The following is a 69,761-nucleotide window of genomic DNA, read 5'->3' as shown; positions in this document are numbered from 1 at the left end:
TAATGATAATTAGGCAAAGACTCAGCTAATGCAAAAGGTCTGTACAGTTTATCCAGAGAATGTTCTGAAATCAAAATGCAAACACAGTCTTTATAACACACACACAAACAAGTTCATATCTTAAGCTACGCCTTGCTCAGACAGTCAGTGTTTTTCCACTATACAGACACATTGTTTATTTAATCTGCAACATGTTTCATTAATTTTCTGCAAGCCTAACAGTTTCTCCCCTCCAAGGGTGGAGACAGAATGTCCTGTAAAGGAACACAGTAGTACAACTTGTCTGTCAATAGCTTCTCTTATCATGTGTTTACCACTTGCACCCTGCTTACATACTAAAAAAGAGCAAAAGGTCCTTGTTCTAATTCGGACTAAAATTACACCCATCATCAGATTATAGTTTTATGATTCTAATAAATTTCATACAATTATATGGTTTCAGGGTGGACTATTTTAATCATGACCTTTAAGCATATAATTCCCTTATCATTAACCCGTGCCCCTGCTTTTTCTTAGCTCTGTTTTGCTTGTCCACACGGTTTTGACCCTTGCCTGCCCTGACTGTGAACCCGCCTGCCCTGACCATACTGCCTGCCCTGACCTCGAGCCTGCCTGCCACTCTGTACCTCCTGGACTCTGACCTTGTTATGATCTTTTTGCCTGTCCATGACCAATATCTTGCCTGTCCCTTGGATACTAATAAATATAAGAGACTCGAAAAACCTCCTCCCGTGTCTGCATCTAGGTCTCGCCCTGTGCCCTTAAACTGAGAGTCCTTTAGGTGCCTTTTGGCAAACTAAAACTCAAAGGCTGTCAAGTGCCTTTTACTGAGAAGTTGCTTCCGTCTGGCCACTCTACCATAAAGGCTTGATTGATGGAGTGCTGCAGAGATGGTTGTCCTTCTGGAAGGTTCTCCCATCTATACAGAGGAACTAGCCCCCTTAAGATTGATTTAGTTGTTGTTGTCAATATTCTGAACAAATATTGTAATCACTGTTCTGCAACATATGCTTCAACAATTAATGTATTTATTGCGCTAGACCTAAGGGATAATGTTAGCTTTATAATAGTTATTTCATGTTCAAAATCTAGAAAACCATGCCAGATTTCTAGCTAAATTAGCCCTGGCAATAAAACAAAACAAAAATGTTTGGAGATGTGTATTACACATTTATGAATAATCTAATGTTAGCATTAAATAATCAAGGACTTTAAACACACTTGTTTTACAATAATTGTACTAATGAAATGCCTTCTATGGTGTTTGACGAAATTGACCATATCCACTTAGTTGCATTTAATGAAAAAATAGGAGGTTGTTCCTTTACATGGTGTTAATAGCTGATACTTTGGTGTGTCAAAATATAATCTTAACATTTAGTTAAAATTAAGACAAATATTTGTAGAAAAAAGTTGATTGTCGCATCTTTTAAGAATCCCTGAGCTCTAAAACAGCAAAAATCCAGATAGATAGTAAATAAAAATGTCTTTCTGAGTTTTCTCTGGTGTTTGTGCATTTGCCTGTTGCATTTTCTTTGTAAACTTGCCTGTTTCCTTTTCTTTGCAGGTTGTGCCTTACACAATCTAGTGCAGGAGTATTCAATTTACCCTACGAGGTCGGGGACATCTCCCTAAAAACTGGGACATTTCCAGGGACAGCTCCAACCGGGGACAGGCCACCAAAAACGGGGACGTCTGGTCACCCTACATTAGTTGAGCTTACTAGCGCTTCGCCTGTCTACCGGAAGCTGTTGCTTTGCAACCTCTTGCTAGCTTGTTAGCATAACAAATGACAAGCTAGACATCATACGATTTCAGATGTGTTGGTAAATTCAATCTGGAGTGCCAGAGTACGCTCTGGGCATTCGTAAATTCAGAGCGTTGTCAGATTGTCCGTTTGGAAATTCAAAGCATTTCGCCCTCGGAGCGTTCAGAGCCCACACTGGACGCTCTGGCCGAGGAGTAGGGTTGATCCGAGCGTTTTGACCTCACAACGGCAATTAAGCACCCAAGCTAACTGGCTATCTTTGGCTAGCTTGCTAGCTACTTCCAGACACAAATGAGAGAACACCTCACTCTGACCATTTTACTCGCCCTAGCAGAGCTGGTTATGCTGTTTTCATGTTATCCAGAGCATTGGTGACTGTAACTGTGTTTCTGGCAACAATTTAATTATGCTTTTTTGCAGACGTTTACTGATACCGGTTATATTCAACGGGTGTTACGGTTGTAAAATGAATCAATTAATCTGTTCTTTGGCACACTCAGATGAGAGTGCTCTGAAATCGGAGTAGATAGCCAGAGTGAATTAACAATGTTCATTGAGAACGCACAATGACTATACCGCTTAGCTAAGCCTGATGTATAAATAGCCAACTAAATTTGTGTTTGGTAGCTAGCTAACATAATGGTACATACTGCTGCAATGATATGCTACGCGTTTCGTAAGGATAGCGTAGCAAAGAAACTTAACTTATTTGTCATAATTAGTTATAGCACTGAAATTGTATCCGCTCTCGTCTCACTTCGGCAACATATTTTCTGCCATTTTCTTAAAATGTTATGAAGCCACGCCTGTTGTCTGAAGAATTGCATTATGGGCCCTGAAAGCACGGAAATAATGTCCACTGCTTGAAAACTTCGTATTTTGGCTAATCTGGCATACTAACTATATCCATACTATGACCAGTAAACATACTATATACTATATACACTTATATACACTTACTATATACACTATATACTATATACACTTACATCACAAGTAGTATGGTTAGATGTATGTAGCTACTGATTTTGTGTAGTTATTTCTAGGCTATTGTAATCAACTTTGATATACCATTTGACAACAACAATATGTCATTTGAAACCGAAAGGTGTATCATCAAATACCATTTCTACAAAAGCCAGTCTTTCTTTCTCTGTCCATTACTGTATTCCCATACCTCATACTGAAAATTGAATTTATGTTTTTTTTTATGTGATAAACCCGAAGTTTTTCTTTTGACTGCATTCTGGAAAAGGTCAATAATTAATCTTCATGTGTTATTGAAACATGTGCTCTTAGAGAATGAAACAGAAGTTTACAGACCTGTGTCTCAAAGTTCAATTCCTTATATATCCTAAATCAAATATAGACACAGACTATTTCTCAATTAGCCTAACATTAGAATGGATTTTCCAAGTCTTCCAATTGTATTCTAAGGATATAACAAACACAAACATTTTTCAACAATAACCGCTGTTGTTCGACCTGCACTGTAGCATTGCTTTTGGCTGATACTACTGCTTTAGATGTGGATGCATGTGGCATTCGGGAAACTTTGAGAAAAAATATGTTTAGTTGTGCGTGTTGTTCACACGAATACCTGCCCTCTCATTGGCTAGAATGGTCCCACATGATCTTGCCTGTCTTCATTCGTTGAGCACATGTATTTCCATTGTTAGAGTGGTCACTCGGCTCTCTTGTCAATATAAAAAGTAATCTTTGCTTTAGGGGATGTGTATGAGTGGGCTCGTCTTTAAATGACCCGCCTAGTTCCTGTTGAAATTCTAAAGTTGATTGGCTACGCTTTGTGAGGGTGTATTCCACTGACGCATTCCGTTTGGAACAATAAATAGAGCGAACAAGGCTCATTCCAGTTCACAAGTCTGCGAAGACGCATGAAGAAGTTCTTGCTTCAACAGTGATTGAACGGAACTCATCTGCCTTCGTCCCGCATCATAGAACATTCCTGGTTGTTGACATAGTACTTACTTGAACTGTAATAGCAAAATAGTCGAATAAACTCTATTTTTGTACCGTTCATTTGGATATTAAAGAAAATCTGCCAAAATGGAGTCTCAGATCCGCCAGAACTATCACCACGATTGCGAAGCTGCTATCAACCGAATGATCAACTTGGAGATGTTTGCCTCCTACACCTACACTTCAATGGTAAGGTGTCTACCAAGGGGACCGTGTTGTTTTACCTGTATTATTCATAGGCCTAAATGCCTCTCACCTTTTTTATTATGTTGGTCTAGATAATTAATAGCCAAGAAATTCCGTGAAGTGCATATTTGTTTTTTTCAAATGAAGCCGGGAATCTATCCTGTTTTGGGCAGAGCGCGTAACAACTCCTTGACAGGTTAATCGGCAGATTACCAAATAGACTACAGACCAGACTGATTCATGCCTTTGTCATAAAAAGTTTAGTTGCCACAACGAACACAACGCCCAGTCACGTTTGGCATGTTCTTTTTATATTTTTCTAACCTTAGTTTTATGTTTATCCACCCAGGGTTTCTATTTCTCCCGTGACGATGTGGCTCTGCCTGGTTTCGCGCATTTCTTCAAGGAGAACAGCGACGAGGAGCGGGAGCACGCCGACAAGCTACTCTCCTTCCAGAACAAGCGAGGTGGACGCATTTTACTCCAGGACATCAAGGTGAGCGCCTGAGCGTCGTAAACGCATTTAGATTGTAGACCGATAAATGTCTTTACCACTTGTACACACTCTCCTCCATGGAGTAAGTTGATCTAGAGAACCTGTAGTCCTGAACATACTGCCTCTAACCACTGAACTGAAAGTGTAAGGGGTGTAACTAAACTTTATCCTAACCTTAACATCTGCTAGTAGTCTAGTCATTAACATTTTCTGTGTTCACTCTGTCTTGTGTAGAAGCCAGAACGTGATGAGTGGGGCAATGGGCTGGAGGCAATGCAGTGTGCTCTGCAGCTGGAGAAGAATGTGAACCAGGCCCTGCTGGACCTGCACAAGATTGCCTCTGACAAGGTTGACCCCCATGTAAGTTATGGTGGAACCACACATCACATGTATGTATCACATAGAATACAGGTACTGTCCCAGGAGATGATCAGGTTGTTGTAGCTCTGATAACTAATGACACGGGATTGTTTGACCTGCTTCTTCACACGCGCACTGTATTCCACAGATGCACACAATGCAGCTAATGCGTAAGGGGCAGCAGTTTGTCTAGTGGTTAGAGATTTATGCCTTAAAGGTTGCTGGATTGAATCCCAGAGCTAACAAGGTAAAAAGGTGTTCTGCCCCTGAACAAGGCAGTTAACCTATTGTTCCACCTTTGGATGCCATTGTAAATAAGTGTCAACGGACTTGTCTAGTTAAATTGAAACCTCATTATCTACGTGTTACTGTAGTTACAATAGTCTGTATTCATTCTCTTTTCTGACCTGTTTTCCCTCTTTAGCTGTGTGACTTCCTGGAGACTCATTACCTGAATGAGCAGGTGGAGGCCATTAAGAAGCTGGGAGACTACATCACAAACCTCACCAAGATGGATGCTGTCAAAAACAAGATGGCAGAGTACCTGTTTGACAAGCACACCCTGGGAGGCCAGAGCTAAACCACTTCCATCCCCAGGCTACGGCCTCCAGCCTCAGACCAGGACTCCTTGGTTCTCTGATAGATCCTCCTGGCTTTGCTTTTATAGGGATGGGAGAGTGTTAAACTGGTGAATTGCAACACTGCTGTGACATTGATGTTTCTGTTCACAACACTACTTTATTGGAGGCAAGGCTTCTTGTAAAACAATAAAAAAGATCACTGAAGTTTGTTGCTGTTTTCTAAGTGTTGACCTGTAGTAATGGATGTTGTGTCAGTCTATTGAGGTGCTTTGCTCTTTTACTGAGCATCTTCATACAGTGATAAATACTGACTATTGTAGACTTACTAGTGGCTGAGGGTCATAACAATAGGAGAAGTTTAACATGAGTTTCATAAAGGATGTTACCTCTGACCAGAGGTTGTCCTTTACTGTATCTTGTAATAGTGCCATGTCAATTAAGGACCCAGCTGTCAACTCTAGTGCCGTAGGAGTATAATTGTTACCTACAATTGATGTAGACCTTTACACTGTGCATCACAAGTTTATTAGACAGCCAAGAGGTCAATCAAAATCGCTAGCCAGCTGTTATGGCACATTTCTCTAGTGATGGGAAGTTGGGCTCTGACTGACAAATTGTCACTCATTGTGTTTATTTCAGTTGGTAATGCCCAATAGTTCCCCTACAGCAAATTATGAACTGAATACTCAAAGGAGTGATTCTACAAGCCTCTCGTTCTTAAGGGGCTTATTTGAGCTGTCATGGTTACAACGCTACTGTTAAGTTACTGAACGCTGTCATTTTGGTAATTAACAGGCAAGCCAAACTTTAATACTTGAACTGAGAAATATTGTTTTCAAGATATAGTAAAGGAGTTTCTTTTGGCTAGACATCTTGGTTAAAGGGGAAGATGGTCTAATGAGAACTGTCTAATCAGCAATGGAATTTTCAATTACCCTTCAACTTTATTCTTTATACAACCAATTATTGACATGGTAAAATTGAGTACATTTGTATGGTATTGACTATCTTGGTTCATATTTAGGGTAAAGTTTCGCAGCTTTGTCATTCTATTTGAAAACGTATTTTATATAAAGCCACAAAGAGGGCCAGAGATTTGTAATCTGATGTACTCAAAAAGGCCACTAGATGGCATCTGATTAAATTGCATATTCCTTAATTTCCCAACATTTGTATTTATGGAGAATTTTCAATCCCAAATGATAATAACTAACAATCAATAAGCTTTGCCCAATCCCCGAGATTTGTAAGACCCTGGGTTTAATGATAATTAGGCAAAGACTCAGCTAATGCAAAAGGTCTGTACAGTTTATCCAGAGAATGTTCTGAAATCAAAATGCAAACACAGTCTTTATAACACACACACAAACAAGTTCATATCTTAAGCTACGCCTTGCTCAGACAGTCAGTGTTTTTCCACTATACAGACACATTGTTTATTTAATCTGCAACATGTTTCATTAATTTTCTGCAAGCCTAACAGTTTCTCCCCTCCAAGGGTGGAGACAGAATGTCCTGTAAAGGAACACAGTAGTACAACTTGTCTGTCAATAGCTTCTCTTATCATGTGTTTACCACTTGCACCCTGCTTACATACTAAAAAAGAGCAAAAGGTCCTTGTTCTAATTCGGACTAAAATTACACCCATCATCAGATTATAGTTTTATGATTCTAATAAATTTCATACAATTATATGGTTTCAGGGTGGACTATTTTAATCATGACCTTTAAGCATATAATTCCCTTATCATTAACCCGTGCCCCTGCTTTTTCTTAGCTCTGTTTTGCTTGTCCACACGGTTTTGACCCTTGCCTGCCCTGACTGTGAACCCGCCTGCCCTGACCATACTGCCTGCCCTGACCTCGAGCCTGCCTGCCACTCTGTACCTCCTGGACTCTGACCTTGTTATGATCTTTTTGCCTGTCCATGACCAATATCTTGCCTGTCCCTTGGATACTAATAAATATAAGAGACTCGAAAAACCTCCTCCCGTGTCTGCATCTAGGTCTCGCCCTGTGCCCTTAAACTGAGAGTCCTTTAGGTGCCTTTTGGCAAACTAAAACTCAAAGGCTGTCAAGTGCCTTTTACTGAGAAGTTGCTTCCGTCTGGCCACTCTACCATAAAGGCTTGATTGATGGAGTGCTGCAGAGATGGTTGTCCTTCTGGAAGGTTCTCCCATCTATACAGAGGAACTAGCCCCCTTAAGATTGATTTAGTTGTTGTTGTCAATATTCTGAACAAATATTGTAATCACTGTTCTGCAACATATGCTTCAACAATTAATGTATTTATTGCGCTAGACCTAAGGGATAATGTTAGCTTTATAATAGTTATTTCATGTTCAAAATCTAGAAAACCATGCCAGATTTCTAGCTAAATTAGCCCTGGCAATAAAACAAAACAAAAATGTTTGGAGATGTGTATTACACATTTATGAATAATCTAATGTTAGCATTAAATAATCAAGGACTTTAAACACTTGTTTTACAATAATTGTACTAATGAAATGCCTTCTATGGTGTTTGACGAAATTGACCATATCCACTTAGTTGCATTTAATGAAAAAATAGGAGGTTGTTCCTTTACATGGTGTTAATAGCTGATACTTTGGTGTGTCAAAATATAATCTTAACATTTAGTTAAAATTAAGACAAATATTTGTAGAAAAAAGTTGATTGTCGCATCTTTTAAGAATCCCTGAGCTCTAAAACAGCAAAAATCCAGATAGATAGTAAATAAAAATGTCTTTCTGAGTTTTCTCTGGTGTTTGTGCATTTGCCTGTTGCATTTTCTTTGTAAACTTGCCTGTTTCCTTTTCTTTGCAGGTTGTGCCTTACACAATCTAGTGCAGGAGTATTCAATTTACCCTACGAGGTCGGGGACATCTCCCTAAAAACTGGGACATTTCCAGGGACAGCTCCAACCGGGGACAGGCCACCAAAAACGGGGACGTCTGGTCACCCTACATTAGTTGAGCTTACTAGCGCTTCGCCTGTCTACCGGAAGCTGTTGCTTTGCAACCTCTTGCTAGCTTGTTAGCATAACAAATGACAAGCTAGACATCATACGATTTCAGATGTGTTGGTAAATTCAATCTGGAGTGCCAGAGTACGCTCTGGGCATTCGTAAATTCAGAGCGTTGTCAGATTGTCCGTTTGGAAATTCAAAGCATTTCGCCCTCGGAGCGTTCAGAGCCCACACTGGACGCTCTGGCCGAGGAGTAGGGTTGATCCGAGCGTTTTGACCTCACAACGGCAATTAAGCACCCAAGCTAACTGGCTATCTTTGGCTAGCTTGCTAGCTACTTCCAGACACAAATGAGAGAACACCTCACTCTGACCATTTTACTCGCCTAGCAGAGCTGGTTATGCTGTTTTCATGTTATCCAGAGCATTGGTGACTGTAACTGTGTTTCTGGCAACAATTTAATTATGCTTTTTTTGCAGACGTTTACTGATACCGGTTATATTCAACGGGTGTTACGGTTGTAAAATGAATCAATTAATCTGTTCTTTGGCACACTCAGATGAGAGTGCTCTGAAATCGGAGTAGATAGCCAGAGTGAATTAACAATGTTCATTGAGAACGCACAATGACTATACCGCTTAGCTAAGCCTGATGTATAAATAGCCAACTAAATTTGTGTTTGGTAGCTAGCTAACATAATGGTACATACTGCTGCAATGATATGCTACGCGTTTCGTAAGGATAGCGTAGCAAAGAAACTTAACTTATTTGTCATAATTAGTTATAGCACTGAAATTGTATCCGCTCTCGTCTCACTTCGGCAACATATTTTCTGCCATTTTCTTAAAATGTTATGAAGCCACGCCTGTTGTCTGAAGAATTGCATTATGGGCCCTGAAAGCACGGAAATAATGTCCACTGCTTGAAAACTTCGTATTTTGGCTAATCTGGCATACTAACTATATCCATACTATGACCAGTAAACATACTATATACTATATACACTTATATACACTTACTATATACACTATATACTATATACACTTACATCACAAGTAGTATGGTTAGATGTATGTAGCTACTGATTTTGTGTAGTTATTTCTAGGCTATTGTAATCAACTTTGATATACCATTTGACAACAACAATATGTCATTTGAAACCGAAAGGTGTATCATCAAATACCATTTCTACAAAAGCCAGTCTTTCTTTCTCTGTCCATTACTGTATTCCCATACCTCATACTGAAAATTGAATTTATGTTTTTTTTTATGTGATAAACCCGAAGTTTTTCTTTTGACTGCATTCTGGAAAAGGTCAATAATTAATCTTCATGTGTTATTGAAACATGTGCTCTTAGAGAATGAAACAGAAGTTTACAGACCTGTGTCTCAAAGTTCAATTCCTTATATATCCTAAATCAAATATAGACACAGACTATTTCTCAATTAGCCTAACATTAGAATGGATTTTCCAAGTCTTCCAATTGTATTCTAAGGATATAACAAACACAAACATTTTTCAACAATAACCGCTGTTGTTCGACCTGCACTGTAGCATTGCTTTTGGCTGATACTACTGCTTTAGATGTGGATGCATGTGGCATTCGGGAAACTTTGAGAAAAAATATGTTTAGTTGTGCGTGTTGTTCACACGAATACCTGCCCTCTCATTGGCTAGAATGGTCCCACATGATCTTGCCTGTCTTCATTCGTTGAGCACATGTATTTCCATTGTTAGAGTGGTCACTCGGCTCTCTTGTCAATATAAAAAGTAATCTTTGCTTTAGGGGATGTGTATGAGTGGGCTCGTCTTTAAATGACCCGCCTAGTTCCTGTTGAAATTCTAAAGTTGATTGGCTACGCTTTGTGAGGGTGTATTCCACTGACGCATTCCGTTTGGAACAATAAATAGAGCGAACAAGGCTCATTCCAGTTCACAAGTCTGCGAAGACGCATGAAGAAGTTCTTGCTTCAACAGTGATTGAACGGAACTCATCTGCCTTCGTCCCGCATCATAGAACATTCCTGGTTGTTGACATAGTACTTACTTGAACTGTAATAGCAAAATAGTCGAATAAACTCTATTTTTGTACCGTTCATTTGGATATTAAAGAAAATCTGCCAAAATGGAGTCTCAGATCCGCCAGAACTATCACCACGATTGCGAAGCTGCTATCAACCGAATGATCAACTTGGAGATGTTTGCCTCCTACACCTACACTTCAATGGTAAGGTGTCTACCAAGGGGACCGTGTTGTTTTACCTGTATTATTCATAGGCCTAAATGCCTCTCACCTTTTTTATTATGTTGGTCTAGATAATTAATAGCCAAGAAATTCCGTGAAGTGCATATTTGTTTTTTTCAAATGAAGCCGTCTATCCTGTTTTGGGCAGAGCGCGTAACAACTCCTTGACAGGTTAATCGGCAGATTACCAAATAGACTACAGACCAGACTGATTCATGCCTTTGTCATAAAAAGTTTAGTTGCCACAACGAACACAACGCCCAGTCACGTTTGGCATGTTCTTTTTATATTTTTCTAACCTTAGTTTTATGTTTATCCACCCAGGGTTTCTATTTCTCCCGTGACGATGTGGCTCTGCCTGGTTTCGCGCATTTCTTCAAGGAGAACAGCGACGAGGAGCGGGAGCACGCCGACAAGCTACTCTCCTTCCAGAACAAGCGAGGTGGACGCATTTTACTCCAGGACATCAAGGTGAGCGCCTGAGCGTCGTAAACGCATTTAGATTGTAGACCGATAAATGTCTTTACCACTTGTACACACTCTCCTCCATGGAGTAAGTTGATCTAGAGAACCTGTAGTCCTGAACATACTGCCTCTAACCACTGAACTGAAAGTGTAAGGGGTGTAACTAAACTTTATCCTAACCTTAACATCTGCTAGTAGTCTAGTCATTAACATTTTCTGTGTTCACTCTGTCTTGTGTAGAAGCCAGAACGTGATGAGTGGGGCAATGGGCTGGAGGCAATGCAGTGTGCTCTGCAGCTGGAGAAGAATGTGAACCAGGCCCTGCTGGACCTGCACAAGATTGCCTCTGACAAGGTTGACCCCCATGTAAGTTATGGTGGAACCACACATCACATGTATGTATCACATAGAATACAGGTACTGTCCCAGGAGATGATCAGGTTGTTGTAGCTCTGATAACTAATGACACGGGATTGTTTGACCTGCTTCTTCACACGCGCACTGTATTCCACAGATGCACACAATGCAGCTAATGCGTAAGGGGCAGCAGTTTGTCTAGTGGTTAGAGATTTATGCCTTAAAGGTTGCTGGATTGAATCCCAGAGCTAACAAGGTAAAAAGGTGTTCTGCCCCTGAACAAGGCAGTTAACCTATTGTTCCACATTAGGATGCCATTGTAAATAAGTGTCAACGGACTTGTCTAGTTAAATTGAAACCTCATTATCTACGTGTTACTGTAGTTACAATAGTCTGTATTCATTCTCTTTTCTGACCTGTTTTCCCTCTTTAGCTGTGTGACTTCCTGGAGACTCATTACCTGAATGAGCAGGTGGAGGCCATTAAGAAGCTGGGAGACTACATCACAAACCTCACCAAGATGGATGCTGTCAAAAACAAGATGGCAGAGTACCTGTTTGACAAGCACACCCTGGGAGGCCAGAGCTAAACCACTTCCATCCCCAGGCTACGGCCTCCAGCCTCAGACCAGGACTCCTTGGTTCTCTGATAGATCCTCCTGGCTTTGCTTTTATAGGGATGGGAGAGTGTTAAACTGGTGAATTGCAACACTGCTGTGACATTGATGTTTCTGTTCACAACACTACTTTATTGGAGGCAAGGCTTCTTGTAAAACAATAAAAAAGATCACTGAAGTTTGTTGCTGTTTTCTAAGTGTTGACCTGTAGTAATGGATGTTGTGTCAGTCTATTGAGGTGCTTTGCTCTTTTACTGAGCATCTTCATACAGTGATAAATACTGACTATTGTAGACTTACTAGTGGCTGAGGGTCATAACAATAGGAGAAGTTTAACATGAGTTTCATAAAGGATGTTACCTCTGACCAGAGGTTGTCCTTTACTGTATCTTGTAATAGTGCCATGTCAATTAAGGACCCAGCTGTCAACTCTAGTGCCGTAGGAGTATAATTGTTACCTACAATTGATGTAGACCTTTACACTGTGCATCACAAGTTTATTAGACAGCCAAGAGGTCAATCAAAATCGCTAGCCAGCTGTTATGGCACATTTCTCTAGTGATGGGAAGTTGGGCTCTGACTGACAAATTGTCACTCATTGTGTTTATTTCAGTTGGTAATGCCCAATAGTTCCCCTACAGCAAATTATGAACTGAATACTCAAAGGAGTGATTCTACAAGCCTCTCGTTCTTAAGGGGCTTATTTGAGCTGTCATGGTTACAACGCTACTGTTAAGTTACTGAACGCTGTCATTTTGGTAATTAACAGGCAAGCCAAACTTTAATACTTGAACTGAGAAATATTGTTTTCAAGATATAGTAAAGGAGTTTCTTTTGGCTAGACATCTTGGTTAAAGGGGAAGATGGTCTAATGAGAACTGTCTAATCAGCAATGGAATTTTCAATTACCCTTCAACTTTATTCTTTATACAACCAATTATTGACATGGTAAAATTGAGTACATTTGTATGGTATTGACTATCTTGGTTCATATTTAGGGTAAAGTTTCGCAGCTTTGTCATTCTATTTGAAAACGTATTTTATATAAAGCCACAAAGAGGGCCAGAGATTTGTAATCTGATGTACTCAAAAAGGCCACTAGATGGCATCTGATTAAATTGCATATTCCTTAATTTCCCAACATTTGTATTTATGGAGAATTTTCAATCCCAAATGATAATAACTAACAATCAATAAGCTTTGCCCAATCCCCGAGATTTGTAAGACCCTGGGTTTAATGATAATTAGGCAAAGACTCAGCTAATGCAAAAGGTCTGTACAGTTTATCCAGAGAATGTTCTGAAATCAAAATGCAAACACAGTCTTTATAACACACACACAAACAAGTTCATATCTTAAGCTACGCCTTGCTCAGACAGTCAGTGTTTTTCCACTATACAGACACATTGTTTATTTAATCTGCAACATGTTTCATTAATTTTCTGCAAGCCTAACAGTTTCTCCCCTCCAAGGGTGGAGACAGAATGTCCTGTAAAGGAACACAGTAGTACAACTTGTCTGTCAATAGCTTCTCTTATCATGTGTTTACCACTTGCACCCTGCTTACATACTAAAAAAGAGCAAAAGGTCCTTGTTCTAATTCGGACTAAAATTACACCCATCATCAGATTATAGTTTTATGATTCTAATAAATTTCATACAATTATATGGTTTCAGGGTGGACTATTTTAATCATGACCTTTAAGCATATAATTCCCTTATCATTAACCCGTGCCCCTGCTTTTTCTTAGCTCTGTTTTGCTTGTCCACACGGTTTTGACCCTTGCCTGCCCTGACTGTGAACCCGCCTGCCCTGACCATACTGCCTGCCCTGACCTCGAGCCTGCCTGCCACTCTGTACCTCCTGGACTCTGACCTTGTTATGATCTTTTTGCCTGTCCATGACCAATATCTTGCCTGTCCCTTGGATACTAATAAATATAAGAGACTCGAAAAACCTCCTCCCGTGTCTGCATCTAGGTCTCGCCCTGTGCCCTTAAACTGAGAGTCCTTTAGGTGCCTTTTGGCAAACTAAAACTCAAAGGCTGTCAAGTGCCTTTTACTGAGAAGTTGCTTCCGTCTGGCCACTCTACCATAAAGGCTTGATTGATGGAGTGCTGCAGAGATGGTTGTCCTTCTGGAAGGTTCTCCCATCTATACAGAGGAACTAGCCCCCTTAAGATTGATTTAGTTGTTGTTGTCAATATTCTGAACAAATATTGTAATCACTGTTCTGCAACATATGCTTCAACAATTAATGTATTTATTGCGCTAGACCTAAGGGATAATGTTAGCTTTATAATAGTTATTTCATGTTCAAAATCTAGAAAACCATGCCAGATTTCTAGCTAAATTAGCCCTGGCAATAAAACAAAACAAAAATGTTTGGAGATGTGTATTACACATTTATGAATAATCTAATGTTAGCATTAAATAATCAAGGACTTTAAACACTTGTTTTACAATAATTGTACTAATGAAATGCCTTCTATGGTGTTTGACGAAATTGACCATATCCACTTAGTTGCATTTAATGAAAAAATAGGAGGTTGTTCCTTTACATGGTGTTAATAGCTGATACTTTGGTGTGTCAAAATATAATCTTAACATTTAGTTAAAATTAAGACAAATATTTGTAGAAAAAAGTTGATTGTCGCATCTTTTAAGAATCCCTGAGCTCTAAAACAGCAAAAATCCAGATAGATAGTAAATAAAAATGTCTTTCTGAGTTTTCTCTGGTGTTTGTGCATTTGCCTGTTGCATTTTCTTTGTAAACTTGCCTGTTTCCTTTTCTTTGCAGGTTGTGCCTTACACAATCTAGTGCAGGAGTATTCAATTTACCCTACGAGGTCGGGGACATCTCCCTAAAAACTGGGACATTTCCAGGGACAGCTCCAACCGGGGACAGGCCACCAAAAACGGGGACGTCTGGTCACCCTACATTAGTTGAGCTTACTAGCGCTTCGCCTGTCTACCGGAAGCTGTTGCTTTGCAACCTCTTGCTAGCTTGTTAGCATAACAAATGACAAGCTAGACATCATACGATTTCAGATGTGTTGGTAAATTCAATCTGGAGTGCCAGAGTACGCTCTGGGCATTCGTAAATTCAGAGCGTTGTCAGATTGTCCGTTTGGAAATTCAAAGCATTTCGCCCTCGGAGCGTTCAGAGCCCACACTGGACGCTCTGGCCGAGGAGTAGGGTTGATCCGAGCGTTTTGACCTCACAACGGCAATTAAGCACCCAAGCTAACTGGCTATCTTTGGCTAGCTTGCTAGCTACTTCCAGACACAAATGAGAGAACACCTCACTCTGACCATTTTACTCGCCCTAGCAGAGCTGGTTATGCTGTTTTCATGTTATCCAGAGCATTGGTGACTGTAACTGTGTTTCTGGCAACAATTTAATTATGCTTTTTTTGCAGACGTTTACTGATACCGGTTATATTCAACGGGTGTTACGGTTGTAAAATGAATCAATTAATCTGTTCTTTGGCACACTCAGATGAGAGTGCTCTGAAATCGGAGTAGATAGCCAGAGTGAATTAACAATGTTCATTGAGAACGCACAATGACTATACCGCTTAGCTAAGCCTGATGTATAAATAGCCAACTAAATTTGTGTTTGGTAGCTAGCTAACATAATGGTACATACTGCTGCAATGATATGCTACGCGTTTCGTAAGGATAGCGTAGCAAAGAAACTTAACTTATTTGTCATAATTAGTTATAGCACTGAAATTGTATCCGCTCTCGTCTCACTTCGGCAACATATTTTCTGCCATTTTCTTAAAATGTTATGAAGCCACGCCTGTTGTCTGAAGAATTGCATTATGGGCCCTGAAAGCACGGAAATAATGTCCACTGCTTGAAAACTTCGTATTTTGGCTAATCTGGCATACTAACTATATCCATACTATGACCAGTAAACATACTATATACTATATACACTTATATACACTTACTATATACACTATATACTATATACACTTACATCACAAGTAGTATGGTTAGATGTATGTAGCTACTGATTTTGTGTAGTTATTTCTAGGCTATTGTAATCAACTTTGATATACCATTTGACAACAACAATATGTCATTTGAAACCGAAAGGTGTATCATCAAATACCATTTCTACAAAAGCCAGTCTTTCTTTCTCTGTCCATTACTGTATTCCCATACCTCATACTGAAAATTGAATTTATGTTTTTTTTTATGTGATAAACCCGAAGTTTTTCTTTTGACTGCATTCTGGAAAAGGTCAATAATTAATCTTCATGTGTTATTGAAACATGTGCTCTTAGAGAATGAAACAGAAGTTTACAGACCTGTGTCTCAAAGTTCAATTCCTTATATATCCTAAATCAAATATAGACACAGACTATTTCTCAATTAGCCTAACATTAGAATGGATTTTCCAAGTCTTCCAATTGTATTCTAAGGATATAACAAACACAAACATTTTTCAACAATAACCGCTGTTGTTCGACCTGCACTGTAGCATTGCTTTTGGCTGATACTACTGCTTTAGATGTGGATGCATGTGGCATTCGGGAAACTTTGAGAAAAAATATGTTTAGTTGTGCGTGTTGTTCACACGAATACCTGCCCTCTCATTGGCTAGAATGGTCCCACATGATCTTGCCTGTCTTCATTCGTTGAGCACATGTATTTCCATTGTTAGAGTGGTCACTCGGCTCTCTTGTCAATATAAAAAGTAATCTTTGCTTTAGGGGATGTGTATGAGTGGGCTCGTCTTTAAATGACCCGCCTAGTTCCTGTTGAAATTCTAAAGTTGATTGGCTACGCTTTGTGAGGGTGTATTCCACTGACGCATTCCGTTTGGAACAATAAATAGAGCGAACAAGGCTCATTCCAGTTCACAAGTCTGCGAAGACGCATGAAGAAGTTCTTGCTTCAACAGTGATTGAACGGAACTCATCTGCCTTCGTCCCGCATCATAGAACATTCCTGGTTGTTGACATAGTACTTACTTGAACTGTAATAGCAAAATAGTCGAATAAACTCTATTTTTGTACCGTTCATTTGGATATTAAAGAAAATCTGCCAAAATGGAGTCTCAGATCCGCCAGAACTATCACCACGATTGCGAAGCTGCTATCAACCGAATGATCAACTTGGAGATGTTTGCCTCCTACACCTACACTTCAATGGTAAGGTGTCTACCAAGGGGACCGTGTTGTTTTACCTGTATTATTCATAGGCCTAAATGCCTCTCACCTTTTTTATTATGTTGGTCTAGATAATTAATAGCCAAGAAATTCCGTGAAGTGCATATTTGTTTTTTTCAAATGAAGCCGGGAATCTATCCTGTTTTGGGCAGAGCGCGTAACAACTCCTTGACAGGTTAATCGGCAGATTACCAAATAGACTACAGACCAGACTGATTCATGCCTTTGTCATAAAAAGTTTAGTTGCCACAACGAACACAACGCCCAGTCACGTTTGGCATGTTCTTTTTATATTTTTCTAACCTTAGTTTTATGTTTATCCACCCAGGGTTTCTATTTCTCCCGTGACGATGTGGCTCTGCCTGGTTTCGCGCATTTCTTCAAGGAGAACAGCGACGAGGAGCGGGAGCACGCCGACAAGCTACTCTCCTTCCAGAACAAGCGAGGTGGACGCATTTTACTCCAGGACATCAAGGTGAGCGCCTGAGCGTCGTAAACGCATTTAGATTGTAGACCGATAAATGTCTTTACCACTTGTACACACTCTCCTCCATGGAGTAAGTTGATCTAGAGAACCTGTAGTCCTGAACATACTGCCTCTAACCACTGAACTGAAAGTGTAAGGGGTGTAACTAAACTTTATCCTAACCTTAACATCTGCTAGTAGTCTAGTCATTAACATTTTCTGTGTTCACTCTGTCTTGTGTAGAAGCCAGAACGTGATGAGTGGGGCAATGGGCTGGAGGCAATGCAGTGTGCTCTGCAGCTGGAGAAGAATGTGAACCAGGCCCTGCTGGACCTGCACAAGATTGCCTCTGACAAGGTTGACCCCCATGTAAGTTATGGTGGAACCACACATCACATGTATGTATCACATAGAATACAGGTACTGTCCCAGGAGATGATCAGGTTGTTGTAGCTCTGATAACTAATGACACGGGATTGTTTGACCTGCTTCTTCACACGCGCACTGTATTCCACAGATGCACACAATGCAGCTAATGCGTAAGGGGCAGCAGTTTGTCTAGTGGTTAGAGATTTATGCCTTAAAGGTTGCTGGATTGAATCCCAGAGCTAACAAGGTAAAAAGGTGTTCTGCCCCTGAACAAGGCAGTTAACCTATTGTTCCACATTAGGATGCCATTGTAAATAAGTGTCAACGGACTTGTCTAGTTAAATTGAAACCTCATTATCTACGTGTTACTGTAGTTACAATAGTCTGTATTCATTCTCTTTTCTGACCTGTTTTCCCTCTTTAGCTGTGTGACTTCCTGGAGACTCATTACCTGAATGAGCAGGTGGAGGCCATTAAGAAGCTGGGAGACTACATCACAAACCTCACCAAGATGGATGCTGTCAAAAACAAGATGGCAGAGTACCTGTTTGACAAGCACACCCTGGGAGGCCAGAGCTAAACCACTTCCATCCCCAGGCTACGGCCTCCAGCCTCAGACCAGGACTCCTTGGTTCTCTGATAGATCCTCCTGGCTTTGCTTTTATAGGGATGGGAGAGTGTTAAACTGGTGAATTGCAACACTGCTGTGACATTGATGTTTCTGTTCACAACACTACTTTATTGGAGGCAAGGCTTCTTGTAAAACAATAAAAAAGATCACTGAAGTTTGTTGCTGTTTTCTAAGTGTTGACCTGTAGTAATGGATGTTGTGTCAGTCTATTGAGGTGCTTTGCTCTTTTACTGAGCATCTTCATACAGTGATAAATACTGACTATTGTAGACTTACTAGTGGCTGAGGGTCATAACAATAGGAGAAGTTTAACATGAGTTTCATAAAGGATGTTACCTCTGACCAGAGGTTGTCCTTTACTGTATCTTGTAATAGTGCCATGTCAATTAAGGACCCAGCTGTCAACTCTAGTGCCGTAGGAGTATAATTGTTACCTACAATTGATGTAGACCTTTACACTGTGCATCACAAGTTTATTAGACAGCCAAGAGGTCAATCAAAATCGCTAGCCAGCTGTTATGGCACATTTCTCTAGTGATGGGAAGTTGGGCTCTGACTGACAAATTGTCACTCATTGTGTTTATTTCAGTTGGTAATGCCCAATAGTTCCCCTACAGCAAATTATGAACTGAATACTCAAAGGAGTGATTCTACAAGCCTCTCGTTCTTAAGGGGCTTATTTGAGCTGTCATGGTTACAACGCTACTGTTAAGTTACTGAACGCTGTCATTTTGGTAATTAACAGGCAAGCCAAACTTTAATACTTGAACTGAGAAATATTGTTTTCAAGATATAGTAAAGGAGTTTCTTTTGGCTAGACATCTTGGTTAAAGGGGAAGATGGTCTAATGAGAACTGTCTAATCAGCAATGGAATTTTCAATTACCCTTCAACTTTATTCTTTATACAACCAATTATTGACATGGTAAAATTGAGTACATTTGTATGGTATTGACTATCTTGGTTCATATTTAGGGTAAAGTTTCGCAGCTTTGTCATTCTATTTGAAAACGTATTTTATATAAAGCCACAAAGAGGGCCAGAGATTTGTAATCTGATGTACTCAAAAAGGCCACTAGATGGCATCTGATTAAATTGCATATTCCTTAATTTCCCAACATTTGTATTTATGGAGAATTTTCAATCCCAAATGATAATAACTAACAATCAATAAGCTTTGCCCAATCCCCGAGATTTGTAAGACCCTGGGTTTAATGATAATTAGGCAAAGACTCAGCTAATGCAAAAGGTCTGTACAGTTTATCCAGAGAATGTTCTGAAATCAAAATGCAAACACAGTCTTTATAACACACACACAAACAAGTTCATATCTTAAGCTACGCCTTGCTCAGACAGTCAGTGTTTTTCCACTATACAGACACATTGTTTATTTAATCTGCAACATGTTTCATTAATTTTCTGCAAGCCTAACAGTTTCTCCCCTCCAAGGGTGGAGACAGAATGTCCTGTAAAGGAACACAGTAGTACAACTTGTCTGTCAATAGCTTCTCTTATCATGTGTTTACCACTTGCACCCTGCTTACATACTAAAAAAGAGCAAAAGGTCCTTGTTCTAATTCGGACTAAAATTACACCCATCATCAGATTATAGTTTTATGATTCTAATAAATTTCATACAATTATATGGTTTCAGGGTGGACTATTTTAATCATGACCTTTAAGCATATAATTCCCTTATCATTAACCCGTGCCCCTGCTTTTTCTTAGCTCTGTTTTGCTTGTCCACACGGTTTTGACCCTTGCCTGCCCTGACTGTGAACCCGCCTGCCCTGACCATACTGCCTGCCCTGACCTCGAGCCTGCCTGCCACTCTGTACCTCCTGGACTCTGACCTTGTTATGATCTTTTTGCCTGTCCATGACCAATATCTTGCCTGTCCCTTGGATACTAATAAATATAAGAGACTCGAAAAACCTCCTCCCGTGTCTGCATCTAGGTCTCGCCCTGTGCCCTTAAACTGAGAGTCCTTTAGGTGCCTTTTGGCAAACTAAAACTCAAAGGCTGTCAAGTGCCTTTACTGAGAAGTTGCTTCCGTCTGGCCACTCTACCATAAAGGCTTGATTGATGGAGTGCTGCAGAGATGGTTGTCCTTCTGGAAGGTTCTCCCATCTATACAGAGGAACTAGCCCCCTTAAGATTGATTTAGTTGTTGTTGTCAATATTCTGAACAAATATTGTAATCACTGTTCTGCAACATATGCTTCAACAATTAATGTATTTATTGCGCTAGACCTAAGGGATAATGTTAGCTTTATAATAGTTATTTCATGTTCAAAATCTAGAAAACCATGCCAGATTTCTAGCTAAATTAGCCCTGGCAATAAAACAAAACAAAAATGTTTGGAGATGTGTATTACACATTTATGAATAATCTAATGTTAGCATTAAATAATCAAGGACTTTAAACACTTGTTTTACAATAATTGTACTAATGAAATGCCTTCTATGGTGTTTGACGAAATTGACCATATCCACTTAGTTGCATTTAATGAAAAAATAGGAGGTTGTTCCTTTACATGGTGTTAATAGCTGATACTTTGGTGTGTCAAAATATAATCTTAACATTTAGTTAAAATTAAGACAAATATTTGTAGAAAAAAGTTGATTGTCGCATCTTTTAAGAATCCCTGAGCTCTAAAACAGCAAAAATCCAGATAGATAGTAAATAAAAATGTCTTTCTGAGTTTTCTCTGGTGTTTGTGCATTTGCCTGTTGCATTTTCTTTGTAAACTTGCCTGTTTCCTTTTCTTTGCAGGTTGTGCCTTACACAATCTAGTGCAGGAGTATTCAATTTACCCTACGAGGTCGGGGACATCTCCCTAAAAACTGGGACATTTCCAGGGACAGCTCCAACCGGGGACAGGCCACCAAAAACGGGGACGTCTGGTCACCCTACATTAGTTGAGCTTACTAGCGCTTCGCCTGTCTACCGGAAGCTGTTGCTTTGCAACCTCTTGCTAGCTTGTTAGCATAACAAATGACAAGCTAGACATCATACGATTTCAGATGTGTTGGTAAATTCAATCTGGAGTGCCAGAGTACGCTCTGGGCATTCGTAAATTCAGAGCGTTGTCAGATTGTCCGTTTGGAAATTCAAAGCATTTCGCCCTCGGAGCGTTCAGAGCCCACACTGGACGCTCTGGCCGAGGAGTAGGGTTGATCCGAGCGTTTTGACCTCACAACGGCAATTAAGCACCCAAGCTAACTGGCTATCTTTGGCTAGCTTGCTAGCTACTTCCAGACACAAATGAGAGAACACCTCACTCTGACCATTTTACTCGCCCTAGCAGAGCTGGTTATGCTGTTTTCATGTTATCCAGAGCATTGGTGACTGTAACTGTGTTTCTGGCAACAATTTAATTATGCTTTTTTTGCAGACGTTTACTGATACCGGTTATATTCAACGGGTGTTACGGTTGTAAAATGAATCAATTAATCTGTTCTTTGGCACACTCAGATGAGAGTGCTCTGAAATCGGAGTAGATAGCCAGAGTGAATTAACAATGTTCATTGAGAACGCACAATGACTATACCGCTTAGCTAAGCCTGATGTATAAATAGCCAACTAAATTTGTGTTTGGTAGCTAGCTAACATAATGGTACATACTGCTGCAATGATATGCTACGCGTTTCGTAAGGATAGCGTAGCAAAGAAACTTAACTTATTTGTCATAATTAGTTATAGCACTGAAATTGTATCCGCTCTCGTCTCACTTCGGCAACATATTTTCTGCCATTTTCTTAAAATGTTATGAAGCCACGCCTGTTGTCTGAAGAATTGCATTATGGGCCCTGAAAGCACGGAAATAATGTCCACTGCTTGAAAACTTCGTATTTTGGCTAATCTGGCATACTAACTATATCCATACTATGACCAGTAAACATACTATATACTATATACACTTATATACACTTACTATATACACTATATACTATATACACTTACATCACAAGTAGTATGGTTAGATGTATGTAGCTACTGATTTTGTGTAGTTATTTCTAGGCTATTGTAATCAACTTTGATATACCATTTGACAACAACAATATGTCATTTGAAACCGAAAGGTGTATCATCAAATACCATTTCTACAAAAGCCAGTCTTTCTTTCTCTGTCCATTACTGTATTCCCATACCTCATACTGAAAATTGAATTTATGTTTTTTTTTATGTGATAAACCCGAAGTTTTTCTTTTGACTGCATTCTGGAAAAGGTCAATAATTAATCTTCATGTGTTATTGAAACATGTGCTCTTAGAGAATGAAACAGAAGTTTACAGACCTGTGTCTCAAAGTTCAATTCCTTATATATCCTAAATCAAATATAGACACAGACTATTTCTCAATTAGCCTAACATTAGAATGGATTTTCCAAGTCTTCCAATTGTATTCTAAGGATATAACAAACACAAACATTTTTCAACAATAACCGCTGTTGTTCGACCTGCACTGTAGCATTGCTTTTGGCTGATACTACTGCTTTAGATGTGGATGCATGTGGCATTCGGGAAACTTTTGAAAAAAATATGTTTAGTTGTGCGTGTTGTTCACACGAATACCTGCCCTCTCATTGGCTAGAATGGTCCCACATGATCTTGCCTGTCTTCATTCGTTGAGCACATGTATTTCCATTGTTAGAGTGGTCACTCGGCTCTCTTGTCAATATAAAAAGTAATCTTTGCTTTAGGGGATGTGTATGAGTGGGCTCGTCTTTAAATGACCCGCCTAGTTCCTGTTGAAATTCTAAAGTTGATTGGCTACGCTTTGTGAGGGTGTATTCCACTGACGCATTCCGTTTGGAACAATAAATAGAGCGAACAAGGCTCATTCCAGTTCACAAGTCTGCGAAGACGCATGAAGAAGTTCTTGCTTCAACAGTGATTGAACGGAACTCATCTGCCTTCGTCCCGCATCATAGAACATTCCTGGTTGTTGACATAGTACTTACTTGAACTGTAATAGCAAAATAGTCGAATAAACTCTATTTTTGTACCGTTCATTTGGATATTAAAGAAAATCTGCCAAAATGGAGTCTCAGATCCGCCAGAACTATCACCACGATTGCGAAGCTGCTATCAACCGAATGATCAACTTGGAGATGTTTGCCTCCTACACCTACACTTCAATGGTAAGGTGTCTACCAAGGGGACCGTGTTGTTTTACCTGTATTATTCATAGGCCTAAATGCCTCTCACCTTTTTTATTATGTTGGTCTAGATAATTAATAGCCAAGAAATTCCGTGAAGTGCATATTTGTTTTTTTCAAATGAAGCCGGGAATCTATCCTGTTTTGGGCAGAGCGCGTAACAACTCCTTGACAGGTTAATCGGCAGATTACCAAATAGACTACAGACCAGACTGATTCATGCCTTTGTCATAAAAAGTTTAGTTGCCACAACGAACACAACGCCCAGTCACGTTTGGCATGTTCTTTTTATATTTTTCTAACCTTAGTTTTATGTTTATCCACCCAGGGTTTCTATTTCTCCCGTGACGATGTGGCTCTGCCTGGTTTCGCGCATTTCTTCAAGGAGAACAGCGACGAGGAGCGGGAGCACGCCGACAAGCTACTCTCCTTCCAGAACAAGCGAGGTGGACGCATTTTACTCCAGGACATCAAGGTGAGCGCCTGAGCGTCGTAAACGCATTTAGATTGTAGACCGATAAATGTCTTTACCACTTGTACACACTCTCCTCCATGGAGTAAGTTGATCTAGAGAACCTGTAGTCCTGAACATACTGCCTCTAACCACTGAACTGAAAGTGTAAGGGGTGTAACTAAACTTTATCCTAACCTTAACATCTGCTAGTAGTCTAGTCATTAACATTTTCTGTGTTCACTCTGTCTTGTGTAGAAGCCAGAACGTGATGAGTGGGGCAATGGGCTGGAGGCAATGCAGTGTGCTCTGCAGCTGGAGAAGAATGTGAACCAGGCCCTGCTGGACCTGCACAAGATTGCCTCTGACAAGGTTGACCCCCATGTAAGTTATGGTGGAACCACACATCACATGTATGTATCACATAGAATACAGGTACTGTCCCAGGAGATGATCAGGTTGTTGTAGCTCTGATAACTAATGACACGGGATTGTTTGACCTGCTTCTTCACACGCGCACTGTATTCCACAGATGCACACAATGCAGCTAATGCGTAAGGGGCAGCAGTTTGTCTAGTGGTTAGAGATTTATGCCTTAAAGGTTGCTGGATTGAATCCCAGAGCTAACAAGGTAAAAAGGTGTTCTGCCCCTGAACAAGGCAGTTAACCTATTGTTCCACATTAGGATGCCATTGTAAATAAGTGTCAACGGACTTGTCTAGTTAAATTGAAACCTCATTATCTACGTGTTACTGTAGTTACAATAGTCTGTATTCATTCTCTTTTCTGACCTGTTTTCCCTCTTTAGCTGTGTGACTTCCTGGAGACTCATTACCTGAATGAGCAGGTGGAGGCCATTAAGAAGCTGGGAGACTACATCACAAACCTCACCAAGATGGATGCTGTCAAAAACAAGATGGCAGAGTACCTGTTTGACAAGCACACCCTGGGAGGCCAGAGCTAAACCACTTCCATCCCCAGGCTACGGCCTCCAGCCTCAGACCAGGACTCCTTGGTTCTCTGATAGATCCTCCTGGCTTTGCTTTTATAGGGATGGGAGAGTGTTAAACTGGTGAATTGCAACACTGCTGTGACATTGATGTTTCTGTTCACAACACTACTTTATTGGAGGCAAGGCTTCTTGTAAAACAATAAAAAAGATCACTGAAGTTTGTTGCTGTTTTCTAAGTGTTGACCTGTAGTAATGGATGTTGTGTCAGTCTATTGAGGTGCTTTGCTCTTTTACTGAGCATCTTCATACAGTGATAAATACTGACTATTGTAGACTTACTAGTGGCTGAGGGTCATAACAATAGGAGAAGTTTAACATGAGTTTCATAAAGGATGTTACCTCTGACCAGAGGTTGTCCTTTACTGTATCTTGTAATAGTGCCATGTCAATTAAGGACCCAGCTGTCAACTCTAGTGCCGTAGGAGTATAATTGTTACCTACAATTGATGTAGACCTTTACACTGTGCATCACAAGTTTATTAGACAGCCAAGAGGTCAATCAAAATCGCTAGCCAGCTGTTATGGCACATTTCTCTAGTGATGGGAAGTTGGGCTCTGACTGACAAATTGTCACTCATTGTGTTTATTTCAGTTGGTAATGCCCAATAGTTCCCCTACAGCAAATTATGAACTGAATACTCAAAGGAGTGATTCTACAAGCCTCTCGTTCTTAAGGGGCTTATTTGAGCTGTCATGGTTACAACGCTACTGTTAAGTTACTGAACGCTGTCATTTTGGTAATTAACAGGCAAGCCAAACTTTAATACTTGAACTGAGAAATATTGTTTTCAAGATATAGTAAAGGAGTTTCTTTTGGCTAGACATCTTGGTTAAAGGGGAAGATGGTCTAATGAGAACTGTCTAATCAGCAATGGAATTTTCAATTACCCTTCAACTTTATTCTTTATACAACCAATTATTGACATGGTAAAATTGAGTACATTTGTATGGTATTGACTATCTTGGTTCATATTTAGGGTAAAGTTTCGCAGCTTTGTCATTCTATTTGAAAACGTATTTTATATAAAGCCACAAAGAGGGCCAGAGATTTGTAATCTGATGTACTCAAAAAGGCCACTAGATGGCATCTGATTAAATTGCATATTCCTTAATTTCCCAACATTTGTATTTATGGAGAATTTTCAATCCCAAATGATAATAACTAACAATCAATAAGCTTTGCCCAATCCCCGAGATTTGTAAGACCCTGGGTTTAATGATAATTAGGCAAAGACTCAGCTAATGCAAAAGGTCTGTACAGTTTATCCAGAGAATGTTCTGAAATCAAAATGCAAACACAGTCTTTATAACACACACACAAACAAGTTCATATCTTAAGCTACGCCTTGCTCAGACAGTCAGTGTTTTTCCACTATACAGACACATTGTTTATTTAATCTGCAACATGTTTCATTAATTTTCTGCAAGCCTAACAGTTTCTCCCCTCCAAGGGTGGAGACAGAATGTCCTGTAAAGGAACACAGTAGTACAACTTGTCTGTCAATAGCTTCTCTTATCATGTGTTTACCACTTGCACCCTGCTTACATACTAAAAAAGAGCAAAAGGTCCTTGTTCTAATTCGGACTAAAATTACACCCATCATCAGATTATAGTTTTATGATTCTAATAAATTTCATACAATTATATGGTTTCAGGGTGGACTATTTTAATCATGACCTTTAAGCATATAATTCCCTTATCATTAACCCGTGCCCCTGCTTTTTCTTAGCTCTGTTTTGCTTGTCCACACGGTTTTGACCCTTGCCTGCCCTGACTGTGAACCCGCCTGCCCTGACCATACTGCCTGCCCTGACCTCGAGCCTGCCTGCCACTCTGTACCTCCTGGACTCTGACCTTGTTATGATCTTTTTGCCTGTCCATGACCAATATCTTGCCTGTCCCTTGGATACTAATAAATATAAGAGACTCGAAAAACCTCCTCCCGTGTCTGCATCTAGGTCTCGCCCTGTGCCCTTAAACTGAGAGTCCTTTAGGTGCCTTTTGGCAAACTAAAACTCAAAGGCTGTCAAGTGCCTTTTACTGAGAAGTTGCTTCCGTCTGGCCACTCTACCATAAAGGCTTGATTGATGGAGTGCTGCAGAGATGGTTGTCCTTCTGGAAGGTTCTCCCATCTATACAGAGGAACTAGCCCCCTTAAGATTGATTTAGTTGTTGTTGTCAATATTCTGAACAAATATTGTAATCACTGTTCTGCAACATATGCTTCAACAATTAATGTATTTATTGCGCTAGACCTAAGGGATAATGTTAGCTTTATAATAGTTATTTCATGTTCAAAATCTAGAAAACCATGCCAGATTTCTAGCTAAATTAGCCCTGGCAATAAAACAAAACAAAAATGTTTGGAGATGTGTATTACACATTTATGAATAATCTAATGTTAGCATTAAATAATCAAGGACTTTAAACACTTGTTTTACAATAATTGTACTAATGAAATGCCTTCTATGGTGTTTGACGAAATTGACCATATCCACTTAGTTGCATTTAATGAAAAAATAGGAGGTTGTTCCTTTACATGGTGTTAATAGCTGATACTTTGGTGTGTCAAAATATAATCTTAACATTTAGTTAAAATTAAGACAAATATTTGTAGAAAAAAGTTGATTGTCGCATCTTTTAAGAATCCCTGAGCTCTAAAACAGCAAAAATCCAGATAGATAGTAAATAAAAATGTCTTTCTGAGTTTTCTCTGGTGTTTGTGCATTTGCCTGTTGCATTTTCTTTGTAAACTTGCCTGTTTCCTTTTCTTTGCAGGTTGTGCCTTACACAATCTAGTGCAGGAGTATTCAATTTACCCTACGAGGTCGGGGACATCTCCCTAAAAACTGGGACATTTCCAGGGACAGCTCCAACCGGGGACAGGCCACCAAAAACGGGGACGTCTGGTCACCCTACATTAGTTGAGCTTACTAGCGCTTCGCCTGTCTACCGGAAGCTGTTGCTTTGCAACCTCTTGCTAGCTTGTTAGCATAACAAATGACAAGCTAGACATCATACGATTTCAGATGTGTTGGTAAATTCAATCTGGAGTGCCAGAGTACGCTCTGGGCATTCGTAAATTCAGAGCGTTGTCAGATTGTCCGTTTGGAAATTCAAAGCATTTCGCCCTCGGAGCGTTCAGAGCCCACACTGGACGCTCTGGCCGAGGAGTAGGGTTGATCCGAGCGTTTTGACCTCACAACGGCAATTAAGCACCCAAGCTAACTGGCTATCTTTGGCTAGCTTGCTAGCTACTTCCAGACACAAATGAGAGAACACCTCACTCTGACCATTTTACTCGCCCTAGCAGAGCTGGTTATGCTGTTTTCATGTTATCCAGAGCATTGGTGACTGTAACTGTGTTTCTGGCAACAATTTAATTATGCTTTTTTGCAGACGTTTACTGATACCGGTTATATTCAACGGGTGTTACGGTTGTAAAATGAATCAATTAATCTGTTCTTTGGCACACTCAGATGAGAGTGCTCTGAAATCGGAGTAGATAGCCAGAGTGAATTAACAATGTTCATTGAGAACGCACAATGACTATACCGCTTAGCTAAGCCTGATGTATAAATAGCCAACTAAATTTGTGTTTGGTAGCTAGCTAACATAATGGTACATACTGCTGCAATGATATGCTACGCGTTTCGTAAGGATAGCGTAGCAAAGAAACTTAACTTATTTGTCATAATTAGTTATAGCACTGAAATTGTATCCGCTCTCGTCTCACTTCGGCAACATATTTTCTGCCATTTTCTTAAAATGTTATGAAGCCACGCCTGTTGTCTGAAGAATTGCATTATGGGCCCTGAAAGCACGGAAATAATGTCCACTGCTTGAAAACTTCGTATTTTGGCTAATCTGGCATACTAACTATATCCATACTATGACCAGTAAACATACTATATACTATATACACTTATATACACTTACTATATACACTATATACTATATACACTTACATCACAAGTAGTATGGTTAGATGTATGTAGCTACTGATTTTGTGTAGTTATTTCTAGGCTATTGTAATCAACTTTGATATACCATTTGACAACAACAATATGTCATTTGAAACCGAAAGGTGTATCATCAAATACCATTTCTACAAAAGCCAGTCTTTCTTTCTCTGTCCATTACTGTATTCCCATACCTCATACTGAAAATTGAATTTATGTTTTTTTTTATGTGATAAACCCGAAGTTTTTCTTTTGACTGCATTCTGGAAAAGGTCAATAATTAATCTTCATGTGTTATTGAAACATGTGCTCTTAGAGAATGAAACAGAAGTTTACAGACCTGTGTCTCAAAGTTCAATTCCTTATATATCCTAAATCAAATATAGACACAGACTATTTCTCAATTAGCCTAACATTAGAATGGATTTTCCAAGTCTTCCAATTGTATTCTAAGGATATAACAAACACAAACATTTTTCAACAATAACCGCTGTTGTTCGACCTGCACTGTAGCATTGCTTTTGGCTGATACTACTGCTTTAGATGTGGATGCATGTGGCATTCGGGAAACTTTGAGAAAAAATATGTTTAGTTGTGCGTGTTGTTCACACGAATACCTGCCCTCTCATTGGCTAGAATGGTCCCACATGATCTTGCCTGTCTTCATTCGTTGAGCACATGTATTTCCATTGTTAGAGTGGTCACTCGGCTCTCTTGTCAATATAAAAAGTAATCTTTGCTTTAGGGGATGTGTATGAGTGGGCTCGTCTTTAAATGACCCGCCTAGTTCCTGTTGAAATTCTAAAGTTGATTGGCTACGCTTTGTGAGGGTGTATTCCACTGACGCATTCCGTTTGGAACAATAAATAGAGCGAACAAGGCTCATTCCAGTTCACAAGTCTGCGAAGACGCATGAAGAAGTTCTTGCTTCAACAGTGATTGAACGGAACTCATCTGCCTTCGTCCCGCATCATAGAACATTCCTGGTTGTTGACATAGTACTTACTTGAACTGTAATAGCAAAATAGTCGAATAAACTCTATTTTTGTACCGTTCATTTGGATATTAAAGAAAATCTGCCAAAATGGAGTCTCAGATCCGCCAGAACTATCACCACGATTGCGAAGCTGCTATCAACCGAATGATCAACTTGGAGATGTTTGCCTCCTACACCTACACTTCAATGGTAAGGTGTCTACCAAGGGGACCGTGTTGTTTTACCTGTATTATTCATAGGCCTAAATGCCTCTCACCTTTTTTATTATGTTGGTCTAGATAATTAATAGCCAAGAAATTCCGTGAAGTGCATATTTGTTTTTTTCAAATGAAGCCGGGAATCTATCCTGTTTTGGGCAGAGCGCGTAACAACTCCTTGACAGGTTAATCGGCAGATTACCAAATAGACTACAGACCAGACTGATTCATGCCTTTGTCATAAAAAGTTTAGTTGCCACAACGAACACAACGCCCAGTCACGTTTGGCATGTTCTTTTTATATTTTTCTAACCTTAGTTTTATGTTTATCCACCCAGGGTTTCTATTTCTCCCGTGACGATGTGGCTCTGCCTGGTTTCGCGCATTTCTTCAAGGAGAACAGCGACGAGGAGCGGGAGCACGCCGACAAGCTACTCTCCTTCCAGAACAAGCGAGGTGGACGCATTTTACTCCAGGACATCAAGGTGAGCGCCTGAGCGTCGTAAACGCATTTAGATTGTAGACCGATAAATGTCTTTACCACTTGTACACACTCTCCTCCATGGAGTAAGTTGATCTAGAGAACCTGTAGTCCTGAACATACTGCCTCTAACCACTGAACTGAAAGTGTAAGGGGTGTAACTAAACTTTATCCTAACCTTAACATCTGCTAGTAGTCTAGTCATTAACATTTTCTGTGTTCACTCTGTCTTGTGTAGAAGCCAGAACGTGATGAGTGGGGCAATGGGCTGGAGGCAATGCAGTGTGCTCTGCAGCTGGAGAAGAATGTGAACCAGGCCCTGCTGGACCTGCACAAGATTGCCTCTGACAAGGTTGACCCCCATGTAAGTTATGGTGGAACCACACATCACATGTATGTATCACATAGAATACAGGTACTGTCCCAGGAGATGATCAGGTTGTTGTAGCTCTGATAACTAATGACACGGGATTGTTTGACCTGCTTCTTCACACGCGCACTGTATTCCACAGATGCACACAATGCAGCTAATGCGTAAGGGGCAGCAGTTTGTCTAGTGGTTAGAGATTTATGCCTTAAAGGTTGCTGGATTGAATCCCAGAGCTAACAAGGTAAAAAGGTGTTCTGCCCCTGAACAAGGCAGTTAACCTATTGTTCCACATTAGGATGCCATTGTAAATAAGTGTCAACGGACTTGTCTAGTTAAATTGAAACCTCATTATCTACGTGTTACTGTAGTTACAATAGTCTGTATTCATTCTCTTTTCTGACCTGTTTTCCCTCTTTAGCTGTGTGACTTCCTGGAGACTCATTACCTGAATGAGCAGGTGGAGGCCATTAAGAAGCTGGGAGACTACATCACAAACCTCACCAAGATGGATGCTGTCAAAAACAAGATGGCAGAGTACCTGTTTGACAAGCACACCCTGGGAGGCCAGAGCTAAACCACTTCCATCCCCAGGCTACGGCCTCCAGCCTCAGACCAGGACTCCTTGGTTCTCTGATAGATCCTCCTGGCTTTGCTTTTATAGGGATGGGAGAGTGTTAAACTGGTGAATTGCAACACTGCTGTGACATTGATGTTTCTGTTCACAACACTACTTTATTGGAGGCAAGGCTTCTTGTAAAACAATAAAAAAGATCACTGAAGTTTGTTGCTGTTTTCTAAGTGTTGACCTGTAGTAATGGATGTTGTGTCAGTCTATTGAGGTGCTTTGCTCTTTTACTGAGCATCTTCATACAGTGATAAATACTGACTATTGTAGACTTACTAGTGGCTGAGGGTCATAACAATAGGAGAAGTTTAACATGAGTTTCATAAAGGATGTTACCTCTGACCAGAGGTTGTCCTTTACTGTATCTTGTAATAGTGCCATGTCAATTAAGGACCCAGCTGTCAACTCTAGTGCCGTAGGAGTATAATTGTTACCTACAATTGATGTAGACCTTTACACTGTGCATCACAAGTTTATTAGACAGCCAAGAGGTCAATCAAAATCGCTAGCCAGCTGTTATGGCACATTTCTCTAGTGATGGGAAGTTGGGCTCTGACTGACAAATTGTCACTCATTGTGTTTATTTCAGTTGGTAATGCCCAATAGTTCCCCTACAGCAAATTATGAACTGAATACTCAAAGGAGTGATTCTACAAGCCTCTCGTTCTTAAGGGGCTTATTTGAGCTGTCATGGTTACAACGCTACTGTTAAGTTACTGAACGCTGTCATTTTGGTAATTAACAGGCAAGCCAAACTTTAATACTTGAACTGAGAAATATTGTTTTCAAGATATAGTAAAGGAGTTTCTTGAGGCTAGACCACTTGGTTAAAGGGGAAGATGGTCTAATCGGCAAAATAATTTTCAATTACTCTTCAACTTTATACAACCAATTATCGACATGGTAAAATTGAGTACATTTGTACTGGTATTGAATATCTTGGTTAATATTTGGGGTGAAGTTTTGCCGCTTTCTCATTCTATTTGAAAACATATTTTACACAAAGCCACAAAGAGGGCCAGAGATTTGTAGTCTGATGTACTCAAAAAGGCCACTAAGATGGCATCTGATTAAATTGCATATTCCTTAATTTCCCAGCATTTGTATTTATGGATTCCTATTAGCTGCTGCTTTCAGACTGGGTGGCAAGAAATAAGTTAGTCCTAAATACATGAATTTCAAAAACTAAAGGCATTGTATTTGGGACATAAAATAAAAGCACTAAACCCTGAATCTCAACTAAATCTTGTAATGGATGTGGAAATGTAACAAGTTGAGAATAAACTTCTGAAATGGTAAAAGCATATGGATACAACACTAGCTAAGATGGGGATAGATCTGTCCATAATAAAGCACTGCTCTGCCTTCTTAACAACGCTATCAACAAGGTAGGTTCTACAGGCCCTTGTTTTGTCGCACCTGGACTACTGTCCAGTCATGTGGTCAGTTGCCACAAAAAAGGACTTAGGAAAATTACAATTGGCCCAGAACTGGCCTGCATGGCTCACACTTAAATGCACAGAGAGCTACCAGACATACCACCAAGTCTCTTCACAATTCCCAAGTCCAGGACAGACTATGGGAGGTGCACAGTACTACAGAGAGCCATGACATGGCTGCTATTCCACATCAAGTAACTCATGCAAGCAGTAAAGTAAGATTTAAAACCATAAAAACACAATTACATATTCACTATAGATACACACACATTGATTTTGTGTTGTAGATGTGGTGGTAGAGTAGTGGCCTGAGTGGGAACCCTTAATATTTTGTGAAATCTTTAATGTAAGGTTAGTTTTAATGTATAGAACTGCCTTTATTTTGCCGGACCCCATGAAGAGTAATAGGGATCCATAAATACAAATGTTGGGAAATTAAGGAATATGCAATTTAATCAGATGCCATCTAGTGGCCTTTTTGAGTACATCAGATTACAAATCTCTGGCCCTCTTTGTGGCTTTGTGTAAAATATGTTTTCAAATAGAATGACAAAGCTGCGAAACTTTACCCTAAATATAAACCAAGATATTCAATACCAGTACAAATGTACTCAATTTTACCGTGTCGATAATTGGTTGTATAAAGTTGAAGAGTAATTGAAAATTCCATTGCCGATTAGACCATCTTCCCCTTTAACCAAGTTGTCTAGCCAACAGAAACTCCTTTACTATATCTTGAAAACAATATTTCTCAGTTCAAGTATTAAAGTTTGGCTTGCCTGTTAATTACCAAAATGACAGCGTTCAGTAACTTATGTAAAGTAACAGTAGCGTTGCAACCATATGACAGCTCAAATAAGCCCCTTAAGAACAAGAGGCTTGTAGAATCATTCCTTTGAGTATTCAGTTCATAATTTGCTGTAGGGGAACTATTGGGCATTACCAACTGAAATAAACACAATGAGTGACAATTTGTCAGTCAGAGCCCAACTTCCCATCACTAGAGAAATGTGCCATAACAGCTGGCTAACGGTTTTGATTGACCTCTAGGCTGTCTAATAAACTTGTGACGCACAGTTTAAAGGTCTACATCAATTGTAGGTAACAATTTCACTCCTACGGCGCTAGAGTTGACAGCTGGGTCCTTAATTGACATGGCACTATTACAAGATACGGTAAAGGACACCCTCTGTGGTCCGAGGTAACATCCTTTATGAAACTCATGTTAAACTTCTATTGTTATGACCCTCAGCCACTAGTAAGTCTACAATAGTCAGTATTTATCACTGTATGAAGATGCTCAGTAAAAGAGCAAAGCACCTCAATAGACTGACACAACATCCATTACTACAGGTCAACACTTAGAAAACAGCAACAAACTTCAGTGATATTTTTTAATTGTTTTACAAGAAGCCTTGCCTCCAATACAGTAGAGTTGTGAACAGAAACATCAATGTCACAGCAGTGTTGCAATTCACCAGTTTAACACTCTCCCCTCCCTATAAAAGCAAAGCCAGGAGGATCTATCAGAGAACCAAGGAGTCCTGGTCTGAGGCTGGAGGCCATAGCCTGGGGACGGAAGTGGTTTAGCTCTGGCCTCCCAGGGTGTGCTTGTCAAACAGGTACTCTGCCATCTTGTTTTTGACAACATCCATCTTGGTGAGGTTGGTGATGTGGTCACCCAGCTTCTTAATGGCCTCCACCTGCTCATTCAGGTAATGAGTCTCCAGGAAGTCACACAGCTAAAGAGGGAAAACAGGTCAGAAAAGAGAACCTTTGACTCATTCCTCTCTGCCTCCTTCTTTCCACTCCTCTCCTCTTTTGACCTCACCCTCTCACCTTCCCCCCCTAATCACAAGGCAGGCAATACGCTCGACCTCATCTTTACTAGATGCTGTTCTTCCAATAAACTCATTGCAACTCCCCTCCAAGTATCCGACCACTACCTTGTATCCTTTTCCCTCTCGCTCTCATCCAACACCTCTCACACTGCCCCTACTCGGATGGTATCGCGCCGTCCCAACCTTCGCTCTCTCTCCCCCGCTACTCTCTCCTCTTCCATCCTATCATCTCTTCCCTCTGCTCAAACCTTCTCCAACCTATGTCCTGATTCTGCCTCCTCAACCCTCCTCTCCTCCCTTTCTGCATCCTTTGACTCTATGTCCCCTATCCTCCAGGCCGGCTCGGTCCTCCCCTCCCGCTCCGTGGCTCGACGACTCATTGCAAGCTCACAGAACAGGGCTCCGGGCAGCAGAGCGGAAATGGAGGAAAACTCGCCTCCCTGCGGACCTGGCATCCTTTCACTCCCTCCTCTCTACATTTTCCTCCTCTGTCTCTGCTGCTAAAGCCACTTTCTACCACTCTAAATTCCAAGCATCTGCCTCTAACCCTAGGAAGCTCTTTGCCACCTTCTCCTCCCTCCTGAATCCTCCTCCCCCTCCTCCCTCTCTGCAGATGACTTCGTCAACCATTTTGAAAAGAAGGTCGACGACATCCGATCCTCGTTTGCTAAGTCAAACGACACCGCTGGTTCTGCTCACACTGCCCTACCCTGTGCTCTGACCTCTTTATCCCCTCTCTCTCCAGATGAAATCTCGCGTCTTGTGACGGCCGGCCGCCCAACAACCTGCCCGCTTGACCCTATCCCCTCCTCTCTTCTCCAGACCATTTCCGGAGACCTTCTTCCTTACCTCACCTCGCTCATCAACTCATCCCTGACCGCTGGCTACGTCCCTTCCGTCTTCAAGAGAGCGAGAGTTGCACCCCTTCTGAAAAAACCTACACTCGATCCCTCCGATGTCAACAACTACAGACCAGTATCCCTTCTTTCTTTTCTTCCAAAACTCTTGATCTCTCTCTGAATGACCTTCTTGATCCAAATCAGTCAGGTTTCAAGACTAGTCATTCAACTGAGAATGCTCTGCTCTGTATCACGGAGGCGCTCCGCACTGCTAAAGCTAACTCTCTCTCCTCTGCTCTCATCCTTCTAGACCTATCGGCTGCCTTCGATACTGTGAACCATCAGATCCTCCTCTCCACCCTCTCAGAGTTGGGCATCTCCGGCGCGGCCCACGCTTGGATTGCGTCCTACCTGACAGGTCGCTCCTACCAGGTGGCGTGGCGAGAATCTGTCTCCTCACCACGCGCTCTCATCACTGGTGTCCCCCAGGGCTCTGTTCTAGGCCCTCTCCTATTCTCGCTATACACCAAGTCACTTGGCTCTGTCATAACCTCACATGGTCTCTCCTATCATTGCTATGCAGACGACACACAATTAATCATCTCCTTTCCCCCTTCTGATGACCAGGTGGCGAATCGCATCTCTGCATGTCTGGCAGACATATCAGTGTGGATGACGGATCACCACCTCAAGCTGAACCTCGGCAAGACGGAGCTGCTCTTCCTCCCGGGGAAGGACTGCCCGTTCCATGATTACATTTACATTTACATTTAAGTCATTTAGCAGACGCTCCTCGCCATCACGGTTGACAACTCCATTGTGTCCTCCTCCCAGAGCGCTAAGAACCTTGGCGTGATCCTGGACAACACCCTGTCGTTCTCAACTAACATCAAGGCGGTGGCCCGTTCCTGTAGGTTCATGCTCTACAACATCCGCAGAGTACGAACCTGCCTCACACAGGAAGCGGCGCAGGTCCTAATCCAGGCACTTGTCATCTCCCGTCTGGATTACTGCAACTCGCTGTTGGCTGGGCTCCCTGCCTGTGCCATTAAACCCCTACAACTCATCCAGAACGCCGCAGCCCGTCTGGTGTTCAACCTTCCCATGTTCTCTCACGTCACCCCGCTCCTCCGCTCTCTCCACTGGCTTCCAGTTGAAGCTCGCATCCGCTACAAGACCATGGTGCTTGCCTACGGAGCTGTGAGGGGAATGGCACCTCAGTACCTCCAGGCTCTGATCAGGCCCTACACCCAAACAAGGGCACTGCGTTCATCCACCTCTGGCCTGCTCGCCTCCCTACCACTGAGGAAGTACAGTTCCCGCTCAGCCCAGTCAAAACTGTTCGCTGCTCTGGCCCACCAATGGTGGAACAATCTCCCTCACGACGCCAGGACAGCGGAATCAATCACCACCTTCCGGAGACACCTGAAACCCCACCTCTTTAAGGAATACCTAGGATAGGATAAAGTAATCCTTCTACCCCCCCCTTAAAAGATTTAGATGCACTATTGTAAAGTGGCTGTTCCACTGGATGTCATAAGGTGAATGCACCAATTTGTAAGTCGCTCTGGATAAGAGTGTCTGCTAAATGACTTAAATGTAATGTAAATGTAACTACAGTAACACACAAGAGCCTGGTGGTAATGGCATAAGTGTAGATAATGAGGTGTCCATTTTTTAACTAGACAAGTCCGTTGACACTTATTTACAATGGCATCCTAATGTGGAACAATAGGTTAACTGCCTTGTTCAGGGGGCAGAATACATTTTTAACTTGTCAGCTCTGGGATTCAATCCAGCAACCTTTAAGGCATAAATCTCTAACCACTAGACAAACTGCTGCCCCTTACGCATTAGCTGCATTGTGTGCATCTGTAGACTACCGTGCGCGTGTGAAGAAGCAGGTCAAACAATCCCGTGTCATTAGTTATCAGAGCTACAACAACCTGATCATCTCCTGGGACAGTACCTGTATTCTATGTGATACATACATGTGATGTGCGGTTCCACCATAACTTACATGGGGGTCAACCTTGTCAGAGGCAATCTTGTGCAGGTCCAGCAGGGCCTGGTTCACATTCTTCTCCAGCTGCAGAGCACACTGCATGGCCTCCAGCCCATTGCCCCACTCATCACGTTCTGGCTTCTACACAGGACAGAGTGAACACAGAAGTGTTGAGGACTACTAGCAGATGTTAAGGTTAAGATAAAGTGAACAGAATTACACCCCTCACAGTTTCAGTTCAATGGTTAGAGGCAGTATGTTAAGGACTACTCCAGGTTCTCTCGATCAACAAAACTCTGTAGACACTTTCCACCATGGAGGAAAGACATTCCCTATCAGTCTACAATCCAAATGTGTTTGATACTCAGGCGCTCACCTTGATTGTCCTGGAGTAAAATACGTCCACCTCTCTTGTTCTGGAAGGAGAGTAGCTTGTCGGAGTGCTCCCGCTCCTCGTCGCTGTTCTCCTTGAAGAAATGCGCGAAGCCAGGCAGAGCCACATCGTCACGGGAGAAATAGAAAGCCTGGGTGCATAAACAAAACATTATGGTTAGAAAAATAAAAACATGACAGCATTCTGTTCTTGTTGTGGCAACTAGGCTTGATGATATAGGGATGAATCAGTCTAGTCGAGTCCGTTGTCTTCTTGGTAACCTGACATTTAACCTGTCAATGAGTTGTCACGCGCTCTGACAGAGGTAGGATAGATTCCCAACTTCATTTGAATGCTATATCTAACTGGAGGGTCTTAATAGCCTTGCCAAGTAAAACTCAAATGTACTTCACGGAGTTCAGGTTATTTGCTATTAATTCTCTAGACCTACAGAAAAATCAAGTGAAAAAGAGCTATTTAGGACCAGACATAAAAATAATACCCAGGTAGATCAACAACACGGTCACCTTGGTAAACTCCTTACCATTGAGGTGTAGGAGGCAAACATCTCCAAGTTGATCATCCGGTTGGTGGCAGCTTCGAAATCGTGGTGATAGTTCTGGCGGATCTGAGACTCCATCTTGGCAGATTTGTATTTTATATCAAAATGAAAAGTACAAAAATAGAGTTTCTTAAACTATATTGCTATTATAGTTCAAGTAAATGCTATGTTATCAATCCAGAATGTTCTATAATGCGGGACGAAGGCAGAGGGGTTCCGTTCAATCACTGTTGAAGCAAGAACTTCTTCATGCGTCTTCTCAGACTTGTGAACTAGAAGGAGCCTTGTTCGCTCTATTTATTGTTCCAAACGGAATGCGTCAGTGGAATCCACCCTCACAGAGCGTAGCCAATCACCTTCAGAATTTCAACAGGAACTAGGCGGGTCATTTAAAGACGAGCCCACTCATACACATGACCTAAAGCAAAGATTATTTATTATATTGACAAGAGAGCCTAGTGACCACTCTATCAATGGAAATACACGTGCACAACGAATGAAGACAGGCAAGAGAATAGGAAGAATTCTAATATTAGGCTCATTTAGAAATAGTCTACTTCTACGTTTGATTTAGGATATAACTAAGCTAGCGTTTCACATCCGTTCCACTCACCCCCCCTTTTTGACCTCCTCCTTTTCCGTAGCAACCAGTGATCCGGGTCAACAGCAACAATGTAACAGTATAACTTTAGACCGTCCCCTCGCCATTACCCGGAAGCGAACCAGGGACCCTCTACACAAATCAACAACAGCCACCCATGAAGCATCGTCACACATTAATGTCTACATCAATGGGGGTGGGGGGGAGTTTACCCCACAAGTGATCTTATCATATTTCTCCAATGCCAAATCAGTTTGTCTTGTTTGCAACGAAACGGTCCCTGTTAGGAATCTGACTATGGTACTTTCGTTCAAAAGTTAGGCCTACCTTTCCACCCCAGACAGTAGGTCTACCGACGCAGACAAATGTAAGATTTAACAGACTTCTACTCTTCTTTAACAACAGAAGGCCACAAGGGTTTCCCTGTCTGGGTTTAAACATATTTTGTACAGAAAATAAATAGCTTAATCAATCTAAAGGTACAGAATTAGATTACTTCAAAAGCCAATTACATTGTTTGCCTCCTCCTCTAATTAAATGAATACGGTTTAAATGAATTATTCCTTCTCCAATTTGCCTATTTTCAGCACTATCAGCTGTCCATTTCCAAATGATTGTGCTGCGATTGCTGCTTCAAGTTTCAGCACCACAATGTAAGTAACTCAAATCTGGCTTATTGTGATGTCAATAACTTGGATAAATACATCATGGGCAAGAAACATATTGTTTTTCTTCAAATCAATTATAGTAGTAGCAAGCTATCATAGTTGACCTCCGGTCCTCAAATGCTCTCCTTCTCAAACTGAACAGAACATAGGCCATAGGCTAGTCTATGCTCAAGATATTGCATTTTTTGGACGAGGCCGAATTAAAAATACTTTTCTGAGGAATTCTTTGACTCTCCTGAACTGCAGCAAAAAAGAAGGCAGCAAAAAAGAAGGTTTTGATCAGCAAGGGCAGAGCAGGCCTCAGGGTTGGAATATCCGTTGCAGTGTGTAATGCAGTCTAGTTTTATTTACGCTATCCCAGCAGCTATCTTAGAAATATAACCTTGCTCTGTGCTTCTCCGAGGATGCACTTCGTAGCCTGCAGCCTTTAGGCTATGAATCATTTGATTGAGACCACGCTAAATAACCTTTAGGCACACTTCATATTTCACGCCCAACAGAGAATTTCAAATTACAAGTCCCTCCCCTGCACTAGATTTAAAAAATAGTAAACCCTCCTCTTGACTGAAATTGAAAAAGCATGACCCTCCCCTTTTTTCCTCCAGGTACCCACCCTGTACATTTTTATCCATCTCTTAGCGTTGCAAATTAATCGTACTAACTAAGAATGTTCTTAAGTTAAAGTTATAAACAGAAGTGATAGTAATACTATAAATGATTAACCATTACAGAACTCTTCTGAAGGGTGACACAGCGTTTTTAGTCTGTACTCTTTCCCCCTCCCCCTCTATTCCTATTTGTCTCCCTCCTTCCCACTCTTTCTCCTGTCATAACCTCCCGTTGGTTGTACTACCATATGGACTGACTCAGGCTCTGCCCTGGCTGTATTTCTGCCTTGTCATTGTGACTCAGCATTCTGGAGACCCAAACAGAGACGGAAGAGGACGCAAAATGTTCACTCCCTCAATGGTTCTGTTTCAATGGATGTCAAGGACTATGCAGACCGCTATCGCATTGGTGTCTATGAAGTACCCCACTATCACCGTGACAATGGTGGAAGGAGACTGGGTCTCATGACTATTGAAACAGACGGTGATGAGGGCGAAAACGTCCTGAGACTAGAAAAAAAAGGGAAGAAGTAGAGAACAGCGGTAACATACTTTCTAACTTACGAAGGCATTTTAAACAAATAGCTGTAATATGGTTGTTTCTGATGAATGTTGGAGGGAAAATACACCAAATACGTTCCTGATCATTTGGCCAATGTACCCCAATCACAACTCAAGTAAAAATATTTTTCAATATTACTTTAAGTGTTGCAGTGATTTCACCTGCTCTGGTAGCTCTGCCTGACAAATTGTCATTCATTATTTACTTCAGTTGGTAATGCCCAATAGTTCCCCTTCCGGGTAAATTATGAACTGAATACTCAAAAAAAGGAATTATTCTACAAGTCTCTCGTTCTTAAGTGACTTATTGGAGCTGTCATATGGTTAGGGTAACCTTTGGAAGAGGGGGATGACAGCTTGCAACGCTACTGTTAAGTTACTGAACGCTGTCATTTTGGTAATTAACAGGCAAGCCAAACTTTAATACTTGAATTGAGAAATATTGTTTTCAAGATATTCGCTCTATTTATTGTTCATATCATTGCATCTATACATAGCCAAATCAAAATCAAATCAAAGCCCATCTGTAAGTAGCCATCCAACTACCTCATCCCCATATTGTTACTTATTTTTTTGCTCCTTTGCACCCAGGTATCTCTACTTGCACATTCATCTTCTGCACATCTATCACTCCAGTGTTTAATTGCTAAATTGTAATCACTTTTCGCCACTGGCCAATTTATTGTCCTACCTCCCTAATCTTACCTCATTTGCACACACTATATATAGATTTTTTAAAATTGTGTTATTGACTGTACGTTTGTTTATTCCATGTGTAACTCTGTGTTATTGTTTGTGTCACACTGCTTTGCTTTATCTTGGCCAGGTCGCAGTTGTAAATGAGAACTTGTTCTCAAGGTATAGTCATTGTGCGTTCTCAATGGACACTGGAAGTAGCTAGCAAGTTAGCCAGTTAGCTTGGGTGCTTGACTTCCGTTGTGAGGTCAAAATGCTCGGATCAACCCTACTCCTCGGCCAGAGCGGGCTCTGAACGCTCCGAGGGCGAAACGCTTTACATTTACGAATGGACAATCTGACAACGCTCTGAATTTACGAACGCAGAGAGCGTGCTCTGGCACTCCAGATTTAATTTACAAACACACCCGAAATCGTGCAATGTCTCGCTAGTAATTAGTTATGCTAACAAGCAAGACGTTGCATAGAAACACCATCAGCTTCAGCAGTAGACAGGTGAAACGCTTCGTAAGCTCATCTAGAAGTTTACAGTTCTTTTACAGTATACTCAAATGTAACTTTATTTAACTAGGCAAGTCAGTTAAGAACAAATTCGGCCTACTCCAGCCAAACCCGGACGACGCTGGGCCAATCACAGCCAGATGTGATACAGCCTGGATTCAAACCAGGTACTAAAGTGATGCCGCTTGCACTGGGAGGCGGTGCCTTTGACCCTGCTGCGCCACTCGGGAGCCCTATGAACTAATAGTATATAGTATGCAGTATGTATGTTAGAATTGGTAATCGAACACTACTTAGGTCTTCTGGGGCAGTATGCATCAAGCCTCTCAGAGTAAGAGTGCCGATTTAGGATCAGTTTAGCCTTTTAGATCACATTGAATAACATTACATTGATGGGGAAGCTCCTCCCCCCAGCAGCCACCCAGCCCCTGATCTTTCCTGGCCTAGTATGTAAGGTAGTGCCTCTACTCCAATTTTTTGAGGACAGGACCCCCTTTCTCCTAAAATGTAAGCCAAAACAGGCTCTATCTATCAGTTTGTCATAGCTACTATCTAGGTGCATTGTTTGATGAACAATTATGAAGCTGCTTCAAATGGGGGTAAGGGTCTTCATAGATAATCCTTGAAGTATGTGCCCTGCTTTCTGTTACTTTTATCAACTGTTTTAGACTCAACCTCAGTTTATAGTGTAATGTTTTCATTATGAGTGCAAACAAAGTTTTGCAGACAATGAGACAAAGCTTCTTCAGACTGTTGGGAGTGACAGACTTATGCTTAAACTGGTGTTCCAAAAAGGGCTGTGACATACTTGGCATTCCTTCTTTTTTTTTTTAAAAGGGAAAAGGGACATCACCTGTTGACTAAATGATGTGTCATGCTTAAAGGATAAGTTAGGGTGAGCATATAACGCAAACGTCTAGCATCACAAAGGTTGCCCTTTAACTCACTAACCTAACCGGACCTAACTTAAGCTTTTTAGCAACTTTGCAACTATTTACTAGCTTTTTAGCTACTTTGCAACTACTTAGCTAGCTAACCCTTCCCCTAACCCTAACCGTAACTTTACTTTTTTAGCACCTTAACCTTTAACCTAACTAACCTTAGCACCTAGCTAACGCTAGCACCTAGCCAACCTTAACCTCACTAACTTTAGCCACCTAGCTAATGTTAGCACCTAGCCACCGAGCTAAATTTAGCCACAACAAATTGGAATTTGTAACATATCATATGTTTATCAAATAACATATTATAAAAATGGCAAATTGTAACATATTGTAAAAATTGCAATTAGTAAAATATAATATGAAAAGGATGATGGACATCTGCAAATTAATACATACCATACAAAACATATCATACTAATTGGAGTATTCCCGAATATACTTTTACTATGTTACGTCTACTCTTCCAGGTTGTTCTAAGTGACCATATTTTAGCAGAAGAGCAAACAGGATTAAAATTGAAGTGTCAAATAATTGTCTTAATTTCTCTATGCAAATCTCTTCTGTAATGTTCAACCTCGAGAACCTGTGTTAAGTTGTTAAAGTCATGACAGGGTCCATCATGTGACCAGCTGCACAAAGTTATAAACATTAAGTAATACTGTCAATGATTAACCATTACATAACTATTTCTATTGAGGTTCTGAAGGGTGACAGTGTTTTTAGTCTGTAATCTTTCCCCCTCACCCTCTCTCCCTATTACTCCCTCCCACTATTTTTACCAGGGGCGCAACATTGGTTTTAGTTGTGAGGGGGGGGCATATATATATTAATATTTTGGATGGGTTGAATAAACACTAAAAACAGCCTTCCCGACTGCTCGGTGAGATCCGCACGGTCCAAAAGCACACCGTTGCCTTGTTTTGTATCACATTCCAATGATAAAACTGCGGAGGGGACAAAAATGCATGTCCCCCCTGTCCCCAGTGAAATTTGTGCCACTTCTTATTCCTGTCATAACCTCCTGTTGGTTCTACTACAGTATGGACTGACTCAGGCTCTTGCCTGGCTGTATTTCTGCCTTGTCATTGTGACTCAGCATTCTGGAGTCTCAAGCAGAGATGGAAGAGGAAGCAAGACAGCCCACTCCTTCTTTTCCCCCAATGGAAGTCAGTTAACTAAGCAGACCACTATTGCATTGTTGTCTGCTTAAGGAGCCACCTCCTTAAGCAGACAGTGGTAAACGGCCGGTGTGAACTATCTTCTTTATCCACCATCTCAAGGTAGTTCTGTTCTGTTATCAGTGACAATGGTGGACGGAGGCGCCACTTTGTGACTGCAGAAACAGACATGAGGGGTGATGAATGGGCGAAGACCGGTTGATACCAGATTTGAAAAAAAGGAAAAAGGGAAGAAGGAGAGAACAGCAGGAACATATACTATATGTACTATATACTATATGCACCTTACATGTACTGTGTAACTTAGTAAGGCATTTTTAAACAAATAGCTGTGAATGGTTGTTTCTGGTGATTTGAAGGGAAAATACAACAACTTTCCTGAAAATGTTGTCAATTTAGTCAATTGGAACTCAAATACCAATATTTTTCTGTATTACTTTAAACTGTTTGTCTAACTATACCAGTTCAGAATCCCCACCAATATCAAAACCCATTATTCTATTTATGTTCCCTTCATCATGTTTGGGTAGTAAATGGTCTTGAAATGATATAAGTATTTTCTCTTTCTTTATTGAGATATCAAGTTATGAATGAGAGGGGTGTGACAGAAAGGTAGAGGAATACAGATATGAAAGTGTAGACAGGGTTTGAATCCATGCAGCAAAGGGTCCAGAGTCAGCAGCATTACCACTAGACCAGAATATGTCACAAAATGTCTAATGGCTAATACTCAGTTAACTGCTGACTTGATTACAAAATTTAATTGCAGTATCAATTCATTAAAAAGTATACATACGCACACACACACACACACACACACACATGGTTGTAAAGGAAATCATGTCCAGTCCTAATAAGCTGAAGATTCTATAATGAATCAAATTAAACAAGTAGTGTGTTAGTCTAGCTGAAAACAGAGAGGCTGATTACTTTGTTGTAGTGAAAGTGAACTGGGAAAGAAATACATGATCAATCCAATTAAAGTGAGTGTCATGATGCCAACTTTGGACCAACTACATAAAGTGTAAAGGCTTGAATAGGCCTATGGCTCAGAATATGGAATAGAATGTGAATGGGGGGCTACTCTCTCAAGTATTAATTCAAATATGCAAATATGCAACTATAGGTTGTGGGTGGAAGCTGAAAAAATGATCGAGGGGGGAGCAGATTATTTTGTATATGACAGTTAAACATTCTTATAATAACTATAACATTTGTTGGCACCTTCAATTCTTGCACATTTTCTCATAAAAGTATAGTTTAACACTGCTTCTATCTAGGATGTAAACACAGCCTCAGGTGAGGTCTGAAAACTCAAACTGTTTGCAGTATGTGTTTGATGAACTCCCAAAGACGGAAATAAGATAAACATCTGTTTTTGAGTGCACTTGAAAAGTGCAGCATGCAATACAAATTGTCCCATGAAGAGGTAACTCCGTTCACCATTTAGCCTTTTTTTTTTTTTTTTAAAGCTAACCAATGTTAGTTTGACTAGCCTAGCCTGCTACTGTAACTGTCAATTTGCCTGCTCATGAGGCTAGTGTTTCATTAGCTATCATGTTTTGGTCTGATTACATGTCTCTTTTCAAGTAACAAGCTGCAGGCTTAAAGAAACATTCAATCATATACTTTGATTAGAAAGCCAAAGAAAAGCGTATAGAAAGATGTGTGTGTCATGTATGCTAGAATGGAGGTGTAAAAACTAGGCTGAATATGCAAATTAGCCAACACAGCATATCCTACACATATACTGTAGCATACCTTGCATTACAATGTCCTCTATAAAACAACTGGGGAAAATGTATACAATTTGGTCTGCAATAAGAGAACCAGAGTTTGATTTCTAAACCAGAGGACAACAGAATTCTATTCACTGCATGTTACAATAGTAAAACAATCTCTTTGTCACCTCGTCACACTGATTCTATATTGCATTTAGTCCTTGAGATGGTCTAGGGAGCATCTGTGGTTGGTGCTCTTCAACTTTAAAATGCACTATACCCCTCAAACTCAACTCTGGACCTAGAAGCCAGTTCTCCGGACCTCGTAGGGTAAGAGTTGAATATTCCTGCACTAGAGTGTGTAAGGCAAAACCTGAAAAGAAAAGGCAACAGGCAAATAAACAAACACTGGAGAAAACCTCAAAAATATTTTATTTATGTATTATCTATCTGTGTTTTCTGTGTTTTCAAATGGACACGGACATGTATAAGATTGGTTTCCAGAATATGGAACGAAGAGAGTACAGCCAATACCAGGTTAGTTATAGAATCTATTGCAGTGTTTTGATTAGGCAAACCAGTAATATCCAGAAATGCTGGATAACAACTATCTTTGGTTATATCAGAAATCTTTGATAACAACTATCTTTGGATATCATATCTAGTGTAGCTAAAATCTATGAATGTTTTTTGCCATGGGGCAGATAGAAAAATGTTGCTGTTTTCGAGCTCAGTGATTCTTAAAAGATGGGACAATCTACCTTTTTTCTACAAATATTTGTCTTAATATTAACAAAATGTGAAGTTTATATTTTGACAGACAAAAGTATCAGCTGTTAACACCCTGTAAAGGAACAACCTCCTATTTTTTTATTAAATGCAACTAAGTGGATTTATGTCAACTCCGTCAGACACCATAAAAGGCATTTAATTTGTACAATTTTTGTCAAACAAGTGCTTCATTATTTAACGCTAACATTTAGATTATTCATTCATGTGTAATACAAATCTCCAAACACATTTTTGTTTTTGTTTTATAGCTATATTAAATGCTCCAGGGCTAATTTAGTTAGTAATCTGGCATGGTTTTCTAGATTTTGAACATAAAAGAACAATTATAAAGCTAATCTTAATCCTTAGGTCTAGCACAGCAAATACATTCATTGTTGAAGCATATGTTGCAGAACAGTGATTACAATTTTTGTTCAGAATATTGACAACAAAATCAATCAATCTTACGGGTGTTACTACCTCTGTAGAGATGGGAGAACCTTCCAGAAGGACAACCATCTCTGCACCAATAAGGCCTTTTTGGTAGAGTGGCCAGACGGAAGCCGCTGCTCAGTAAAAGGCACATGACAACCCACTTGGAGTTTCCCAAAAGGCACCTAAAGGACTCTTAGACCATGAGAGGCAAGATCATCTGGTCTGATGAAACCAAGATTGAACTCTTTGGCCTGAATGCCAAGCGTCACATCTGGAGGAAACCTGCCACCATCCCTACGGTGAAGCAAAGTGGTGGCAGCATCATGCTGTGGGGATGTTTTTCAGCGGCAGGGACTGGGAGACTAGTCAGGATCGAGGGAAAGCTGAACAGAGCAAAATACAGAGAGATCCTTGATGAAAACCTGCTCCAGAGTGCTCAAAACCCAAAGGGGTACACATTTTAGTTTTTTTTCCCAAGCACTACACAGCTGATTCAAATCATCAAAGCCTTTTGATGAGTTGAAGAATTTGAATCAGCTGTGTAGTGCTAGGGCAAAAACAAAAATGTGTACCCCTTTGGGTCCCCAGGACCAGGTTTGAGAACCAGTGATCTAGCTAATGATTAGCACACTGGGGTAAATGTAGATGGACAACCCCATGCAAACCCATAATATAGGTTGTTATGCTTATTGCTTTTGGGTCCTCAGGACCAGGTTTGAGACCCAGTGAGCTAGATTATACACTCAAAACATTATCTTGTTGCTAGCAACTTAGACTATTGCTGACCTGACTGACCCAAACTTTCCACTGGTACTCAGCCAAGGATGTATATACACTGAATAATGTAGGCCTATCTGTTACAACGGACTCCAGTTACTGCTTACCATGCTATGTTGTTGTCTTTGGTCTCTTTTTATGTAGTGTTGTCTCTCTTGTCGTGAAAGGCCTTTTGCCTTTTGTTAGGGCGTCATTGTAAATAAGAATTTGTTCTTAACCAACTTAGTTAGCCTAGTTAAATAAATAAAGATTAAAAATAAATAAAGCACTTCTCTGCAGCTTTTGACATTATTGATCATAATCTGCTGCTGGAAAAAGCGTAAGTGTTATGGCTTTACATCCCCTGCTATATTGTGGATCTAGAGTTACCTGTTTAACAGAACACAGAGGGTGTTTTTTAATGGAATCCTCTCCAACATAATATAGGAAGAGTCAGGCATTCCCCAGAGCAGCTGTCTAGGCCCCTTACTTTTTAAATCTTTACTCATGACTTTCACTGGTGCTGAGTGAAGCCTGTGTGTCTGTGACTCAACACGACACACATCAGCTACCAGAGCAGGTGAAATCACTGCAACACTTAAGAGCTGCAGTCATTTTCAGAATGGGTGGCAAGAAGTTAGTCCTAAATACATGAATTTCAAAAACTAAAGGCATTGTATTTGGGACATAAAATAAAAACACTAAACCCTGAACCTCAACTAAATCTTGTAATGGATAATGTGGAAATGTAACAAGTTGAGAATAAACTTCTGAAATGGTAAAAACATATTGATACAACACTAGCTACGATGGGGATATATCTGTCCATAATAAAGCACTGCTCTGCCTTCTTAACAACGCTATCAACAAGGTAGGTTCTACAGGCCCTTGTTTTGTCGCACCTGGACTACTGTCCAGTCGTGTGGTCAGGTGCCACAAAAAAGGACTTAGGAAAATTACAATTGGCCCAGAAATGGGCAGCACGGTTCACCCTGAAATGTACACAGAGAGCTAACAATATGATGCATGTCAATCTCTCATGGCTCAAAGTAGAGGAGAGATTTACTTCATCACTACTTGTATTTGTGAGAAGTATTGACATGTTGAATGCACCGAGCTGTCAGTTTAAACTACTAGCACACAACTCAGACACCAATGCATACCCCACAAGACATGCCACCAGGTCTCTTCACAGTCCCCACATCCAGAACAGACTATGGGAGGTGCACAGTACCACAGAGCCATGACATGCCGACTATTCCACATCAAGTAGCTCATGCAAGCAGTAAAATAAGACTTTAAAAATAGATAAAAATACAACTTATGGGACAGCAGGGACTGAGAAGAGACACATCGGCACAAACACCATAACATATGCAATATAGACACACAATGGATTTTGTGTGGTAGAGGCTTGAAATCTTTTTTAGAATGTATCAAACTGCCTTTATTTTTGCTGGACCCCATTTAGAGTAAATCCTGCCTTGACAACAGCTAAATGGGATCCATAACTAATACCAATGTTGGTCAATTAAGGAATATGCTTTTTAATCAGATGCCATCTAGTGGCTTTTTTTGGGAGTGTCAGGTTATCACAAATCTCTGGCCCTCTGTGTGGCCTTGGCACAGGTAAAATGGATTTTGAAATAGAATGACTTAGCTGCAAAACATTACCCTAAATATAAACCAACTCCGTGAACACCATATTTTATTTAAATGTACTCTATTTTACCATGTCAATACTTCTTGGTTGTAAATGTTGGTGGCAGTTGTGAAAAGAGAATAGTTGCAGTTTTCAAAAATGCCTTTGTTGATTTGACACTGTTCTCATTAGGCCATTTCCCCCTTTAACCAAATGGTCTACCCACTAGAAACTGTTACTAGTTGGACACCAAAATATGTAGCAATATTTTCTCAGTGTAAAGTATTAAAGTTACGCTTGCCTGTTAATTACCAAAATGTTATACTTCAGTAAATTATCAGTATCTTTGCAACCATGTGACAGCTCCAACAAGCCCCGTATGGTGAACGAGAGACTTGTAGATTTACTATTGAGTATTCAGTTCAGAGTTTGCTGTAGGGGAACTAGTGTGCATTACCAACTGAAATTAACAAAATGAGTGAAGATTGAGTGTGTCAGTAAGAGCCGAATGTTAGAGAAAGACACCATAACAGCTGGCTAACGGATTTACCCAGCAGGACGCAAGGGTTTGATTGACTTGGACATTTTATAAACTTGGGATACGCAGAGTGAAGGTCTACAGCAACTGTAGTTACTCATTTCACTCCTATGGACCTAGAGTTGACAGTTGGGTCCTTCATTGACATGGCACTACTACAAGATGCGGTAAAGGACACCCTCTGTGGTCAGACGTAACATGCTTTATTAAACTTCTCCGATTGTTATGACCCTCAGCCACGAGTAGGTCTACAATTGTCAGTATTTATCACTGGTATGAAGATGCTCAGTAAGACCGAGCAAAGAACCTGAATAGACTGACACATCATTACAACAGGTCAACACTTAGAAATCATCAACAAAAACATTGATATTTTTAATTGTTTTACAAGATGCCTTGCCTCCAAAATACAGTAGTGTTGTCAACAGAAACACCTCAATGTTACAGCTGTGTTGCACTGCACCAGTTTAACACTCTCCCTCCCTATAAATGTAAAGCCAGTAGGATCTATCAGAGAAGCCAGGAGTCCTGGTCTGGGGCTGGAGAACATAGCCTAGGGATGAAAGTGGTTTAGCTCTGGCCTCCCAGGGTGTGCTTGTCAAACAGGTACTCTGCCATCTTGTTGTTGACAGCATCCATCTTGGTGAGGTTGGTGATGTGGTCTCCCAGCTTCTTAATGGCCTCCACCTGCTCAATCAGGTAATGGGTCTCCAGGAAGTCACATAGCTAAAGAGGGAAAACACAGGTCAGACAAGAGAATGATTACAGACAATTGTAGATACAGTAACACAAGAGCCTGGTGGTAATGGAATAAGTGCTGATATAACTAGGCAAGTCAGTTAAAAAGAAATTATTTACAGAAACATCCTAACGTGGAACAGTGGGTTAACTACCTTGTTCAGGGGCAGAACAGATTTTTAGCTTGTCAGCTAGAGGATTCGATCCAGCAACCTTTTGGTTACTGGACCAACGCTCTAACCGCTAGGCAACCTGTCGCCCCTTATGCATTAGCTGCATAGTAGGCATCTGGACTATCGTGTAGTGGCAAAGCAGCAGGTCACACAATCCTGTGTCATTAGTTATCTCCTGGGACAGTACCTGTATTCTATGTGATACATACATGTGGTTTCACCATAACTTACATGGGGGTCAACCTTGTCAGAGGCAATCTTGTGCAGGTCCAGCAGGGCCTGGTTCACATTCTTCTCCAGCTGCAGAGCACACTGCATGGCCTCCAGCCCATTGCCCCATTCATCACGTTCTGGCTTCTACACAGGACAGAGTGAACACAGAAGTATTGAGGACTACTAACAGATGTTAAGGTTAAGATAAAGTGAACAGAATTACACTTCTCACACTCAGTTCAGTGGTTAGAGGCAGTATGTTCAGGACTACAGGTTCTCTAGAGCAACTTAATGCTGGAGACACTTTCCTCCATGGAGTAAAAACATTTTCTATCATCTACAATCTAAAAACGTGTTTCCTATGCTCAAAGGCTCACCTTGATGTCCTGGAGTAAAATGCGTCCACCTCGCTTGTTCTGGAAGGAGAGTAGCTTGTCGGCGTGCTCCCGCTCCTCGTCGCTGTTCTCCTTGAAGAAATGCGCGAAACCAGGCAGAGCCACATCGTCACGGGAGAAATAGAAACCCTGGGTGGATAAACAAAACAGTGTGGTTAGAAGAAAAAAATGCCAAACATGACTCGGCATTCTGTTCATGTTGTGGCAACTAAGCTTGATGATATAGGCATGAATAAATCTAGTCTGTAGTCTACTTGGTGGCCTGACAATTAACCTGTCAAGGAGTTGTTACGCGCTCTGTCCAAGGTAGGATAGATTCTCGGCTTCATTTGGATGTTATACCAACCTGGAGGCAATTAATAGCCAAGCCAAGTATAACTCAAATGTGTACTTAACGGAGTTGAGGTTATAGGCTACAGAAAAGTCAGGTGAAAAGTGGAATTTAGGCCCAGGCATAATAATAAAACAGGTAGATCAACAAAACGGTCATCTTGGTAGACTCCTTACCATTGAAGTGTAGGTGTAGGAGGCAAACATCTCCAAATTGATCATCCGGTTGATGGCAGCTTCGCAATCGTGGTGATAGTTCTGGCGGATCTGAGACTCCATTTTGGCAGATTTTCTTTAATATCTAAATGAACGGTACAAAAAAAACGGTTTATTCGACGATCTTGCTATTATAGTTCAAGTAAGTGTTATGTTATCAATCCGGAATGTTCTATAATGCGGGACGAAAGCAGAGGAGTTCCGTTCAATCACTGTTGAAGCAAGAACTTCTTCATGCGTCTTCTCAGACTTGTGAACTAACTGGAAGGATCCTTGTTCGCACTATTTATTGTTCCAAACGGAATACATCAGTGAAATCCTCCCTCACAGAGCGTAGCCAATCACCTTTAGAATTTCAACAGGAATTTAGTGGATAATTTGATGACGACCCCACTCCTCAGGAGTGAATGTGACATTGTGTGTTCATGAATTCTTGCTAATCATATCGTTGGCCATCATTATTCAATAATTGTTTAATCCAAATAATGTTGTTGTCAAACCAGAAAAAATTAAGACTTGTTTTTGTGTTTTATGTCTTTCTTATTCCAGATTGTATACTTATGCTCTTATGTCAGAAGATTTTGGAGTGAGTTAGAAGATTTTATCTTAAAGAGAAGAATATTAATGCTAATCTGAGAGACACTGATATTACGTTTTATTTTGATCCAAATTATATGGACCCTGATTTAACTTTCATTGTTCATTTGTTTATCTTTCATGGAAAATTCTTTATCCATACAATGAAGTGGGCAAAGAACAAACCCCTCTTCACATTATTTAAGATAGAATTGAAATATTATTTTGAAAAGATCAGTAAATGTAAAAACAAAAAAGCAATATAAGAGACTCATATCTCCCTCACTATCTTTAAACACCAACTGTCAGGGCAGGTCACAGATCATTGAACCTGTACATAGCCCATCTGTAAGTAGCCCATCCAACTACCTCATCCCCATATTGTTACTTATTTTTTTGCTCCTTTGCACCCCAGTATCTCTACTTCCACATTCTTCTTCTGCACATCTATCACTCCAGTGTTTTATTGCTAAATTGTAATCACTTCGCCACTACGGCCAATGTATTGCCCTACCTCCCTAATCTTACCTCATTTGCACACACTGTATATATATACATATTTTCTATTGTGTTATTGACTGTACGTTTGTTAATTCCATGTGTAACTCTGTGTTATTGTTTGTGTCGCACTGCTTTGCTTTATCTTGGCCAGGTCACAATTGTAAATGAGAGCTTTTTCTCAACTGGCCTACCTGGTTAAATAAAGGTGAAGTAAAAAAATTAAATAAAAAGTGTCTAACTAATTGAAAAGGAATCTTGATATGTAATGCCCCTGTCTGTTAGGTTTATGTACTCTTCTTTGTATATTTTTTTTGTATCGTTGTGCTCATAATAATTAATAAATAAATAAATAAATATATATATATAAATGATGATCCCACTCATACACTGAAGCAAAGATCATGTATTATATTGACAAGAGAGCCGAGTGACCACAATGGAAATGCATGTGCTCAATGATTGAAGACAGGAACAGGTGGGGACCATTCTAGCTAATGAGAGGGCAGGTATGAGTGTGAACAACACGCACAACTGAAAGTCGTTTTTCTCAAAGTTTCCGAAATGCCACGTGCATCCACATATATCAGTACATTTGTAAAAGCTTAAAAATGACGAAACTTCTATTCAATCAAAATCCTCAAGTAATTAGAAAATAAAACGGGATTATCTCACACGGAAAGATTTTGGGCAAAGTAAAAGATCTCGCCTTGACGGCTTCATCTCGGTCTGTTATTTTTTTATATATAAAAAAAAACTTTGTTTATTAAAAAGTAAAATTATATTGGTAACACCTAAAGCCATAGTATCAGGCAAAATCAATATGCTACAGTGCAGGTCTAACTACAGTGGTTATTGTTGAAAAAGGTCTGTGTTTGCTAGCTAATGAAAATAAATCAAGTAATAAATGAATAAATAAAGTACCATCCTAACAACTTCAGTTCACATGACCCGATCTTCCACAACTGTTGACAGGGTGCTTTCAGGGTGCTGGGTTATTGCTCAATACAGCCATGTAGTTGAAACGTCATTGGTATTCATAAGAACTAGAGCTGTGTTCGAATACTCATACTAACCACTAACCATACTATTTGTGATGTAAGTGGAGTATGTAGTATGGTTATTGGTCATAGTATGGATATAGTTAGTATGCCAGAAGTTCCCCGATGTCATACAAAATTTGCCAAAATACGTAGTATACAAGCAGTGGACATTATTTCCGTGCTGTCAGGGCCCATAATGCAATTCTTCAGAAAACGGCCGTGGCCTCACAACGTTTTCAGATTTTTTTTAAATGGCAGAAAAACATTTGTTTTTGAGTGCACTTGAAAAGTGCAGCATGCAATACAAATTGCGGTAACTCCGTTGACCATTTAGCCAAGTTTTTTCTAAGCTAGCCAATGTTAGTTTGACTAGCCTAGCCTGCTACTGTAACTGTCAATTTGCCTGCTCATGAGGCTAGTGTTTCATTAGCTATCTGTCAGGGACATTTTTTGTTGTTGTCATGTTTTGACCTGATTATATGTCTCATTTCAAGTTACAAGCTGCTGGCTTAAAGAAACATTCAATCATATACTTTGCGTAGAAAGCCAAGCAAAAGCTTTTAGATAGAAAGATGTGTGTGTCAAGTATGCTAGAATGTACGTTTAAAAACTAAGTTGCATATGCAAATTAGCCAACAAAGCATATCCTACAAATATACTGTAGCATACCTTGCAATACAATGTTCTCTAAAAAACAACTGGGGAAAATGTATACAATTTGGTCTGCAATAAGAGAACCAGAGTTTGATTTCTAATTCAGATGAGTTCTCAAGTGTCAGCAGATTCCCAATACCACGATGGGCAGGCAGGCGTAATGTTGGAGGCTTTGGAGAATGATAACAAATCTGCAGGATTATAGAAAAAGCGGTTTGAGTTTCAAATGCTTAATGTTTGTGAACTTGAATATATTTACTGTAGGTGGTTGAAATTATTAGCCTCACTATCCTGCTGATCTTCTAAAAGTTGAAGCTGCCAAATTGTTGCCAATCCATTATTCTACTACTAATTATGACTGAGTTTCAGGCATGTTTTCCATAATGCACATACATTCGAACAAAGAACAATCAACTTTTTTCTACAAATAATTGCATTAATATTAACAAAATGTGACGTTTATATTTTGACAGACCAAAGTATCAGCTATTAACACCATGTAAAGGAACAACCAATGTTTTCATTAAATGCAAGTGGATTCATGTCCACTCTGTCAGACAACATAAAAGGCATTTCATTTGTACAATTATTGTCCAACAAGTGTTTACGGCCTTGATTGTTTAATGCTAACATTAGATTATTCATAAGTGTTATACAAATCTTTGTTTTGTTTAATAGATATATTAAATGCTCCAGGGCTAATTTTGTTACAATCTGGCATGGTTTTCTAGGTTTTGAACATAAAATAACAATTATAAAGCTAACATTATCCATAAGGTCTAGCACAGCAAATACATTCATTATTGAAGCATATGTTGCAGAACATTGATTACATTATTTGTTTAGAATATTGACAACAACAATCAATCTTAAGGGGGTTAGTTCCTCTGTAGAGATGGGAGAATCTTCCAGAAGGACAACCATCTTTGCAGCACCAATCAGGCATTTATGGTAGAGTGGCCAGATGGAAGCCACTTCTCAGTAAAAGTCACTTGTCAGCCCATTTGGAGTTTGCCAAAAGGCACCTAAAGACAGACACGGGAGGCAGATGGTTTGAGTCTTTGATATTTATTGGTATCCAAGGGGCAGGCAAGAGAATGGTCATGGACAGTCAAAAAGATCAAAACAAGGTCAGAGTCCAGGAGGTACAGAGCGGCAGGAAGGTTCAGAGTGAGGGCAGGCAAGTGTCAAAACCGGGAGGACTGGCAAAAGAGAGATTAGAAAAATCAGGGGCACGGGAAATACACGCTGGTTGACTTGACATTACGAACTTGCACAGAGAGACAGGAAACACAGGGATAAATACACCGGGGAAAATAATTGACACCTGAAGGGGGTGGAGACAATCACAAGTGAAACAGATCATGGCGTGACACTTAGACCATGAGAAACAAGATTCTCTGGTCTGATGAAACCAAGACTGAACTCTTTGGCCTGAATGCCACGTGTCACGTCTGGAGGAAACCTGGCACAATCCCTACGGTGAATCATGGTGATGGCAGCATCATACCGTTGGAATGTTTTTCAGTGGCAGGGACTGGGAGACTAGCAAGGATCGAGGGAAAGATGAACAAAGAAAAGTACAAAGAGATGAAAACCTGCTCCAGAGCATTCAGGACCTCAGACTGGGGGTGAAGGTGCAACTTCCAACAGGACAACAACCCTAAGCACACAGCCAAGACAACACAGGAGTGGTTTTGGGACATGTCTCTGAATGTCCTTGAGTGGCCCAGCCCGAGCCCGGACATGAACCCGATCATCTCTAGAGAGAACTGAAAATCGCTGTGTAGCGACGCTCCACCTCCAACCTGACAGAGCTTGAGAGGATCTGCAGAAACGAATAGGAGAAACTCCACAAATACAAGTGTGCCAAGCTTGTAGCATCATACCCAAGAACACTGAGGCTGTAATCACTGCCGAAGGTTCTTCAACAAAGTATTGAGCAAAAGGTCTGAATACTTGTGTAAATGTGATATTTCCGTATTTATTTATTATATAGATTTGCAAAAATGTCTGAAAACCTGTTTTTGCTGTGTCATTATGGGATATTGTGTGTATACTGATGAGGAAAAACAAGTAATCAGTTTTAGAATAAGGCTTTAACGTCACAAAATGTGGAAAAAGTCAATGGGTCTGAATACTTTCTGAATGCACTGTATATGACCATTAAGGCCAGATCGTTCTTCAAGATGTTCATAGGTGACAAGCAGGGTCAAATAATAATCACAGTGGTTATAGAGGACACATGTCAGCACCTCAGGAGTAAATGTTAGTTAACTTTTCATAGCCCAGCATTCAGAGGTTGAGAGGTCGATGGAGAAACGAAACAGCATGTCTCATGAACAGGTCAGGGTTCCATAGATGCAGGAAGAACAGCAGAAACTGGAGCAGCAGCACAACCCGGTGGACTGGGGAGTGTTCAGGCCAGGTAGTTCTGAGGCATGGTCATAGGGCTCAGGTCCTCACACTTTTCCAAACAGTCTTGGAGTTCCCACATATGCTGAGCACTTGTTGGCTGCTTTTCCTTCATTCTGCAGCCCAATTCGGTAATTGGTATTTTATTAGGATCCCCATTAGCAGATACTCATTAATACTTGGTTGTAAATGTTGGTGGCAGTTGTGAAAAGAATATAGCAATTATTGAAAACGCAATTGCTGATTAGGCCATTTTCCCCTTTTAACCAGGTGGTCTATCCACCATACAGACACATTTACAATGTCGATCCATATTTTTTCCAGTTAAAGTTTAAGTTGAGCTTGCCTGTCAATTACGAAAATGACAGTCTTCAGTGAATTACCAGTAGCTCTGCGACCATATGAAAACTCCAATAAGCCCCTTATGAACGAGAGGCTTGACTCATTACCATTTGGCACATACAGTTCATAATTTGCTGTAGGGGAATAATTGGGCATTATCAACTGAAACAAAATGAGTACATATTAGGTGTCAGTTAAAGCCGAACTTCATCACAACTGGTTAACAGGTTTGATTGACCTCTAGGCTGTCTAATAAACTTGTGATGCACAGAGTAAAGGTCCACAACTGTAGTTAACCATTTCAATCCTATGGAGCTTGAGTTGACAGTTGGTCCCGTAATTGACATGGCACTATTACAAGATAAGGTATATGACACCCTCTGTGGTCAGAGGTAACATCCTTTCTAAAACTCATGTTAAACTTCTCCTATTGTTATGACCCTCAGCCACTAGTAGGTCTACAATTGTCACTGATATGAAGATGCTCAGTGAGACAGAGCAAAGAACCTGAATAGACTGATAAAACATCCATTACTACAGGTCAACACTTACAAAACAGCAACAACCTTTAGTGATATTTTTTAAATTGTTTTACAAGAAGCCTTGCCTCAAATACAAGTAGTGTTGTCAACAGAAACATCAATGTCACAGCAGTGTTGCAATTCACCAGTTTAACACTCTCCCCTCCCTATAAATGCAAAGCCAGGAGGATCTATCAGAGTAGCCAGGAGTCCTGCTCTGAGGCTGGAGGCCATAGCCTGGGGATGAAAGTAGTTTAGCTCTGGCCTCCCAGGGTGTGCTTGTCAAACAGGTACTCTGCCATCTTGTTTTTGACAGCATCCATCTTGGTGAGGTTGGTGATGTAGTCTCCCAGCTTCTTAATGGCCTCCACCTGCTCATTCAGGTAATGGGTCTCCAGGAAGTCACACAGCTACAGAGGGAAAACACAGGTCAGACAAGAGAATGAATACAGACCATTGTAGATAGTGACACACAAGAGCCTGGTGGTAATGGACTCAGGGAAGATGAGATTCTGCAGTTTATTATTTAACAAGGCAAGTCAGTTTAGAAACACTCCTTATTTACATTGTTCCACATTAGGATGCCAGTGGGTTAACTGCCTCGTTCAGGGGCGGAACATATTTTTACCTTCTCAGCTCCGGGATTCAAACCAGCAACCTCTGTTACTGGCCCAAAGCTCTAACCACTAGACAACCTGCTGCACCTTTTGCAAACTTATGCATTAACTGCATAGTGTGCATCTGTGGACTATTGTGTGCATGTTAAGCAGGTCACAATCATGTCATTAATTAGCAGAGATACCTGATCATCTCCTGTATTCTATGTGATACATACATGTGGTTCCACCATAACTTACATGGGGGTCAACCTTGTCAGAGGCAATCTTGTGCAGGTCCAGCAGGGCCTGGTTCACATTCTTCTCCAGCTGCAGAGCACACTGCATTGCCTCCAGCCCATTGCCCCACTCATCACGTTCTGGCTTCTACACAGGACAGAGTGAACACAGAAAATGTTAATGACTAGACTACTAGCAGATGTTAAGGTTAGGATAAAGTTTAGTTACACCCCTTACACTTTCAGTTCAGTGGTTAGAGGCAGTATGTTCAGGACTACAGGTTATCTAGATCAACTTACTCCATGGAGGAGAGTGTGTACAAGTGGTAAAGACATTTATCGGTCTACAATCTAAATGTGTTTTTCGACGCTCAGGCGCTCACCTTGATGTCCTGGAGTAAAATGCGTCCACCTCGCTTGTTCTGTGTAGTGTCTTAACACTTAGTACTTATTTATGTAATAAGAAAGACTCTGAATACAAGCAATGGAACTGGAGCTTCACTTTCTCAAACAGGTTAGTAAGAATAACATAGAACACTACTGGCATGACCAATCGTCATCCTTAAAGGGACATCCTGTGGATTAACAGAAAAAAATAACATTCTGAAAAAGTAGCTTGACAGCATTCTGTTCGTCGCTGTTCTCCTTGAAGAAATGCGCAAACCAGGCAGAGCCACATAGTCACGGGAGAAATAGAAACCCTGGTGGATAAACATAAAACTAAGGTTAGAAAAATAAAAAAGAACATGCCAAACGTGACTGGGCGTTGTTACGTTGTGGCAACTAAACTTTATGACAAAGGCATGAATCAGTCTTCTGTAGTCTCATTTGAATCTGCCGATTAACCTGTCAAGGAGTTGTTACGTCTGCCTAAAACAGGATAGATTCCTTGCTTCATTTGGAAAAAAATATGCACTTCACGGAATTTATTTGCTATTAATTATCTAGACCAACATAAAAAAAGGTGAAAAAGCATTTAGGCCTAGGCATAAAAATACAGGTAGAAACAAAACGGTCATCTTGGTAGACTCCTTACCATTGAAGTGTAGGTGTAGGAGGCAAACATCTCCAAGTTGATCATCCGGTTGATAGCAGCTTCGCAATCGTGGTGATAGTTCTGGCGGATCTGAGACTCCATTTGGCAGATTTTTTATTTTATATCTAAAGTGAAAAGTTACAAAATAAGGTTTATTCGACTATTTTGCTATTATAGTTCAGGTAAGTGTTATGTTATCAATCCAGAATGTTCTATAATGCGGGACGAAGGCAGAGGAGTTCCCTTCAATCACTGTTGAAGCAAGAACTTCTTCATGCGTCTTCTCAGACTTATAAACTGGAAGGAGCCTTGTTCGCTCTATTTATTGTTCCAAACGGAATACATCAGTGAAATCCACCCTCACAGAACGTAGCTAATCACCTTTAGAAATTCAACAGGAACTATGCGGATCATTTGATGACGATCCCACTCCTCAGGAGTGAATGTAACATTGTGTGTTCTCATGAATTCTTGATAATCGTATAGTTGGCCATCATTGTTCAATAATTGTTTAATCCAAATAATGTTGTTGTCAAACAAGTCTTGGAAAAATAAATACTTGTTTTTGTGTTTTAAGTCATTCTTATTCCATATTGTTTACTTATGTTCTTTTGTCAGAAGATTTTGGAGTGAGTTAATCTTCTATTTTAAAGAGAAGACTACTAATGTTAATCTGAGAGACTATGATATTGTGTTTTTTCATATGGACCCTGATTTAACTTTCATTGTTAATTTGTTTATCTTTTATGGAAGATTCTTTATCCTTGAAATGAAGTGGGCAGAGAACAAACCCCTCTTCACATTATTTAAGATGGAATTTAACTATAATTTTGAAATGATCAGTAAATGTAAAAACAAAAAAGCAATATTCACCATAAAGAGACTCATATCTCGCTCACTAACTTTAAACATCAGCTGTCAGAGCAGGTCACATATCATTGCACCTATACATAGCCAAATCAAAATCAAATCAAAGCCCATCTGTAAGTAGCCATCCAACTACCTCATCCCCATATTGTTACTTATTTTTTTGCTCCTTTGCACCCCGGTATCTCTACTTGCACATTCATCTTCTGCACATCTATCACTCCAGTGTTTAATTGCTAAATTGTAATCACTTCGCCACTACGGCCAATTTATTGTCCTACCTCCCTAATCTTACCTCATTTGCACACACTATATATAGATTTTTTAAAATTGTGTTATTGACTGTACGTTTGTTTATTCCATGTGTAACTCTGTGTTATTGTTTGTGTCACACTGCTTTGCTTTATCTTGGCCAGGTCGCAGTTGTAAATGAGAACTTAACCTGGTTAAATAACAAAATGAAAAGGAATCTTGATATGTAATACCCCTGTCTGTTAGGTTTATGTACTCTTCTGTGTATATATTTTGTATTGTTGTGTTCATAATAATAAATATAAAAAATATATAAAAAATATAAATAAAGATGATCCCACTCATTCACATCACCTAAAGCAAAGATATGTATTATATTGACAAGAGAGTCGAGTGACCCATCTAACAATGGAAATACATGTGCTCAACGATTGGAGACAGGCAGGATCAGGTGGAACCATTCTAGCCAATGAGAGGGAAGGCACAGGTGTGAAGAACACGCAGAACTAGACGTAATTTTTCTCAAAGTTGCCGGAATGCCACGTGCATCCACATATATTAGTACATTTGTTAAAGCTTAAACATTACGAAACTTCTATATGATCAAAATCCGCAAGTAATTTGACACTGTTTATATACCTCCACACAAAAACGGTTTTATCTCACGCGGACAGATTGTGGGTGGAGTAAATGCACTTGCCTCGACCTCATCTTAATCTGTTTAAAAATTGTTACTTTGTTTATTACGAGAGTGGATGAATTGACTTGTTTTGACTAATTATGACAAGAGCTAAGAAAATGTTGAGAGGTGTAATGACTTTTCAAATAAGTTACGTTACAGCCTTGGTTTCATGCATGTTAACATTAGAAGCCTCCTCCCTAAGTTTGTTTTATTCACTGCTTTAGCACACTCTGCCAACCCGGATGTTCTAGCTGTGTCTGAATGCTGGCTTAGGAAGACCACCAAAAATTCTGAAATTTTAATTCCAAATTACAACATTTTCAGACAAGATAGAACGGCCAAAGGGGGCGGTGTTGCAATCTACTGCAAAGATAGCCTGCAGAGTTCTGTCCTACTATCCAGGTCTGTACCCAAACAATTTGAACTTCTACTTCTAAAAATCCACCTCTCTAAAAACAAGTCTCTCACCGTTGCCGCCTGCTATAGACCACCCTCTGCCCCCAGCTGTGCTCTGGACACCATATGTGAACTGATTGCCCCCCATCTATCTTCAGAGCTCGTGCTGCTAGGCGACCTAAACTGGAACATGCTTAACACCCCAGCCATCCTACAATCTAAACTTGATGCCCTCAATCTCACTCAAATTATCAATGAACCTACCAGGTACCCCCCCAAAGCCTTAAACACGGGCACCCTCATAGATATCATCCTAACCAACTTCCCCTCTAAATACACCTCTGCTGTCTTCAACCAAGATCTCAGCGATCACTGCCTCATTGCCTGCATCCGTAATGGGTCAGCGGTCAAACGACCTCCACTCATCACTGTAAAACGCTCCCTGAAACACTTCAGCGAGCAGGCCTTTCTAATTGACCTGGCCGGAGTATCCTGGAAGGATATTGATCTCATCCCGTCAGTAGATGATGCCTGGATATTTTTTTTAAATGCCTTCCTAACCATCTTAAATAAACATGCCCCATTCAAGAAATTTAGAACCAGGAACAGATATAGCCCTTGGTTCTCCCCAGACCTGACTGCCCTTAACCAACACAAAAACATCCTATGGCGTTCTGCATTAGCATCGAACAGCCCCCGTGATATGCAGCTATTCAGGGAAGCTAGAAACCGTTATACACAGGCAGTTAGAAAAGCCAAGGCTAGCTTTTTCAAGCAGAAATTTGCTTCCTGCAACACTAACTCAAAAAAGTTCTGGGACACTGTAAAGTCCATGGAGAATAAGAACACCTCCTCCCAGCTGCCCACTGCACTGAAGATAGGAAACACTGTCACCACTGATAAATCCACCATAATTGAGAATTTCAATAAGCATTTTTCTACGGCTGGCCATGCTTTCCACCTGGCTACTCCTACCCCGGTCAACAGCACTGCACCCCCAACAGCAACTCGCCCAAGCCTTCCCCATTTCTCCTTCTCCCAAATCCATTCTGCTGATGTTCTGAAAGAGCTGAAAAATCTGGACCCCTACAAATCAGCCGGGCTAGACAATCTGGACCCTTTCTTTCTCAAATTATCTGCCGAAATTGTTGCCACCCCTATTACTAGCCTGTTCAACCTCTCTTTCGTGTCGTCTGAGATTCCCAAAGATTGGAAAGCAGCTGCGGTCATCCCCCTCTTCAAAGGGGGGGACACTCTTGACCCAAACTGCTACAGACCTATATCTATCCTACCATGCCTTTCTAAGGTCTTCGAAAGCCAAGTCAACAAACAGATTACCAACCATTTCGAATCTAACCATACCTTCTCTGCTATGCAATCTGGTTTCAGAGCTGGTCATGGGTGCACCTCAGCCACGCTCAAGGTCCTAAATGATATCTTAACCGCCATCTATAAGAAACATTACTGTGCAGCCGTATTCATTGATCTGGCCAAGGCTTTCGATTCTGTCAACCACCACATCCTCATCGGCAGACTCGACAGCCTTGGTTTCTCAAATGATTGCCTCGCCTGGTTCACCAACTACTTCTCTGATAGAGTTCAGTGTGTCAAATCGGAGGGTCTGCTGTCCGGACCTCTGGCAGTCTCTATGGGGGTGCCACAGGGTTCAATTCTTGGACCGACTCTCTTCTCTGTATACATCAATGAGGTCGCTCTTGCTGCTGGTGAGTCCCTGATCCACCTCTACGCAGACGACACCATTCTGTATACTTCCGGCCCTTCTTTGGACACTGTGTTAACAACCCTCCAGGCAAGCTTCAATGCCATACAACTCTCCTTCCGTGGCCTCCAATTGCTCTTAAATACAAGTAAAACTAAATCCATGCTCTTCAACCGATCGCTACCTGCACCTACCCGCCTGTCCAACATCACTACTCTGGACGGCTCTGACTTAGAATACGTGGACAACTACAAATACTTAGGTGTCTGGTTAGACTGTAAACTCTCCTTCCAGACCCATATCAAACATCTCCAATCCAAAGTTAAATCTAGAATTGGCTTCCTATTTCGCAACAAAGCATCCTTCACTCATGCTGCCAAACATACCCTTGTAAAACTGACCATCCAACCAATCCTCGACTTTGGCGATGTCATTTACAAAATAGCCTCCAATAACCTACTCAACAAATTGGATGCAGTCTATCACAGTGCAATCCGTTTTGTCACCAAAGCCCCATATACTACCCACCATTGCGACCTGTACGCTCTCGTTGGCTGGCCCTCGCTTCATACTCGTCGCCAAACCCACTGGCTCCATGTCATCTACAAGACCCTGCTAGGTAAAGTCCCCCCTTATCTCAGCTCGCTGGTCACCATAGCATCTCCCACCTGTAGCACACGTTCCAGCAGGTATATCTCTCTGGTCACCCCCAAAACCAATTCTTTCTTTGGCCGCCTCTCCTTCCAGTTCTCTGCTGCCAGTGACTGGAATGAACTGCAAAAATCTCTGAAACTGGAAACACTTATCTCCCTCACTAGCTTTAAGCACCAACTGTCAGAGCATCTTACAGATTACTGCACCTGTACATAGCCCACCTATAATTTAGCCCAAACAACTACCTCTTTCCCAACTGTATTTTATTTATTTATTTATTTTGCTCCTTTGCACCCCATTATTTTTATGTCTACTTTGCACATTCTTCCATTGCAAAACTACCATTCCAGTGTTTTACTTGCTATATTGTATTTACTTTGCCACCATGGCCTTTTTTGCCTTTACCTCCCTTCTCATCTCATTTGCTCACATTGTATATAGACTTGTTTATACTGTATTATTGACTGTATGTTTGTTTTACTCCATGTGTAACTCTGTGTCGTTGTATCTGTCGAGCTGCTTTGCTTTATCTTGGCCAGGTCGCAATTGTAAATGAGAACTTGTTCTCAACTTGCCTACCTGGTTAAATAAAGGTGAAATAAATAAATAAAATAAACACGTTATGTCTGATGTTGGCTGACAATGTTTTAGCTACGCTATTCTTACGAACCGCATAGCATATCATTATAGCAGTATGTACCAGTATGTTAGTTGGCTATTAATACATCAGGATTATTTAAGTGGTATAGTCATTGTGCGTTCTCAATGGACACTGGAAGTAGCTAGCAGGCTAGCCAAAGTTAGCCAGTTAGCCAGTTAGCCAGTTAGCTAGTTAGCTTGGGTGCTTGACTGCCGTTGTGAGGTCAAAATGCTCGGATCAACCCTACTCCTCGGCCAGAGCGGGCTCTGAACGCTCCGAGGGCGAAACGCTTTACATTTACGAATGGACAATCTGACAACGCTCTGAATTTACGAACGCCGAGAGCGTGCTCTGGCACTCCAGATTTAATTTACAAACACACCCGAAATCGTACGATGTCTCGCTAGTAATTAGTTATGCTAACAAGCTAGCAAGACGCATAGAAACACCATCAGCTTCAGCAGTAGACAGGTGAAACGCTAGTAAGCTCATCTAGAAGTTTACAGTTCTTTTACAGTATACTCAAATGTACATTTATTTAACTAGGCAAGTCAGTTAAGAACAAATTCGGCCAACTCCAGCCAAACCAGGATGACGCTGGGCCAATCACAGCCAGATGTGATACAGCCTGGATTCAAACCAGGTACTAAAGTGATGCCGCTTGCACTGGGATGCGGTGCCTTAGACCACTGCGCCACTCGGGAGCCCTATGAACTAATAGTCTGTAGTATGCAGTATGTCGTACACCGTATGTTAGAATGGGTAATTGAACACTATTTAGGTCTTCTGGGGCAGTATGCATCAAGCCTCTCAGAGTAAGAGTGCCGATTTAGGATCAGTTTAGCCTTTTCGATCACATTCAATAACATTACATTGATGGGGAAGCTCTTCCCCCCAGCAGCCACGAGGCCCCTGATCTTTCCTGACCTAGTATGTAAGGTAGTGCCTCTACTCCAATTGTTGTGGAACAGGGCCACCTTTTTCCTAAAATGTAAGCCAAAACAGGCTCTATCTATCAGTTTGTCATAGCTACTATCTAGGTTCATTGTTTGGTGAAAAATGATGAAGCGTAATGCTTTCATTATGAGTACAAACAAAGTTTTGGAGACAATGAGACGAAGTCTCTTCAGACTGTTGGAAGTGGCAGTAGACTCATGCTTAAACCAGTGTTACAACAAGGGCTGTGTCATACTTGGCATTCCTTCTTTTTTTTGCGAAAAGGGACATCACTTTTTGACTAAATTATGTGTCATGCCTAAAGTATAAGTTTGGGTGAGCATGTAACGTGAACGTCTAGCATCCCAAAAGTTGCTTGCAACTCATCACGGACAACTTCAGCTTTTTAGCTAATTATCAACTTTGCAACTATTTACTACTTTTTAGCTACTTTGCAACTACTTAGCATGTTAGCTAACCCTAACCCTAACCGTAACCCTTTAACCTAACTCCTAACCTTATCTTAACCCTAAAGTAACCTTAACCCTTAACCCCTAGCCTAACTAACTTTAGCCACCATGCTAACGTTAGCACCTAGCCACCGAGCTAAAGTTAGCCACAACAAATTGGAATTCGTAACATATATGTTTAGCAAATCGTAACATATTATAAAAATTGCAATTCGTAACATATTGTACAAATTACCATTAGTTTATTATAATACCAATTTGATGGACATCCACAAATTAATACATACCATACAAAACATATCATACTAATTGGAGTATTCCCGAATATACCTTTACTATGTTACGTCTACTCTTCCAGTTTGTTCTAAGTGACCATATTTTAGCAGAAGAGCAAACAGGATTAAAATTGAAATAGTCAAATAATTGTCTTAATTTCTCTATGCTCTTCTGTAATGTTCAACCCCGAGAACCTGTGTTAAGTTGTTAAAGTCATGATGTGGGGGGGGACATATATATATATTTATATTTTAGATGGGTTTAATAAACACTGCAAACAGCCTTCCCGACTGCTCGCAGAGATCTGCATGGTCCAAAAGCACACCGTTGCCTCGTTTTGTATCACATTCCAATGATAAAACTGGGGAGGGGACAAAAATGCATGTCCCCCCTGTCCCCAGGGAAATTTGCGCCACTTCTTATCACCCCGCTCCTCCGCTCTCTCCACTGGCTTCCAGTTGAAGCTCGCATCCGCTACAAGAAACGGCACCTCAGTACCTCCAGGCTCTGATCAGGCCCTACACCCAAATAAGGGCACTGCGTTCATCCACCTCTGGCCTGCTCGCCTCCCTACCACTGAGGAAGTACAGTTCCCGTTCAGCTCAGTCAAAACTGTTCGCTGCTCTGGCTCCCCAATGGTGGAACAAACTCCCTCACGACGCCAGGACAGCGGAGTCAATCACCACCTTCCGGAGACACCTGAAACCCCACCTCTTTAAGGAATACCTAGGATAGGATAAAGTAATCCTTCTCACCCCCCCCCCCCCTTAAAATATTGTGGCAAACCTCTTCAAGGTTAGGAGCGTTTGTCACAAACTAAGTGGTAAACTGTCACCAAATCACCCAAGAATGAGAGTTCTTTCGAACAGGACAGTACCTGTGTGTTTGTTTCTCCGTCCTGGTCCACCCAGGCCTTAGGCGAGGTCAAGGATAGCAGGGTTCGGTACACGAATCGGGTTCTCGGTAGGTCCAGGTCCAAACGCCAACAGGTAAGTCCAAACAATCCAGCTCATACACGGTAAATCCAGCCAATCTCTATAGTCTCTTTCTCTATTGTTCATAGATCCTTCCAGCCCTCTCTCTTCCTCTTCCTGGTTTCTCTTGACCCTTTATCTGTGAGTCGGCTCCACCTTCTGAGGGTTCCCCTTGCTTCTGGGACTTGTAGTTTTGGCGGTCGGCCATTTTGTGATCTGTAGTTCTGACAGGGGTGGCCATTTTAGTGATCGGGCAGAGCCCGTTTACTAGCTCTGCTCTCACATATCTGCCACTTATCACTCGACCCCTTCTTTGCCACATATCTCTCCCCCTAGATCCGACCCCTAGGTCGGGCTACCGCAGCAAATTATGCGTGCATGCGGGATAACCCATCCACGTTTCCCATTTCCTTCCCTGCTCTGTGTTTCAAGTCAAAATGAAACGGTTGGAGACTCAAAAACCACCGCATCACCTGAGCGTTCTTCTCTTTAGCCCTATGCATCCAGGTGAGTGGGGCATGGTCACTGATGAGGGTGAAGTGGCGCCCCAGCAGGTAGTACTTCAGGCTTTCTAGAGCCCACTTTACTGCCAGCGCCTCTTTCTCAACGACTGAGTAGTTGGTTTCCCGTGGTTCCAGCTTCCTGCTTAAAAACAGGATGGGGTGTTCCACCCCTTCTACCTCTTGGGATAGCACTGCTCCCAAGCCGACCTCTGAGGCATCTGTCTGAACCACAAACTCTCTCTCAAAGTCTGGTACCACCAGCACTGGGTTACAACAGAGAGCCTCCTGTAATGTCCTAAATGCTTTGGTGGCCCTTTCATCCCATTTGACCATGTTTGGCCCTCTGGCTCTAGTCATGTCGGTAAGTGGGGCGGCCACTGTGGCATAACTTGGGATGAACTTCCGGTAGTAACCAGTCAGCCCTAGGAAGGCTCGGACCTGCTTCTTATTTACTGGTTTCGGCCATTCTCTAATTGCCTTCACCTTCTTATGTTGGGGTTTGATTAACCCTCTTCCCACAGTGTATCCCAGATACTCTGTTTCCTCTAACCCCACATAACACTTGGCAGGGTTTGCCGTGAGCCCTGCCTTTCTAAGGGCATCTAACACTGCCTGTACCCGGGGTAAGTGGGATTCCCAATCTGGGCTGTAGATCCCCACGTCATCTAAATAAGCTGCGGCGTATGCCTTGTGCGGTTTTAGGACTTTGTCCATGAGCCGTTGAAAGGTTGCTGGGGCCCCGTGTAAGCCGAATGGCATGACAGTGTATTGAAACAAACCGTCAGGTGT

At 40.9% G+C, this 69,761-nt stretch overlaps 7 protein-coding genes and 1 pseudogene across 7 annotated transcripts; 5 read left to right on the top strand and 3 right to left on the bottom strand.

Moving 5' to 3' along the window:
• Positions 1–3,590: 3,590 nt before the first annotated feature.
• On the top strand, positions 3,591–5,575 carry LOC123999970 (ferritin, middle subunit-like). Its single transcript, XM_046306029.1, has 4 exons — positions 3,591–3,937; positions 4,284–4,430; positions 4,665–4,790; positions 5,215–5,575. The coding sequence occupies exons 1-4, from the start codon at positions 3,836–3,838 to the stop codon at positions 5,368–5,370; spliced, it is 531 nt and encodes a 176-aa protein (XP_046161985.1). The 5' UTR covers positions 3,591–3,835; the 3' UTR covers positions 5,371–5,575.
• A 4,645-nt stretch (positions 5,576–10,220) lies between these two features.
• Positions 10,221–12,201, top strand: LOC123999145 (ferritin, middle subunit-like). The gene is made up of 4 exons (XM_046304604.1): positions 10,221–10,567; positions 10,910–11,056; positions 11,291–11,416; positions 11,841–12,201. The coding sequence occupies exons 1-4, from the start codon at positions 10,466–10,468 to the stop codon at positions 11,994–11,996; spliced, it is 531 nt and encodes a 176-aa protein (XP_046160560.1). The 5' UTR covers positions 10,221–10,465; the 3' UTR covers positions 11,997–12,201.
• Positions 12,202–16,847: 4,646 nt separating this feature from the next.
• LOC123999118 (ferritin, middle subunit-like) lies at positions 16,848–18,832 on the top strand. Its single transcript, XM_046304542.1, has 4 exons — positions 16,848–17,194; positions 17,541–17,687; positions 17,922–18,047; positions 18,472–18,832. Exons 1-4 carry the CDS (start codon positions 17,093–17,095, stop codon positions 18,625–18,627), a joined length of 531 nt encoding a protein of 176 aa, XP_046160498.1. The 5' UTR covers positions 16,848–17,092; the 3' UTR covers positions 18,628–18,832.
• Positions 18,833–23,477: 4,645 nt separating this feature from the next.
• Positions 23,478–25,462, top strand: LOC124000246 (ferritin, middle subunit-like). Its single transcript, XM_046306483.1, has 4 exons — positions 23,478–23,824; positions 24,171–24,317; positions 24,552–24,677; positions 25,102–25,462. The coding sequence occupies exons 1-4, from the start codon at positions 23,723–23,725 to the stop codon at positions 25,255–25,257; spliced, it is 531 nt and encodes a 176-aa protein (XP_046162439.1). The 5' UTR covers positions 23,478–23,722; the 3' UTR covers positions 25,258–25,462.
• A 4,645-nt stretch (positions 25,463–30,107) lies between these two features.
• On the top strand, positions 30,108–32,092 carry LOC124000245 (ferritin, middle subunit-like). Its single transcript, XM_046306482.1, has 4 exons — positions 30,108–30,454; positions 30,801–30,947; positions 31,182–31,307; positions 31,732–32,092. Exons 1-4 carry the CDS (start codon positions 30,353–30,355, stop codon positions 31,885–31,887), a joined length of 531 nt encoding a protein of 176 aa, XP_046162438.1. The 5' UTR covers positions 30,108–30,352; the 3' UTR covers positions 31,888–32,092.
• A 2,665-nt stretch (positions 32,093–34,757) lies between these two features.
• LOC123999288 lies at positions 34,758–39,279 on the bottom strand (annotated as a pseudogene).
• An 11,520-nt stretch (positions 39,280–50,799) lies between these two features.
• LOC123999287 (ferritin, middle subunit-like) lies at positions 50,800–52,966 on the bottom strand. Its single transcript, XM_046304897.1, has 4 exons — positions 52,644–52,966; positions 52,119–52,265; positions 51,760–51,885; positions 50,800–51,343 (listed from the first exon to the last, which is right to left on the bottom strand). Exons 1-4 carry the CDS (start codon positions 52,743–52,745, stop codon positions 51,188–51,190), a joined length of 531 nt encoding a protein of 176 aa, XP_046160853.1. The 5' UTR covers positions 52,746–52,966; the 3' UTR covers positions 50,800–51,187.
• Positions 52,967–58,373: 5,407 nt separating this feature from the next.
• On the bottom strand, positions 58,374–60,113 carry LOC123999748 (ferritin, middle subunit-like). Its single transcript, XM_046305778.1, has 4 exons — positions 60,108–60,113; positions 59,950–59,988; positions 59,589–59,714; positions 58,374–59,141 (listed from the first exon to the last, which is right to left on the bottom strand). Exons 1-4 carry the CDS (start codon positions 60,111–60,113, stop codon positions 58,986–58,988), a joined length of 327 nt encoding a protein of 108 aa, XP_046161734.1. The 3' UTR covers positions 58,374–58,985.
• Positions 60,114–69,761: the final 9,648 nt, after the last annotated feature.

The sequence above is a fragment of the Oncorhynchus gorbuscha genome, linkage group LG16 (genome assembly GCF_021184085.1).
Source record: "Oncorhynchus gorbuscha isolate QuinsamMale2020 ecotype Even-year linkage group LG16, OgorEven_v1.0, whole genome shotgun sequence".
Classification (NCBI taxonomy): Eukaryota; Metazoa; Chordata; class Actinopteri; order Salmoniformes; family Salmonidae; genus Oncorhynchus; species Oncorhynchus gorbuscha.
The sequence above is the reverse complement of the archived record's forward strand: the minus strand, read 5'-3'. Positions and strand labels throughout refer to the sequence as shown.

What these genes read in the sequence shown, in the direction of transcription:
- LOC123999970 (XM_046306029.1), top strand. Translation starts at nt 3,836, where the DNA reads ATGGAGTCTCAGATCCGCCAGAACTATCACCACGATTGCGAAGCTGCT. An exon ending in CCTACACCTACACTTCAATG is followed by an intron (nt 3,938 to 4,283) that starts GTAAGGTGTCTA and finishes TTATCCACCCAG; the next exon opens with GGTTTCTATTTCTCCCGTGA. An exon ending in CTGACAAGGTTGACCCCCAT is followed by an intron (nt 4,791 to 5,214) that starts GTAAGTTATGGT and finishes TTCCCTCTTTAG; the next exon opens with CTGTGTGACTTCCTGGAGAC.
- LOC123999145 (XM_046304604.1), top strand. Translation starts at nt 10,466, where the DNA reads ATGGAGTCTCAGATCCGCCAGAACTATCACCACGATTGCGAAGCTGCT. An exon ending in TTTTACTCCAGGACATCAAG is followed by an intron (nt 11,057 to 11,290) that starts GTGAGCGCCTGA and finishes TGTCTTGTGTAG; the next exon opens with AAGCCAGAACGTGATGAGTG. An exon ending in CTGACAAGGTTGACCCCCAT is followed by an intron (nt 11,417 to 11,840) that starts GTAAGTTATGGT and finishes TTCCCTCTTTAG; the next exon opens with CTGTGTGACTTCCTGGAGAC.
- LOC123999118 (XM_046304542.1), top strand. Translation starts at nt 17,093, where the DNA reads ATGGAGTCTCAGATCCGCCAGAACTATCACCACGATTGCGAAGCTGCT. An exon ending in CCTACACCTACACTTCAATG is followed by an intron (nt 17,195 to 17,540) that starts GTAAGGTGTCTA and finishes TTATCCACCCAG; the next exon opens with GGTTTCTATTTCTCCCGTGA. An exon ending in TTTTACTCCAGGACATCAAG is followed by an intron (nt 17,688 to 17,921) that starts GTGAGCGCCTGA and finishes TGTCTTGTGTAG; the next exon opens with AAGCCAGAACGTGATGAGTG.
- LOC124000246 (XM_046306483.1), top strand. Translation starts at nt 23,723, where the DNA reads ATGGAGTCTCAGATCCGCCAGAACTATCACCACGATTGCGAAGCTGCT. An exon ending in TTTTACTCCAGGACATCAAG is followed by an intron (nt 24,318 to 24,551) that starts GTGAGCGCCTGA and finishes TGTCTTGTGTAG; the next exon opens with AAGCCAGAACGTGATGAGTG. An exon ending in CTGACAAGGTTGACCCCCAT is followed by an intron (nt 24,678 to 25,101) that starts GTAAGTTATGGT and finishes TTCCCTCTTTAG; the next exon opens with CTGTGTGACTTCCTGGAGAC.
- LOC124000245 (XM_046306482.1), top strand. Translation starts at nt 30,353, where the DNA reads ATGGAGTCTCAGATCCGCCAGAACTATCACCACGATTGCGAAGCTGCT. An exon ending in CCTACACCTACACTTCAATG is followed by an intron (nt 30,455 to 30,800) that starts GTAAGGTGTCTA and finishes TTATCCACCCAG; the next exon opens with GGTTTCTATTTCTCCCGTGA. An exon ending in CTGACAAGGTTGACCCCCAT is followed by an intron (nt 31,308 to 31,731) that starts GTAAGTTATGGT and finishes TTCCCTCTTTAG; the next exon opens with CTGTGTGACTTCCTGGAGAC.
- LOC123999287 (XM_046304897.1), bottom strand. Translation starts at nt 52,745, where the DNA reads ATGGAGTCTCAGATCCGCCAGAACTATCACCACGATTGCGAAGCTGCC. An exon ending in CCTACACCTACACTTCAATG is followed by an intron (nt 52,266 to 52,643) that starts GTAAGGAGTCTA and finishes TTATCCACCCAG; the next exon opens with GGTTTCTATTTCTCCCGTGA. An exon ending in TTTTACTCCAGGACATCAAG is followed by an intron (nt 51,886 to 52,118) that starts GTGAGCCTTTGA and finishes TGTCCTGTGTAG; the next exon opens with AAGCCAGAACGTGATGAATG.
- LOC123999748 (XM_046305778.1), bottom strand. An exon ending in TTTTACTCCAGGACATCAAG is followed by an intron (nt 59,715 to 59,949) that starts GTGAGCGCCTGA and finishes TGTCCTGTGTAG; the next exon opens with AAGCCAGAACGTGATGAGTG. An exon ending in CTGACAAGGTTGACCCCCAT is followed by an intron (nt 59,142 to 59,588) that starts GTAAGTTATGGT and finishes TTCCCTCTGTAG; the next exon opens with CTGTGTGACTTCCTGGAGAC.